Source organism: Lygodium microphyllum, chromosome 12 (genome assembly GCF_053477565.2).
Source record: "Lygodium microphyllum isolate KBCC chromosome 12, Lygodium_microphyllum_v1.1.10, whole genome shotgun sequence".
In the NCBI taxonomy this organism is placed as follows: Eukaryota; Viridiplantae; Streptophyta; class Polypodiopsida; order Schizaeales; family Lygodiaceae; genus Lygodium; species Lygodium microphyllum.
This window is the reverse complement of record NC_141146.1, coordinates 92284984-92357072: the sequence shown is the minus strand read 5'-3', so window position 1 is coordinate 92357072 and position 72089 is coordinate 92284984. Positions and strand designations below refer to the sequence as shown.

Sequence of the window (72089 nt, the reverse complement as noted above, 5' to 3'; positions counted from 1 at the left end):
ATTGCTGCTAGGATGTGCATTCAAGAAATAAGCACACTATAATGTCGACTATGACTTGCAGCACATTCACCTCGCCATTGGCAATGTTCGATAGTGACAGCTTTCAACAAGGGTAGCGCGACTCCATCACTGCCTGCAGTGCCACCGGTAGAGGAACCAAGTGCAAGGTCTAAGGAGAGGGGTCGTAACTTGTCCCACCGTGCCAAGACAAACCACCCACAACCCAAAGAAGACACATCAAAGACCACTGACTAGTAGCTCAGATGGGTCCCCAAACGCCAATCGTGGTCGCCTAGAAGCCAACCTACACAAACCCATAACCACAAAAACTCACACCCTAGTCCTAGGAAACAAAGTCAGCACTACCGAAGCAAATGAATGATCAAACTGCGATGGGTTCCCAAAGACCTATTGTGCGCCCAAGGCTACTACAAAGGCAACAATTGGATTTGGCTACCCAAGACTATGAGCCACATGCGTGCCTCTCAGTCCAGTCCCTCTAGCCCATCTCAACAAAATGTTAAGCCAACAAGGAATGAGAAACCCATGGACTCCAAAAGCACCAAACCCATAGAAAACCTTAATGAGTCTATCAAGTAAAGCTCCAACCAGCTAGCCCTAGGCCAACTCAACCTAACACTTTCAATATCTCAACTGCTCCACAAGCAGAAGGCAGCACATAATCTAAGCCGCAAGACCAATCCATTGCACATGGAACAACCCAGGAGGTAGGCATCAATAGTGGAGCAGCCCAACCAAACCCCACCGACCTCCCGCTGCAAGCCTTAGACCTTCCTATAAGAGGAGATCCATCCTTGCCTTGGCCTCAGTCCTAGCCAAGAACACTGGAGATGACATCATCACCTGCATCAAGATGAGTGGACGCCACATTCACCATGCTAGCTAGGAGCTACAAATGGCTAGACTTAGGCCTTGTCCGACGAGACATTCGCAATGGAAGTGTACTCCTTGTCATGCACTTGGGAGGAATATGAGTTCACATTCATCAAGATTCTCGAAATGGCCAAAGCCTTGATTGATAGCGAGATCTCTCAAGAGCAAATTTGCACACAACGACTGATCGCATCATATCGCAGGAGCAAAGTCTCTCCAATAAGCCACCAACTAGAAGAGCTAACAAAGATAGCCGACTCTAACTCTTCCTTTCTATGAAAGTGATTTACTCTTCATCTCCAATGGGAACAAGAGGGTTGCCAAATCATGACCAACACCGAGCAGAGACATGCAATCAAAATCGCTGAGTAGTACGACCCTACCTATGTGGCTCCTACGTCTTTCAAAGTCTTGGCCATCAAGTGCAAATGACCTTTAGAGGAATATGTTATGGTCCACCCCTATTTCAATCGAATCCTAACAGAGGAAGAATTGCATATTGGTAGTAGGATGAACTTTAGTGACTTCCTCATTGATATTCTGACTTACATTACACATGTAGGCATTAGACCTCATGACATGGACCATCACACCCACTTGGAGTATAACCCAAACTTTTACAATTGGCTTGTGACGAAGTAAAGCACAACACGCATGTGCTTCATGCCCTTCACCCTTCATCCTCCAATCCTAGGAAGGATTTTCATCACTCCTGGTGGGGAGGGGGTAAGGTGGAAAAGAAGACACAACTTGAACCTTAAACTGAACTTTAAAAAAGTAAAAGGGCCTTATAAAAGTCAATTTGTACTTAAGGAAAATTTTCATTAAATGTTGGGCTGAAATATGTGGACTAATTGAAATAAATATTTTCATTCTGTGCTTGAGCACTTCATCTTTCCATAGCATATATTCATGAGCCCCTCATCTTTTCACAAAAAACTGTTTCAAGTAAACTAATAGTGAGCTGTCGCATCATGACAAGAACCCAAGATGGTAGGGCATGACAAAGGTAGCAAGCTTCCATTCACAAAATAAGAGTAGGAAAAATACGGCCTAACAACATAAACAAGGACCTTCAATCAGCTTAAATTCAGAAGCATTTAGAACCTAGAAAGTGTGGTGGTGAAAGAGCAAGCAGTAAAACAAATGGTGTAACCTTGGTAAATATATGGAGAAGGTCAGCCAAGACATCGACTATAGCAAGTGCACAGAATTCCTGCAAACTTTCGATCAAACAATAACCGTGTCATCATGAGAGTGAGACAGGGAGGAGAGATTCGTAGTGTAGAAGTGGAGTTGAGCCCCAAAATGGTAGAAAGAGCTCTAAAGCTAGTCAACGAGCCCAAGAGGTGGCCTAAAAGAGATGTTTACAATACGCTAGGGATGGACAAGGCCCAAGTGTACACAAATGATGGAGTCAGCTTAGTAAACATCCTTGACCCTGACATCAGGCTGCAAGTAAAGACAATCCATGCTCTATTCTCCAGTCAGAGATACAATGCCTTGATGAGCAAGATTGGAGTGCCACTGCTCGAGAGCCTCATAGCCAAGTTTCTAGATGAGATCAATTGGAATGGCTATGTATGTAAGACTGTGGAATCCTCAATGAAAGTGCTAACCAGCCAAAGCAGCACATGGGGAGTCTCTAGCTTCCATAGCAGAGATATCAAGGAAAAAGCTAGCAAACTAAGGCCTCCGACATAAGATTTGGAGGTGTACTCATCGCAATAATCCAAGAGGTTGTTGGGGACTTGGAAAGATGGGAAGTAGTAGAGGAAACCCCAAGCACTCACCAGCCCACAAAACACTAGTGCCGTCACCTAGAAAGAGGGAAGCTCCACCCCAAGCCCACCAACAACAAGAGGCCTCAAGTGAGAGAAACATCAGCTCGAGAAAGAAAAGGAGGGCTCAATCCCATCAAGCCAAGCGTAAAAAGAAAAATCAAGCTGAGCATCCAAGGGAAGAGGAAGAAAACCATGGTAGAAGAAGACCATGAAGTAGAAGCTGCACAAAAGGAATCGAGGGAATTAGAAGATGAATGGAGAAAGAAGCAAGAAAATGAAGAGGAATGAGTAAGAAAGGTGGAACATGAGTCAATAAGGGAGGAAGAGGAACAAAGAAGAAAGCAAGTAGAAAATGAGGAAAGGCTAAGGAGAGAAGAGGATGAGCAAATGGCTTTGGCCATTAGGCTATCGGTCAAGCAACCCTCTAGTGCCAAAGAGCTAGCTAGAAGGAGCCTAGATGATGCACTGGAACCATCTCCACAGCAGTAGAAGCAGCCAGAGGACCCATGGCGGAAGGTAAAGGGAAGGACCCATTGGAACCACCCCCTTCAGTCATGGTCGCCACTACTACTACCACCCAAGAAACCATGGATGCCATACTGGACCAAAGCAACATGATGACTTGGGTGCAATACTTAGTCAATGTGGTGTAGTATCTTGGACCAACACCTAGTGGAGGAGTCCCCCATACCAGGAACAAAGAGGCCTATTGTTGTGGATGCTAAGTCGAGGAAGGATCCAAAGAAGGATAGGGTGGAAGCTTCAACCATGTCCATACCCTCGGCCATGCCAGGGTCATGGCACAATATGATGAGTACATCCAGGAATTGCTAAGCCAACTCGAAAAAATAAAAGAGGAGAGGAAGGTAGCACTAGCAAAGCAAGAAAAACTGAAAAGGAATTATTCTTAGCCTACCAACTCAAAAAGCATGCCAAATCATCCAACAAAGGTAAATAAGTGACTTGAGGGAAGAGTTGGAAGTCAAATAGGCAATAGAAGGGAAAACGGAGGAGAAATTTGCAAAAGAGCCTTGTGGCGAGGGAAGTAAAGAATAGGTGATGCTAAAGGAGTACTTTTCGGTTCTCCTGCAAAAGCTGAACAAGTAGATGTAAGAGTACCTTTGACCAGCTAAAGAGAATTGGAAATGAGCTCACAGAGGAGCTAGAAAGGGTTAGGACCCAAGCCTACACAGAGTGCAAAAAGGAGAAACAACAAAAGGAAGAGTTGTGTGAGGCCAAGGTACAAAGAGATGAAGTGGCAACCAAAAAACTAACAAATATTGAAAACCAACTTCAGATGGCCTTCTTAGAATGAGAATGACTTGTAGAGTAGCTGAACTACCTCAAACAGAAGAAAGAGGAAATGTTCTGAATTTGAAAGGAGCAAGAATAGATGGTCATGATGCTATCTTAGTACCAGAATTAGGGCATAGAGAGGATGAGGGAAAAGACTAGGGCATGGGAGGAACAAACCACTGGAAGACTCAAAGGTAATATCGAATGCTTTGCCTTCGCAGAAAGTGAACAAATCATGAATTGGCTAGGGTGGAAGCCACGGAGGTAGGTCTTGAGGTCCAACAATTGGCCTTTGTGAACACAGTCCTGCATGTGACTCAAGCCAAGGGTGAAGATACAATGGAAGGGCTACAGAGGAAGCTAGAACTTACAAGACGAGCCCTGAGATATAGCCTTCATGAAAGAAAAATGAAAGAGAGCACCAGCCTAAGCACGAAGAAACAACAACAATACCTGGGGCAGCTGGGCTCTCGATGAAGGAGCTATAGAAGTTATGGTTTAGACAGCCAAAACAACTAGCAGAGCCACCTACTGCAACTCCAACAGGACCACCAAGAGAAGAAGGGCTAAACTTCGAACAAGGCCAACAAGAAAAACAACAACCACAATTGTCGAGCCCAGCATAGCAGGTGCAAGCACACACAAAAGAGCAAGGTGAGGAAACTGCTCCTAAGAGGATTATGGAAAGGAAGTGCAAGTAGAGAGAGTAGGTAGAGCTAGCATGAAGGAGATTCTAAGCAAGGGCTCAAAAAGTTTTTAGGTCCAAGTCCCATAAAGAGAGAAGTGCCACCCTGTAAACTGGGCCTAGGAACTGGCTGTTTGGGAGCAATGGGAAAATCAAGGCCAACCTTTGAGTTCTCTTTGGGAGATTCCAAAGGTTGCCAGTGGATACAAAGCCCAACTACAATGGTGGCGATGCATCTAGGACACTGACCTGATACTTGGATGGCCTTTTACGGCACTATACCAGATGAGTGCAATGACCCTACCTACATGCTATATCCATAAATAATAGGGGCAGATTACAACCCATAAATGCATGGTAGATACAATTTTTCAAGGATCTACAATGTGAATGTAGAAAGCCTTGAGGAGTGCCTAATCTTCACAGAGTGAGACATCTACCCGTCCATCACGCACTTCCTCGACCAGTTCTAATCCTACCCCGACCTCGCCTTTATTACCACATGTAATTATCTTAGGTTATTTAGGATTTTGCTCAAACAAAAGCCCGCGACAAAAGAGGCTCAACTCCCACCACTCCTTTTTTATCTAAATGCAAGTATTGATAGCTACACAATGGCTCGTCTAATGATGAGGGCCATGCTTCTACCTTCTTTTTGCATGAACATCCTAGAAGATATGAATGATAGTCTCTTCACCAAGTGCAACCACCCCTGCCTATCAACAACACCTCTCAATGTATGCATTAACATAAAAGGCTACTTGCAGAAGAGTGGATCCTTCCTTACCAAGTCCCTTAGGCCCCCTCATAGCGTAGCCCCTAAACAGTATAGGGATGACACCTAGCATACTTTCTTACCATGTATTAAGTGTCAAAAAAAATGAGTGAAAAGAAAAGAAAGAAGAAAATTAAAGGAGAAAAGGACAACCAAAGATAGAGAAGAAGCACAAAAGAAAAGGACAAAATGGAATTCTCATGTAATATCAAAGTGCCACAAATACTACACCTAGGGGTTCTCAAGTTAGATGCATCCGATGGCTTTAGTTGATTGGCTCCGTGCCTAACTCCCTAACCCTTCCTATTCCCCCACTTCACACTTAGGGCACATCAAGGGCATGTCACATCTAGGGATTTTACACTTGACATGTTTCCCTAAGTCACACCCACAACACCTCCCATGTATACAAACTAGGTCCTCAAGTGTGGGACAATACAACATGCTTTCATAGGTTCAATCCAACTCCCAATTTCACTTGCACAAACACCTGCGTTGCACAGTGAGGTAGACACACCCCCAAATAGTGCACTTCCTTTGTCTTTCTTATGTAAACTCAACAAAAACTGCGATCAACCATCGACATCGGAGGCCCCCATTACCCACTCAAATCTATCCCTCAACCTTCGCAATCTCTCATCCGATTTTGTGATGCTTCTTCTCCACGGCCAATCTCCACAAAGCCCCATCATCGACCCACATGACAACCCTTTAACCACCCGAGCACTCATCAAAACAAGCGCCAACAGTGCCATGGGATTGGCACTTAGCTAGGAGGGGGTAATGTTAACCCCAGTGCAAAGAAAGAAAAAAGAAAATTAAAAAGACGCAAGGCAAAGTGAAAAAAGTGGCCTAACTGAAGAAATAGGAGGAAAAAGGCAAGAAGCACAAGGTCAACCTTAAAAGTTCAGGGCAAATGCAAAAGACAAAAGGCACATTTTAAATATAAAAGCACAATCTAAATCTGTGTAAAAGAGTTCCAGGCTCCCTCCTATGCAATTTGTAACTGTAGATGGGTATGGGTGAAGGCACAATGCAAATAGAAAGGGAATAGGAAAAGAGGACCTAGGCTAAAATGGCCAATCGTGTAAAAAAGAGATGGGTGCCCAAAGGAGATTAGGGTCTTGTATAAAAGGCAAAAAGTGAGTGAAGAAGCTCATTCTTATGTGTGTCCAAAGCTAGCTCTCCTCTTCCTCTTCTTCTTCTTGTTCTTGCTTGCTTGAGAGAGAGTGTGTGTGAGGGTGAGTAGAGAAGCTCTCCATCTTCCCTTGTCTCATGCGTGGCAATGGAGCATGGAGCTTAGAGCTTGAGGATTGTGCTTGCTTGAGCTTGCATCTTGGATCGTGGAGCTATCGGAGCACTTGAGGGAGGAGACAACTCGATCAAGCATAGAGATAAGCTCACTACACTCATAGGTGTGAGAGCACATATGGCTATGTGAGAGGTAGTCATTGCACTTGGCTTGAAATACTTGAAACAATAAGCAGTCTGTGGGACTTGATGTCGAGTGAGAAGCTCCCACATCTATCCTTTGCTCCCCTTCTTCCTTTGGTTTTCTAGCTTTCACCCTTCCATTCTCATCTTCTAATTCTATCTCCTTATCTACTTCTTCATCTTCCTTTTCATCAAAGGCATTGCACATCCATTCTCCATCCTTCTCCCTTCACATAATATTCTATCATTTCTTCTTTTTCTGGAACTTCTTCGAGTTGGTACTCTCTAGGATAGGGGTAGTCAATGTTGAGGTATTCTCCTTCTAGGTGGTAGTCGAGGGGCATATCTTTAGGGTAGTAGTATCCATCTCCTTCAAGAGGGTATTCATTATAGAGGTATTGGTCCTTAAGATAGCCTCTTGTTGGTAGTAGTCTTAAGGGTAGTAGTTGGGATAGTAGTCATCAGCTCCTTCTTGTTGGGGAGACGAGGTGTTCCAAGATCTGGGTTGAGATCATTCTCTCTCTTTTGTTTATCTTCATCTTCATTTAACCATAATTTGTCTTCTTCTTTCACCTATTTCTTCTTTTCTTGGCTCCTTGGTTCTTCTTTGGTTAGCTTCACTCCATTCTTCAACTCTTGGACTCTTTCAGCTTGCATCTGCTTCAAGACTGGTTTATCCCACTCTTTGGATCCTTTAGATCCAAAGGCAGTCTCCCAGTTTCACCTCAACATGATTTTCTCTTGCAGCTCTGTGTCAAGGTCTCGAGTCATCTTCACTTGCCACAGCTTAGCTCTCTCTCACACCGTGATCAAATGGTAGTCAACCTCCTTCAGGTCTTCATCCAGCTCTTCAGCCTTCTCTTCAAGATTGCGCAGCACATTTGTTCCTTTGTGGGTCTTCCTTAGCACTTTGATTATCTTCTTTGTTTCCTCGATCTGTTTGAGGCGCAACTCTTTCTTCTTGTATTTGATTTTGAGCCAGTAACATAGATTGTCTTCCTCTTCAAAGGAAGTGTTCTCCCATAGCCTCAGCTCTCTCCAAGACATTTTTTGATTGGTATACCACGCGTCCCTATCATGCCACAACTCCCTCTCAACTTTGTTGGCACATCAGGTTCTCTTCTAATTTCTAGTAGTAGGTAACATGCCCGAGGGGTGTCACGACATGGGGACATCACACTTTGTGTCATGTCATGTCATGTTGGGGTCGTTGCATCATGTTGCATGTCGTGTTATGGTAGGATCTCCTCTGCGTCCATGAGCCTGCTCCCCTCTCAAGCTAGTATGCTCTATGCTAGAGTTACTCTAATACCAAGTGTTACGGACCTTCACGAGACTTCGAGTCATAACCTATCATGAGGCACAAAAAGGCACAACGGAATGGCACACAAGATATGTCAATAAGGAATCTTTGTATTCATGATATTGAAAGATACAACATTGAAGCACATCTTAGGACTACACCTTCGTGATGCTACGCATGTGAGGGTTCACCGCCCACTGATGAGTATAGGGAATCACATGTAGGAGTTGAAAACAAGCAAGGTTGGCTCAAAGTCACTATTGCTTCCTATATAAGTGTTTTTGGCTCCAATGCCATGGTATAGCTACAAAGCCCATATCCTTATAGGAGGGTCGACGCATCTTGCACGACTGCCAACCTGCAGAGGTGATTGCCTTAAGTCTATTCAGTCCTATATTAAGTCTTATAAGCCTTGGTTCCATGTGTTTTCTTTTCAAACTAATTTTACTTATTAATTTTTTGTTTCACTTTATATGTATGTATGTATTATTTTTTTCCACTCACAAAATCTATTTTCAAAGTGAAAAAAGATTTGTACAAACTAGTGAAAACTTCATGAAAAATCAAAGATAATATCAAGACTATTTTTTATGCCAGGAGGCATATGCCACGGTGGATTCCGTGAGGTTTTGCGGTGGATTCCGTAAAATTTTATTATCGGGGCTCATACACAAAGTGGATTATTTGTGTGAGAAGTCGATGGGGACGCCTATCCTTTTCAGGCATTTTGTTAATTTTATGTGTACATGGGTGATTCCATAGTAGGTGATTCCACAAAATACATATTTAAATTAATAAACGTTTATGAGTTTAGAGTGTGCACTTGTGATAAATTAAGGTTAGGATTGATTTCTAACCAATTTATTTATGTAGTTGAAGACTGGTAGGTATTCACTTTTGTCGGTTTAATTGTATTATTTTTCTAACAATTGTGAATGCTTCAGTTGATGTGTAGAGCAAGCAGCGATGGCAGTGGAAAGCATTGAAGGATAGTGTGTATTCAAATTCTTGTCAAATTTTTATGGGCGCGTATCTTAGGCATGTCGCCTATATTTTGTCACGGTTATTTATCAAAGTGTTTGATATTTATTTATTATTTTTGTATGCACATGGGCGCACGATTTAAATATTTGTATTGGGCATTGTATTTGGGTACCGCCTGACTTCTTGGGCGCCCATTAGCTTTAATTCTTTATTTGCACAAAAGCAAACTCAAAAGCTAAAGCGTGCTATTTTGTCATTTGGGCTATTATTTGAGCTTGAAGATGAATAATATATGAAATACATGCTTCGTGGAGCGCTCACACAAGGCATGGGGGGAGATTGCACCCAATTGGTCTCTTGTTCATGTTGTGTGCAAAAAGTAGAGCTCTTTTGTTCTTGGGGAACTTCTGATGCTCACTACGCGCGCTTACAGCGACCGATCTGTCCACCAATGGTATCAGAGCGAAGCTGAGATCGAGAGCTTCCAATCGCTTACCATCTTGCACGAAGGCAAAGCTCCTAGAACAAACGAGCTCTATAGTCAGTTTCATCGCGAACGATCGATACCAGCGTGTTCATGGCAGTCAAGAACCCCCTTCTACATCCTCTGATCATGAAGGACCAGCCTCTGTAAAGCTTCCATATCAAGTCATTTTGTTACAGAGAAGAAAGAAGAGAAGTTTTTAAAAAAAATTAAAGTGTTAAAGCTTAAGGCCTTCAATTTGACAATTTGATGATGTGGTATGCTGTCGCCTGAATCGACGGCGGAAAAAACGGCCCCCCTCCTAAAAAACGAAATCGGCACAGACAGGCTTCATTAAGCTTAGTCACTTAAGCTTTAAGCCATAAATTCTCTAAGTTTTGCAAGTCCCCAAAGTCACTTAAGTCATCTCCAACAACTCTTATAGCAGCCGTTCACACTATGTGTAAGATGAATTGGTTTTAAAGCTTCGAGAAGACCCTGTTCACACTTGCAGACTTGCTGAACCAGTTTCAGCAAGAACAGAAGTTCATACACAGGCCATACGCAGATTATACGTCGTTTCTACGCAGACAGTTGTGACAACGAATACCGCAATCGTAAAAGAGAAGACTATAAAAGCCAAACAAAATATACAAGCCTTGTATACCCGCCTTTGAGCTATGCTCATCCTGCTAATAAGATTTCGAGAGTGTGAGGTTTTTTGGATTTTACAGGATGACTGAACAAAACATGGACGATCTTATGGTTGAAGGTGATCTACCCGAACCAATGATGGAGCAAAAGTTGGATTTGATTATGATGCAGCTTGAAGAAGAACGAAGAGCCCGACAAGCTTTGCAAGTTCAATTGGCCAATCTGCAACGATCTACCACCGACCAAGATGGACCGCAACCTGAAGATCTTATACGACATACCATTGATGCAACACTTGAAGCCCAATCCATTCGCAAAGAAACAAAGATAAGTAAAAGAAACTTCAAATTTCATACTTTCAATGGATCACGCGATGGAAAGACTATACTTGCTTTTATCAGTCAATTTGATGATTACTTCCATGAAGAAACATATGCTGAGAAAGACAAAATTAAATGTGTCACTAACCATTTAGTTGACCGAGCATCCTTATGGTGGACTATGGTCTGCAAGAGCGTTGATTGCCCTACTACTTGGGAGACTTTGCAAAAGAAATTTTTACAGAATTTCCTTCCTCCTCAATTCCATAAAAAAGCCATCAAGCAATGGGATCCTCTACAGCAAAGAGATCGCGAACCTATTTCCCAATACACTGAACGTTTCTGGAATGCTCTTGTGCAACTCCGAATGCTCGAAGATGTACCTGAAGCAACTCATAAACGCAAGTTTATGTCTGGCCTACTTGGACATTTCTATGCTGAAGTCAATATATTCAAGCCAACAACCCTTGAAGATGCAATTTTCTTAGCTCGTGACACTGAAGACAAGATTCGCAAAAGAGACAAGCGACCACAACAATTTCCAACTAATGGTAACTATAGTTCCAAACAATTCAATTCAAATTTTCGAAGATTCAATCAAAGTCGTTTTCTTCCATCTTCATTCCGTAAGTCTTGGACACGACCACCTGCTTTGCCATCAAACACCAATCCAAACCCTAAGCCATCCTCACAGTCAAATCCCTTTATTTCTGCAAAGTTAGTCAAAGAATTGAATTTACAAACTATTTCTACACATTATCACATTAAGGCTGCATTCCTAGGCACGAGATATAATGGAACACAAGAGGTGCATAATTTAGAAATTAAAATTGGAGAATATGTTGAACAAAAAAATTTCCTAGTTGTACCTTTGTAGTCTAGTGACATTGTCTTAGGAATGCCTTGGCGTCATCAATATAATCCTAATATAGACTATTCTACGCATTCAATTAAAATTTATTTTCAAGGAAAACAAATCACATTGCATGGTATGCACGCTTCCAATAATTTTCAACTGCTTACTCATACTCAAGCTAAACGTGCATTACATAAAAGTAGCAAATCTTATTTAATATGGGTGAATGAAATTCAAGCTAAAGAAAAACAGATGCATCCTAGGCATACATAATTTCTTGCCCAATTTCAAGATTGTTTTGCTGTTGATTTACCACCTGAACTACCACTTTCACGTCCTGAAGATAACAAAATAGATTTAATTCCTGGAACACAACCACTATGTAAAGCACCATATAGACATAACCAAATTGAACAGAAAGAAATTCAAAATCAAATAGAGGAATTGCTTAACAAAGGATTAATTAGACATTGTAGTTCTCCATTTGGTGCACCTATTTTATTAGTGAAGAAGAAGAATAATACTTATCGCATGTGCATTGATTATCGTGCCCTAAATAAAATTACTGTTAAGAATAGATATCCGATTCCTAGGGTAGATGATCTTATGGATAAACTACAAGGATCTGCCATATTTAATAAGATAGATCTTAAATCTGATTATCATCAAGTAAGATTGGATAAATTTGATATATTCAAAACTGCATTTAGAACACAATTTGGACACTATAAATTTCTAGTTATGCCTTTTGGTTTAACGAATGCACCAGCCACATTTAGTCGCATGATGAATCGCATATTTTTGAAACATCAGTATTGTGTCATAGTATTCTTTGATGATATATTAGTATTCAGTAAAAATGAGAATGAGCATTATGAATATTTGTCTTTAGTTTAAGTTGTTAAAAGACAATCAATTATATGCTAATCCAGAAAAGAGTGAATTCTTTCAAACAGAAATTGAATATCTAGGTCATATTATTTCATCAGAAGGTATTAAAGTTGACCCTAAAAAGATAGAAGCAATTTTAAATTGGCCCATACCCAAAAATGTGCATGTTACGTTCTTTTCTAGGTCTTGCTAGCTTTTACAGAAAGTTTGTGCAGAATTTCTCATTACTTGCATTACCTTTGACAAAACTTTTAAAGAAGGGTATTGTGTATAACTGGTCTGACAATCAACAAAAATCCTTTGATTTATTGAAACATGCTTTAACTCATGCTCCTGTATTACAACTACCTGATTTCAATAGACCATTCTTCTTAGTAGTTACTAACACTAGTGGATCTGGAATAGGAGACGTCCTTATGCAATATAATCATCCCATAGCCTCCTCTAGCTGTAAACTCAAACCATCTGAACTTAAATATTCTACATATGATAAAGATTTGCTAGCCGTAGTACAAGCCTTACGTCAATGGAAACATTATTTAATGGGATCTGAATTTATGATCAAAACTGACCAACAAAGTATTAGACATGTCCTTAGAGTCAACCACAAATATCTGACCGACACATTAAATGGGCCGCTTTTATTCAAAGTTTTCATCCCCTTATACAATATCAACCAGGAAAAGAGAATGTTGTAGCCGACGCTTTGAGTAGAAGACCGACAATTCACAATATTTTTGTGATATCATTTGATTTCCTTATCCTTATGAAAGATACTTATCATCAGGATCTTACTTTTCAAGCTGATTGGAATAAACTAGTTGCAAATAATTGGATTCCTATTGATTCACTATCTTACAATAATGGATTCATGTTTTATGAAAAGAGATTATGTGTGACTGTTCCATTTCGATCATTTGTTTTGCATGAAATTCATTGTCCTCCATATCAAGGTCATAGAGGTATTATATCTACTTTGCGTACATTGACTGAAGATTTTTATTGGCCACATATGGACACTGATGTATCTAACTTTGTATTTGAATGTTTAGTTTGTCAATAAGTTAAAAGACACCATGGTAAACAATATGGTTTACTAATGCCATTATCTACTCCATCACGACCATGGGAACAGATTTCAATGGATTTTATCACACTAGTTTACCTAACACTAAAGCTAATCATGATATAATTTGGACTGTTATAGACACGCTTAGCAAACAAGCATATTTTATTCCATGCAAGAAAACTTTAACTGCATCTCAAGCTGCTCAAATGTTTTTGAAAACTATTTTCAGTAACCATGGTTTACCAAAAGTTATTATTTCTGATCGTGATTCTAGATTCTGTAATAATTTTTCGATTACTTTGTTTGCTAATTCAGGAACAAAGATTGATTTTTCATCTGTATTTCATCCTGAAACAAACGGTCAAACAGAAGCTACTAACAGTACTATTTTAGATCTTTTATGTGCTTACACCATTTCAAAACCACACACATGGGATACACATCTACATTTACTTCAGTTTGCATATAATAATACACCACATACAGCTACAAAGAAAGCACCATTTGAAGTTATTTATGGATATCGATTGTCTACACCTGCTGCATCATTATCAGACAAAATTCAAACTGCTGATGATATTGCTAACATGCATGCCACTATTTTTTATGAAGTTAAAGATATGATTGCCAAAGCCCAGCAATCATATACAAAACAAGCAAATAAGAAAAGACAGGCTATGAATCTTAAAGTTAATGATTATGTTTGGTTACACATAGAAAAACGAAGATTACAAAGTGTAGATAAACACCTGGTTGTGAAATTAGCACCTAGATTTTATGGACCATTCAAGATCATACACAAAATCAATGACAATGCATTTAAACTAGAACTACCACACCATTGGAAAATTCACAACACCTTCCATATTAGTTTATTACGACCCTTTAGAGGCCAATTACCTATACACCCTGTCTATAAAAATCCTCCTTTGCTAGATGATGAAACTGAAATCCTTGAGCCTGAAACTATTATAGATACTAACTTTATGACTACTAGAACTGCACGGTGGATTCCGTGAGGTTTTGCGGTGGATTTCGTAAAATTTTATTACCGGGGCTCATACATAAAGTGGATTCTTTGTGCGAGAAGTCGATGGGGACGCCTATCCTTTTCGGGCGTTTTGTTAATTTTATGTGTACATGGGTGATTCCATAGTGGGTGATTCTGCAAAATACATATTTAAATTAATAAACGTTTATGAGTTTAGAGTGTGCACCCGTGATAAATTAAGGTTAGGATTGATTTCTAACCAATTTATTTATGTATTTGAAGACTGCTAGGTATTCACTTTTGTCGGTTTAATTGTATTATTTTTCTAACAATTGTGAATGCTTCAGTTGATGTGTAGAGCAAGCAATGGTGGCAGTGGAAAGCATTGAAGGATAGCGTGTATTCAAATTCTCGTCAAATTTTGATGGGCGCGTATCTTAGGCATGGCGCCTATATTTTGTCGCACTTATTTATCAAAGTGTTTGATATTTATTTATTATTTTTGTATGCGCATGGGCGCACGATTTAAATATTTGTATTGGACATTATATTTGGGTACCGCCTGACTTCTTGGGTGCCCATTAGCTTTAATTCTTTATTTGCACAAAAGCAAACTCAAAAGCTAAAGCGTGCTATTTTGTCATTTGGGCTATTATTTGAGCTTGAAGATGAATAATATATTAAATACATGCTTTGTGGAGCGCTCACACAAGGCATGGGGGGAGATTGCACCCAATTGGTCTCTTATTCATGTCATGCAAGCTTTCTTCATTGATTTGTGTGCAAAAAGTAGAGTTCTTTTGTTCTTGGGGACCTTCTGACGCTCACTACGTGCGCTTACGACGATCAATCTGTGCACCAATTTTAAGGAAAAAGTGTCAATATATTATATTAATTTTCAATAGTTATTGTAAAATTCATAAAAAATGAGAATAATTCCATAGAATTTAATTGTAATTGATGGGCCTTATTTGGTGCAGTATGTCCATGACAATGCTACATATTCCTTAGCAGAGCTTGATGGTATGGCCTTGCGGATTCCAATTGCAGGGAAGAGAATCAAATTGTTAAAGAGGAGAGATGATGCAACCTATGCAGTTGAGGAGTTGGATGATGAGTTATGATGGACTTGAGCCAAGAGATGATGCAGATGAGGATGTGGATATTGCAAATATTTTTGCAGAACATGAGGAGATCACATTCACTGTCAAGCTTGGCGGTGATGAAGATGGGTAGCTGTGGCGGCTCCATTCGAAGGATATGTAGGTTTGGACAGGATAGATGTGTAACATACCGCATGTATCTTTATGGCATCGTCACCTTGGATACATATCCTTAAAGGGAATGAAAATGCTTACTCATTTAATATCTTCTACATCTTGACTACAAATGTTTTGATTCTTGTGACCATTGTCTTTATGGCAGACAAACACATAGTTCTCATAAGATGTTTCGCATTACACACATGGGTGAACCTCTAGCTCTTGTGCATTCCGATGTATGTGATCCCATGCCATATTAGTCATTGGGTGGCACATAGTATTTTATTACATTTATTAATGATTATTTGCATAAGGTTTGGACATATCCTATTGAGCAGAAACTAGATGTCTTATCTACCTTTCAGCCTTGGCTTGCTCTTGTTAAGTATTAGTCAAGGTATAGACTAAAATGCTTGAGGTCTGAAAATGGAGGTGTTCATGGTTCTAAAGCATTTGAGCAGTTTTATGATGAGAGGGGTATTGAGTGTTAGCTAACCACCCAATACACCCCATCCAAAAATAGTATTGTTGAGCACATGAACATGACCATTTTGGAAAGAGTTCGCAGTATGCTTAGTTAGGCAGGCTTACCACAACATTTTTGGGTTGAGGTAGTTACTACTACCGTACATTTGATAAATAGATCCCCATGCACTACTATTGCTTGTCAAGTTGCAAAGGAGGAAGGTTTTGGCAAACCTCCCTCATATGTGCATGGCTTTCTACCATGTACCCAAGGATAAACACAATAAGTTGGATCCTAAGTTAGTGAAATGCATCTTTCTTGGTTATGGGGATGCAGGTGAGATGGGCTATCGCTCATGGGATCCAAAAGTCAAAATGTCATCCACATCCATGAGGTTATCTTTCACGAGGACAGGATGCATAAGTAGCATGAGCAAGTAGTTGAGGTACATAGGGCGATCTTTCAAGAGGAGCCTCCTATTACTGTACAACTAGCTAGATAGCCTATAGTTGATGCTCCAATGACCCATGACCATGATGTTAGATAGGATGTACAAGCCCCAAAGCATATAGTTGATGCTCTAATGGCCCATAACCATGATGTTAGACAGGATTTACAAGTTCCAAAGCTTGTTTTGAGATGGTTTACTATGAGATAGACGTCAATCCAATCAGTTTGCACCTTCCATGGACTATGTTATAGTGGTGAGCCTGTTACATGTACAAGGAGGCAATGCACCGAGAAAATAATCACTCTTGGGAGAAGACCATACAGTTTGAGTTTAATTCATAGCAGAAAAACCAAACATGGGATTTGGTTCCTTTACCTAGTGGGAATATGCATTGCCATGCAAGTGGGTATACAAGTTGAAGAGCATCCACGAATGTCCCAAGGGCCAGCATACAAGGCCCGATTAATTACTAAGGGCTTTAAGTAGGAGTATAGTGTTGAATTTGATGAAGTCTTTTCTCTTGTAGTCAAGATGGCTATCCTATGTTTGGTCTTGGCCTTAGTTGCATAGTTAGATTTGGACCATTATTAAATGGATGTGAAAATAGCTTTTTTGCATAAGAACTTACATGAGGATATCTATATGCAGCATCCTAAGGGTTATATGGAAAAGGGTAGGGAGCACCTAGTATGCAAGTTGAGAAAGAGCCTTTATGGCCTTAAGTAGGCACCTAGGGAATGGTACCATAAGTTTGATACTTTCATGCATTCACAAGGATATACTCCTAGTCATATGGATCTATGTTTATACACAAAGAAGGTCCATGGTGGTAGCCTTATTATCTCTGTACTGTATGTTGATGATATGTTGATTGTTTGGAGAGCTTGTGATGAGTTGGATGCCTTGAAGACTCAGTTTAAGAAGAGCAGAAGGACATGGGGCACACCTCACATATTCTTGGTATGCTTAGCTTAAGAAGAGGTTTGAGATGAAGGACATGGAACACGCCTTACATATTCTTGGTATGTATATCATGCACAATCGCTTTAAGGGGCTTCTTTACCTATCACAACAAATGTACTTACAAAAGGTGCCTGAGTGATTTCATATGTAGAATGTTAAGTCTATTGGCTGTCCCTATCCTTAGTTAGACAAGTAGAAGGTTGAGATGGCCTAGATCCCTTATACATTTGCAATGGACAATTTGATGTATGCTATGATAACCACTCATCCTGTTGACATAACATTTACAATAGGAGATGCAATATCTTATATGGCTACATTTAGTCGACAACATTGGAATATTGTGAAGGGTATCATGAGGTATCTGAAAGGCACTGTAGATATGAGTGTTTGCTATGGTAGCCGGGATACTATAGTTATGGGTTACACTGACTCCAATTATGCAGGATTGTAGATATTAGGAAGTCCATCTCTTGGTGTGTCTTCATTTTTGCCGGAGGTGCTATTTATTGGATGTTTTGCATGCTATTGTAGCCATTGAGACTTGCAAGGAGGCCCTATGGTTAGGCCTTCTGATGGCACACCTTGGTATTACTATTACTCCTATCTTGCATTTGGATTCTATGAGTACTACTGAGTTGGCCAAGAATTCTTGTATTCCATGCAAAGACAATGCACATCGAGGTGCGCTCTTATTTCATCAAGGAGGTAGTAGAGGACTAGTATGGTGAGCTTGTCAAGATCTTAACCGATGATAATCTTGTACATATGCTCACTAAAAGTCTCTTAGTAGAACGTTTTGCCTTTCATATGAAGATGATGGGTGTATGATGAGATGACGTGTATTCATAATCCTATTGTACTTTATGTATATTTGTACTTTATCGCTTTTTTTTCTTGTTTTCTCCTCACGCTAGAGGCACATTCGCCTTTAAGTAGGAAATTGTTGGGGGTAAAGGCATGTGTGTTTACACCACCTTGTATTTATTTCACACACTGTGACTGCACACCTGTACACTATAGGTGGCAAGTACCCATCACTATCACTTTATTCTTTATTCTTTTAATAACTTTGCAATATTCTTGTAAGGGCTTGTGAGTGGAGGAACATACAATGTCCTTCCCTTTTGCAATATCGAGCAATAGGTTCCATACGTACGTTGGGAGCTTATGTATCTCAACCCAAATTGGGCACTTCTTCTTGATAGCATCCTATTCAATCTCTAGGGGCCACCATGGCATGACATACATGAGGTCCAAGACCTAAAGATATATGCTATGTGCCATAATTTTCCGAGTAGCCTCCCTTCTATCAAAGACAACTTCAAAGAAGCCTTTGCCCTGTATTATATTTGACTGATAGAACCCTCCCCATTAACCATGGTGTTAAACCATGTCGATACGTCCATAGATCTTGGCGATCTTCCAACTAAAAAGACAAAAAAATGCCTTGGTAGTGAAATGGAGCACATTGTTGCATATCTTATTTCCATCCAACACCACCTTTCTCAACATGCCTTCCATGTTACTTTCTCTATTGCACTTAAAGATCTTTGCAAGGATGTTTGAGATGAGTTAGGGATTAGCTTCTAGCCTAAGCTTGTTATCCTTTGAAGTGTTGATCAAGTCCCTTCCCTTCTGCTTCCTAGCCTCTTTCAATATTGTCTCAAGCTCGCTATATTCATTCGACCCTAGGTCTTTCCACTTCTGTTTGTGGGACAAAGCTATTGTTTCATTGCTTTGACTCAAACTTGAATTCTCCCCAACACTCTCTGCTTCCATTGCTTCATGCTTTTGCATAGGTTTGCTCAAGATGTTTTGGATAAAGTCCCATGCATTGACGTGCATGGAGGATTAAAGCTTTAAGCCCCTTAATGAAGTTTGTAAAATCTTCTTAATTCCTCCCCCTTAGCTAGCACTCTCTTGAAACTAAAGAGTTTTAATTTTAACTATGATAGCTCGCAGTTCAGGTATGCTTATAATTTCGGAGGAGGGCAGGTGAGAGCGGGCATGGCGTTTGCAGCCACCAGAGTGCTAGAGATCGTGAAGAAGACCTCGGGCGGCCTTGTATGGAAGCAATGGGGCATGAATCACACGCGCAGACAGAATGCCAAGAAGCGTGCTCGAAGGATAGCGCAGGTATCTCATCCCTCCAGAGAGAGAGAGAGAGAGAGAGAGAGAGAGAGAGAGTGTGTGTGTGCGCGCGCGCGCGTCCGTCCGTCCTTGACTGCGTGTTGACACGTAGTTTCGTTATTTTGGTTCTCGATGCAATTAGCAGTCCCCTCCCAGAAAGAAGACGGAGATGCATGAAAGGAGAGCTTCATTGAAAGGGGACTTAGGTAGAGGGATCGACTGCGTGACAAGGCTTAGGGCAGAGGAGTGTGACTCCTTGCCAGGTTACTATTTCACGACACAATTTGTGTGAAATGGCCCTGTTAGTCATGGGCACATAGATCTCTATTTTGTCAGAAGTGTATGCAGTGATGGAAGCGTGTGAGGCTGCTAAAATAGACTGCACAACACGAGTGAAGAGAGAGACTGCAAAGATAGAGAAGAACATTGCAAAGAGAGAAATCAAATACAACAACGAGTCACAAACTGGATGGGCATTGACACTAGCTTCCTATCTCCAATTGGATGAGCATTGGCACCAGCTTACTCTCTCCAATAGGACAAAGAGGAGTAAGCCCGGCTATAAATAATTGCCCACTAATCCACTCCGGAAAAGAAATGCATAGTCCATTGAAACACAACCAACCTCACACATTGATTGACTAATCTGCTAACACCCTCCTTAGATCATGGATGATTGGGTACAATACAATATACAAGGATAATGGCTTATCATAGTACATACAACAATAACCATTAGAATTGGATACCGAAGCAGTGGGTGATTAGTCACCATCAAGGTGCCTTGGAGAGAACGTGGTGATAGTGCTAATCATAGCAGCTTGTGAAAATAGTAAGTAGTCATAGCATCTATTTATGCTTGTCAACAATGCTTCTCCAATAGCATATGTAACAATTGTGTTAGAAATGTCTCTGTCATTTGAGCATATACAACCATGGAGTCCTCGCCTTTGGCTAGAGAGCCAATTATCTTCTCATGTGAGTTTGGACTAGAAGCCAATTCCGCTTTTTATCGAGAATAGCTCATCCTGAATGTAGATATGAATCCCACCTCCAAGATTTTAAAACTTGTCAGACTTTGGTTGATGCATTAGGGAATATTCCTCTTTGGATCTTGTGCATCTATATACATATATAGATGAGGCTCAATTGCCACACCTCACCACCCTTTCACTCTCCCTCTTTGGTAGTGGAGAGGGATGACAGCATCACTAGCGCTATAAAGTAGCAAAAGTAGGGGCAACCATGCTCTTTGCCTTTTCATTGGAAGATGATCCCTTCTGGGCCTTGGCTGAAGGATCTGAATCAGAGTTAGAGTTGGAGGAGGATGGCAATTCATTGGACAAGTCTGTATCTTGCTTCTTTTGCGATGTTGCTAACTCCTTGCAAATCTTACGTAAGTATCCCTTCTTCTCATAGTGATAGCTTTAAGCCTTCATTTTCTTCTTCCTACCATCCCTCTCTGAAGTTGCAAATGCCTTGTCATGGCTACTATACCTAGATGGAAGCCTTCCTTGTAACCTCAAGGATACCTCATGCTCAAGCAACATAGAGGACATATGAGTGAAGCTCATTGGTGTTGAGGATGCTTGGGCTTGTAAAGCATTGGCGACTCTATCAAACTCTAGAGTCCAATGGGAGCTTATAGAGTACAGTCCCCACAAGATGAGCCTTTGGAAGGATGGACTATATGTGTCAAATTTGATCATGTACTTTTATAACACAAAGTAAGAATGACTATATAGTATCTTTAGGCTTGAACTTCATCCGTTGGAGCTAACCATAGAGGGCACGAGCTTGCATGGTTGATGGAGTCTCATACAATATTTGTAGCTTCTTCCACACCTCTGAATGTGTCATGCAAGAGGTAATTGTGGGAAGGACCTCTTTAGAAATGCCTTAGAGAAGAGAAAAATATGCACGAGCATCATTGGTATCCCATATAAGTACAACTTCCTCATCATCACCATGGTCCCAATCATTAAGAAGAGGAGTTGGAGTCCGGAGCCGTACAATAGGTTCTAAAACCATGTACCATAATCACTTCTACACAAACCATGCTTTCATAACAACACTCCAGGTTAGTTAATCGGGACTATGAAGATGGAAGTGCTATTTGAAGAGGATAGGATAAGAAGATAAAGCAAAGATGAGAAATAGAGAGAGTATAGGAAAGGGGGTCACATGTAGTGTAGAGACAGATGATCACAAAAATGTTTGCTGAAATCAGGTAAAATCTGGTTAAATGCAGCCAATAGGGCCTGAAAGATCACTTGCCCAGCATGCAGTGAGGAAAATGACTGAATATGCAGATGCTGGAAGGAAAAACATAGTCAGTAACATCATTAAATGCAGGTATACAGTAATAAAATAATGTGGAAGATGAAAATGCAGGCAGCTGACATCAAAATGCAGGCAACAGGGCCTGGAAAACATGACATTTTGCAGTAGATAGGAGTTTCCTAGGAAGTGGCAGTCAAGAGAAGGTAGATCAGCAATGTAGCAATGTGAGAGCAGATGTGCAATAGCAGAAAACAGCACCAAGCTCCTAAACATGGATGTTTGATACCATGTCAAAAGTGGGTGCAGCAACGGAAGTGTGTGAAACTATTGAAATAGGCTGCACAACACTAGAAGGTACAAGTTTTAATATACTTGTATGGCTACAACTTTTGAAGGTCAAATAGGGCAAATAACTATCAAAAGTGAGGTAGCAATGGAAGCATAGACAAGTGCTGAAATAAACTACTGAACGCAAGTAGAAGAGAAAGAAATAGAACACTGCAAAAGAAGAGAACTGAGAGATGTGCTCGGGAAATGGAATCTATATACTAAACATGAGAATGATGTATACAATTGTGAGTCTTTGGTTCCAAGGCATTGGTAGTGGCTCCCTCTCTCCACAAAACTTGTGGGTGATGATGTAAGTGAATGAGGAGGGAGCCGAGTATATAAAGAAGAAAATAATGCCAAAATAGGGGTTGGTTGGCAAGCATAAATTGCCCCAAATAAGCATCATAATAACCATAATAAAATGCCTTAATAAACTAGCCATGCTTGGCATAGATTAGGCTCACACATGAGCCGTCTAAACTGGTAATACCCTCTCTCAGATCATGGGGTATTTGATATAATACAATGATATAATGATAAAGGCTAATCATAGTCTATACAACAAAGAACCACTACAGTAGAACCATGGATATCTAAGTAGTGGGTGATCAAGCCACCACCAAGGTGTCCTAGAGAGAACCTAATGTTGATGTCGATTCTGTAGCTCCTAAAAATAGAGGAGTCATAAGAGATCTTTGTGTCCATCTAGAATGTCTCGCAATAGCATACAAGACCATCTTATCAAAAATTCCAAAACCATGGATATCTAAGTAGTGGGTGATCAAGCCATCACCAAGGTGTCCGAGAGAGAACCTAATGTCGATGTCAATTTTGTAGCTTCTAAAAATAGAGGAGTCATAAGAGATCTTTGTGTCCATCCAGAATGTCTTGCAATAGCATATAAGACGATCTTATCAAAAATGCCTCTGAACACATGTGACCATGGATTCCCCACCTTTGGCCAAGATTGTCAAAGTGTCCCCTCATATGAGCTTAAACTAGGAGCCAATCCTGCTCTCTGTCATATAACAACCTATCATGAATTTGGATGTCAATCCCAGCTCCAAGATTTGAACCTGCTAGACTTTAGTTGATGCGTCAAGGGCATCATTCTTTGGAACTTGCGTACATGTATAAGTGTATAGATGAGGCTTGGTTGGCTCATCTCACCATCCTCTCACACTTCCTCTTTGGCATTGGAGAGTCGTGAGGGATGATCGCATTACTTGGACTAGAAAGCAGTAGAGGAAGGGGTAATCAAGCCCTTTCCTTGGTTTAAAGAAGTGGACCCTTTCTATGCTATGGACTTTCCTTTGGTCAGAGGATCGGAGTTGGAGTTTGAGAAAAAGGATGACTCGTTGGAGGAGTCAGCATCTTGCTTCTCCTTTTTCTCCTTCTTCTTTCGTGAGGTTGCTAACTCTTGTCGTCCTTCCACAAGTGTCCCTCCTTGCCACATTGACAGCATCTAACTCTTGTCGTCCTTCCACAAGTGTCCCTTCTTGCCACATTGACAGCATTGGGCCTTCGACTTCTTCTTCTTGTTAACCCTCTCAGAAGTTGTAAAGGCCTCACTAAAACCTCCATAATGAGATGGAAGCCTCCCTTGTAAATGCAAAGATGCCTCATGCTCAAGCAACATCAAGGACATATGTGTGAAGCTCATAGTTGTAGATGATGTCTGTACCCACAAGGCATTGGCCATTCCATCAAACTCCAGGGGGAGCTTGCAGAGTATTGTTCCCACGAGATGTGCCTCTGGAAGGGCAGACTGCATGTGTTGAAGTTGGTCCTGTACTTATGTAACTAACACAAAGCAAAAATGACTGAATGGTGTCCTTGGACTCAAACTTTATTTGTTGAAGCTGGCCATAAAGGGTCAGCACGCATGGGGGAAAGTGCCTTGTACAACATTTGAAGCTTTGACCATATTTTTGGTGATGTCGTGCAGGAGGTATCCGCCAGTAGAATGTCTTTAGAAATACATTGAAGCAGAATAGAATATGCACGTGTATCATCCGAATCCCATGTAAGCACAACTTCCTCATGGTTGTCCTCATGAAAATCTTTAGGAAGAGGAAAATGATGTTGAGGCCAAGGAATAGTTCCACATACAACGTACCAAATCTGCTTTTGCACAAACCTAGCTTTCATCACAGTACTGCATGTAACTTATTATCTGTAGAAGTGCATGGAGAAGCCATTAGGAGAGGATAAGAAGAGAAGATAGAGAATAGAAGCTATATAGAGAGATAATATAGCCAAACCAACAGCAAGGACTTCACAAAATGAGAGTTCACATGCAGTGTAACAAAAATTTTGATAAAAGCCAAAGGCCAACTGCTGCAAAATGAAGAAAAACCAGTCAAAAACTGCTAGAAATAGCAAAAACAGCTTGTACAAACAGGCACCCAGCCATGGTTAGAGGCAGAAAATGAAAATTGCAGGTTGGGGGAGCATCTAATGTAGTAAACTGATGATGATAGGTTGGAGTCTAGGCACAGGCTGAAAATAAAGGAGGTTGGTTTGAAAAATGCAGGTCTGATCAGCATGGGAAAGAAAGACTTGTAATCAACAGAACAATTGTAGTAGGAACCTAGATCCTGCAATCTGATACCATGCCAGAAGTAGTGCAGAAATGGAGGCAAAGACGGCTATAAGCAAGGAACGGGGACGGGTGGTGGGATGCGGGAGGAAACGGTATACATAAATAGCATTTCAAAATGTATGCATATGATGTGGTGTATGGATGTGTGGGCATAGTAATAGGGGATGCCCATCCATTTTGGCATCCCCATTCAGCCCAACCATTTGGGACGGCGTTCCTGGGCCTCGGGACGCCATTCCTTGTTACTATGCATCAAGGGCTGCAAACCACTCGAGGCAAAAGGAAACAAAGCAATAATGACTTTGTGCTCCCAAGAATCCAAGCTACTCCTTAGCCACTTTAATGGGTAGCAATTACATATTGTGAAGAAACACGAGTGGACAGATTAGTCAAAATCTCCACCTCTAATGGCTGATTTTGTTGGAAATTGATGAGGAAGGATGAGAATAGATTGGAGGATGAGAGAGAATATTGAAGAGAGAGAAAATTCAGACTTTCATCGTAAGAAAATGGAAGAAATCAATTGTTGCCTTGTCTAGATAGTTATGAAAGTCGTCTCCAATGATGGAACACCCCGAATATGATGTTACTTGATTGAAACAATCCTCAAATGGTTGTCATCTATTGTTGTAGACTCTTTTGGGCATGTCCCTAGCTCTTGGAGCGTCTTCTGCTAGTTGGCTTTCTCCAAGCTAGAATGATCCTCTCACTCTCTTGGCCTCAAAAATGTTTTTCCCACTTGTGTGGGCAAGTTTTGCCAATTGATAGCTTCCAAAACTATTTTTAGCATTAACCAACTTTATTAATTTTTTTTCATAATATTAATTTAAAAAAATTATTAAAAAATATTTATGGCTCAGAAAAATAATTGGACTGGCCAACAATTAAATTGGCTAGGCCAATTTATTATCCAAGTGATCCCAAGAGCTCATTAGCTCAGAACTGGCATTCATTAATTAATTAATGCCAATTTCCTAGTGTCACCATTGACACTAATGGGTAATTTTCACCCACTAATCGTCGGGGCTACTAAGGTCTCACTGTCACTTAATTGACTTTCCCCATGAAATCCTTGCAATTGTCCTTGATTGTACTGTCGAGTGACAAATGCAAACTAAAATTGAAGTGGAAAAAGCATAGGCACCATAGTCAAGGAACATTGGTCCCTACTATTGTACTCAGCTATTGTCCAACACATGCTGAAACTTCCAGCCCTCATAAGTAAGTCATAATTGATAAAAAAGGAACTCTAATTGCAGTCAAAACCACTATGGATGCATCCATTAACTTTATGTCAAAAGTGTTTTGATGGAACAACCTGGATAAACTGAGCATAAACCATGGTTGAATTATCAATGGCATTCATAAAACACATGACTATCCATAAAACTAGCTGAAGAATTAACAACTGATGATTATTCATTGAAAACCAGCAACTGATAATCAATCTTTGATAATGCATATTGATTGATGCAAACTAATGCATATTGATGCAATTGTATAGTTTCAAAGCTACAGGTGAAAAATCATATCATATGCATACCAATTGTAGTGACTAGTACACTGAATAATGACCTCATGGTAGACTTTTAGCACAATGCCCTGGATGCATGCTGAATACATTCAAGCTCCACTATACATGAGAGCTATCCATTACTAGAAGAGTAGAAGTGCTACTTCCCCCTTGATCATTAGGCATTTCCTTGGACCCTTGCTCTATTGAATCTGATTGAGCCTAGTCCAAAGTTGGCTCTAATTGAAAAGCCTCAAGGTAAAGTTGCAACAAGTGAGAGTGGTTTGCCAAGTCACTCTCTTCCATCCACTTAGAATCCATTAATAGGTGAAACAATACTAAAACTTCACCAAGAATTCATGCCCCAAAACTTGGACTAGATTTTAGGCCTTAGCTTGGAGGATTGCCACAATTGATGAACCTTCTTCGAACTTGAAAGATGAAGCAGCTTTAGGATGGTGCCCGTGTGTGTGTTTGGGTTAGGGAGAAGCTGGACGGGCATCCTCCATGTGCTAAGGTTCAATGGGAATAGGCGCATCAAAGGGAGATAGCCAGTGAGAGGACATGACTTTGTAAAGAGAAGAGGTTTTGGAGAAATAGAGAGCTTTTTTAATTTTTGAGCTTAAGAAATGTGAGAGAGAGGAGCAGGAGAAGCAAAAACAGTCTATATTTAATGTTTTTTTTTCTTTTTTTTTGTGGGGGGTGGGAGGGGGCAGCTTAAAGGCCTTGCTTTTGTCTTTAAAACCAAGAGTAGTTTAAAGACTGAAAAGAATTGAATGATTACAAAGACGGAGAGTTGGATTTTAACAAGGATACATATCGAAACATTTATGTGCCTTGTTTATGTAATGCAACACGTGGACGTAAAAATAGGCATTTCTTCCTCATGATTCCCATGTGGAGGGGTTAAGATTATGCCATTTAACCAAAACAGCCAAACTGATAGTTGTTAAGTCATGCGAATGTCTTGTCTGCCCTTGAACGGCTACCTTTGACTCCTGTCTTGTTCCGTTTGTGCCACCCTTGCCAGGCGAGTATACCGTTAGCTCGTGTCGATCACTAGCGCTAGAGATGAATCATCATCTCACATCGTCTTTCCTTCTTAATCGCTTGCACAGATGGTGCCAACATAGACAGGAGATCTCTCTCTCTTGGTGAATCTTTTTTCACTCTCTAAATTCTCTCTCTCGACGAATCTTTTTTCACACTAAATTCTCTCTCTCTCTCTCTCTCTCTCTCTCTCTCCCTCCCTCTTTGTTTGAATCTCAATGTTTTTCCGTGACACTCCAAACAAACATTGATAGTAAGGTTAGAACTTAGTGTTAATATTTTTAATAATGTGAACATAAAAATTAATGCTAGCATTGACACAAACAATAAATGTTAAAACTACGGTAACAGTTAATGTTACACCAACATTAAAATGAATGATAACACAATCGGGCCTTGAGTCCTGTAAATAGGACTTGGCTGCCCTAACTCTGAAGTGTCCTTAGTGCATTCGAAGTCACCTTGTAACCATTGTGATTGATGTTACTAGTGCCCATCTGGCCGTCTAGGGACATAATAGTACTGCTCTTTAAGAGTGGAGATCCTATGGTATTGGACAATTACAGGATGATCATGATTGGCCACTGTAAATGCCCCGAACAACGTAGTATGCTTAACAATTATGATTTTCGCTTGTTTTCGAGATTTAATATAAAAGAGAATGAACACTTAAAGCTGAAAATGAAAATTACTCACAAAATTACAGCCATGAAAATGTAAAAGTAATGGAGACAAGATTGAGGGTTGAAGATGGGCAAACCCCCCCCACTTTCCCCCCCTCCCCCCCGCCGCGGCCCCCAAAGGAATGTATTTCTGCTCAACCCAAGTTCCTTAGGGAAGAGCTTAGTTACAATCACTTTGAGAGTGAGGAGAAGTAATTCTCACTCTCACAAGATCATGCAAAGATGTACAAACACACATGCATGATCTATTATGCAATGATAAGAACTGATTTCTTCACAGTATGAGAGAAGAAAGAGGGGAAATCAGCCTTTCTCCATCGTTGATTAGCAGTACATGGATAGGGCTTGCTTCTTGTTGCTAAAATGGAAGAAAGAGCTCGAGAAGGAGGTGCTGTAATGAATTTACAGGCTTGCTGTCCTGTAAAACAGCAGTGATAGAAGAGGGAATATGGAGGAATTTGATAATGGAGAAGTGGGGGATGATGATGGGGATGGATGGGCCAGTTTTTGGCTATCTGTGGGTGTTGTACATGAGTTTACAGCAAAGAAAAATGATGTTGAATGAAGAAAAACGAGCTCTTATTTATAGGAGAGGGAAGAGCTAGTACAAAAGGGGAAAGTGGAGTAGCACAAGACAATTGTCCAGCCACATGTCATGAGATGTGACAAGTGGTGGGACACTTGGAAACTTGTGTGACAAGTGTCTTGACACTTGTCTCTTCTCTATGGCCTTCCTTTTTGGGCTGAATATTGTCAAGAATATAAACAACCAAATTTAGTAAGCACAGTCAGGGTACAAAATTTATTATTTTTAGAATGACATCCCTATTTTTTAGGACTAGCATTTTTAGGCTAATTCGAGGCTCCTAAAATTTAGGGACCTCCTAAAATTTAGGGACCCCCCAATATGGGTGTCATATGAAAGCTTTTTCCGTGTACATCGCAAAAAGGGTATCAGAATCTTCATGTAACTTTCCTATGCAAAGAAATGTGCATTGAAGCTTTCAGTCCACACATGCACATTGTACAAGCATTTCGTGATCATGCCATCTTGTTGATTGTAATTGTCTGTTTTGGCGGATCTAGCCCACACTTCAAGGCATCAATCCTTTCTGTGTGCGAGTCTAACCCTGATATGCATGAGTTCTGGTCATAGGTGCCCAATCGGGCCATATAGGTGGAAGTGTGAACTATCTTTTCTCTAATCCACCGCGTGGGTCCACCATAACCTTTGACCGCTCATCAGTGGGCAGCTCCAATGTACTTTTCTTTATATATAATTAGTGCAAAGGAAACAAATTTAATAAATCATTATATAGACAAATTAATGAAAAAGGATACAAATTCTGTTTCTATAGAGTTGTAACAGCCACTACTTGGCGAGTATATATGGCTGCATTTTGGAGCATGAGCTCAATACATGGCCAATATATATTGGTCAAAATGCTGATTGCGAGCCCTGTACTAGGTAATTGAGCTGTTAGAATTTGCCAATTCTATGGGTAGTGCCCAATGTTTTAGTCTTTAGTTCTTTTTTAGTTCTTGGTGTGAACACAACTACAGTTATAAGTTTTGTCACCTCTCTTAGAGTTAGAGTTAAGAGTCAGTTAACTCTAGTTGAGTTAGAGATAGGTCTATCTTAGACCTATCTTGTACCTTTCATTTTCATTCTTTCAGTTCAACAAGTACACTCTACTCTTTTGCTTTAACACACTCTCATTGTTGCTCTTTTCTCTCCTCCATAGCTGGCTTTCATTTTCCAACGTTTGGTATCAAAGCAAGTTCTATGTAGGGATTCAGTTCAGCTACCGTCAGCTAGTGCCGTCCCGCTTGAGGTCGTGTTGTTGTTAGCCAGCTCTCTACCCAAGGAAGAGAAGGACGAGCTGTTACTGTTTTCAGCCTGCACTTAGGCCTACGCAGAGTCCCATATGCAGCCCGAGGAGCTACTGTTGCTGTTTCCAGCTCTGCCCCATATTTTCTCACCTTTGCTCACCATATTCTTAGCCTTGCCTACAAATTTCTACAAACCCTAAAAAGTGCAGAAACCTTGATTTTCAGATTTGGGTTTTTTTCAAAATTTTTGTAATTTCCCATCCATTTTGGCCATCTTTGTTTGAATCTCAGCTCATGCTGTTGGAGCTCAAGTTGACAACCAATTTTTGTAATTTCCCATCCATTTTGGCCATCTTTGTTTGAATCTCAATTTTTGCTCTTGGAGCTCAAGTTGACAACCAATTCAAAGAAATTTCACAATTTCTTTGATATTCTTGCCAAAAATTTTGGGGCTTTTGCTTGATTTGCAGTCCCACATGCGAATCTTCATTGGAAACACCGACATTGCACAATTTCATCGACATTTGTGCAAGAAATTTGGGGTTTTTTGTCCTAGAGGCTCTGGCAAGCATCTCGAGGCATATTCTAGTTGCTGTTTGATGCACCTGAGGTGATATTATTGCAAAAATTCAAGCAGTAAGTTACAAAAATTTTCAATTTCTTTGAAATTTTGGAAGAAATTCGGGGCTTTTGCTTGACACACATTCCAAGGCAGCAAACAAGTGGTACAACAGCGGTTAATGTTGTTTCAATCAAATTGAGCCAAAAATTTTGAGAAAATTTAGGAAACACACATTACAAGGCAGGTGTGGTACAACAATGTATTGCTATTATTTCTTGGTTAAGTGCTGATTTGGATCAGATTGGGCACACTTTGGCATTTGTGTGATAGTTTGGTACTTGTTGCATAATCTTGTGGGGATTTTTGGTACTCTGAGGAGTACAATCTATATTTCAGCAGGGAAGTATTTGGCTACAGATTTTTGTCCATTACTGATAGCATGGCACGTTAGGAGACTAATGATCAGAGCAATATCCTTGGTGTCCTCATTCAGGAGGACAAACTTGATGGATCAAACTACCCGTTGTGGAGTTTTATGGTCCACAACCTTCTTTTGTGGGAAAGGACTATGTTACAGGTGACTTGCAACGACTAGGAGGTCTTGCGCCTCAAACATCTCATCATAACACTAGAGGACAGGCTATTGGTATTGTTGCCCCTCCTCCCTCTCCTATCGAGGATCAGAAGAGATGGGACTCAAAAGATGCACAAGTACTTTCTCTGATTGCCTTGCCAGTGAAAATATCGATCATTCCACACATCCGGTCTTATAAGACCTCAAAAATTAGCATGGGATGTACTTGAGCGTATGTTTGCAGCACGTAACGAGACCAAAATATCTTATCTTTGTAGAGAGTTGGCCAATGTGAAGATGGATGAGGGTGTTAGCATGATAGATCACCTTACTCACGTACAAGATTTGTGTGAGCGGCCCAATGTGGATGAAATAATTCAGGATGCTGAATTGGTAAACATCACATTGAACTCTCTTCCAGAGTCGTATCTTGGTTTCCACACCTCTTTGATATTGTCTTTGACAGGGGGCAGCAGCCCCTTACATTTGTGGAGTTGGAAGGTCTCTTGTTGCAAGAGGAATAGACTCGGAAGAATATTCCATTGCATTCAAGAGATGTGGCTATGCTTTCTAAGTTCAATGCCAAAGGAAAAGTCAAAGGAAAATGCAAAAAATCAGCAAAAGGGTGATGTTGGACAGCCATCAAATAAGACTGTCCAAAACATAGAAAAGTCTAAAAAGAAGAGGAAATGTTATTATTGCAAGAAGCTAGGTAACTATATTGATGAATGCTGTAAGAGATTAGAAGAAAAAGGACTCTGGTTTGGTTGTCCAAGAGACATCAGCTAGTAAATCTACTAATGGTGATGCTTTAGCCAACTTTGTGGAGGAGGAATATGCATTTCTGACTTGCAGTTATGATTCTTCAATGGTTGATTCAGCATTTAATGCTGCTGAAACATAGCAAACATGGTATTTTGACAGTGGAGCTTCAAAGCACATCACTTTTAGGAAGTGTCTGTTTTTCTCTTTGCATTCAACCCCTACTAGGAAGCGTGTTACATGTGTAAAAGCAATAGTTATGATGTTTGTGGCATTGGAAGAGTCACTATTATTGGTGCAAATGGTTCTGACTTCATGGTTCTAGATGTCTTGTTTGTGCTTGGCATTACAAAGAACTTGTTGCCTATCTCTGCTTTTAACAAGCATGGCTTTTAGGTCATCTTTGAGGATGATAAATGCATTGTTATAGACAGGGAGATGGATAATGCACTCAGTCTGTCTGGGACCTTGTATAAGGTTTTTTTGGTTGAATATCTATGATGCATAGTCTCATGATGCTATGGTAGTCACTACTCTATCGCTCGGCTATGCAAAATGTGGAGCTATGGCATGCTCGCTATGGACATACGAGTTTTGGGAGTTTGATGACCCTCCAGAGGTGTCATGACTCGTATTGTAGATGCATTGACTCCAGTGGAGACTCCACCTTCTCATGCATGCAATGGATGTACATTTGGGCAAGATACACAGATTTGCCTTAAAAAAGGATGGTGCAGTGCGTGCTGTCCAGAAATTGCAGCTTATTCACTTTGATGTTTGTGGTCCCATGAGGACATGTGCACTTGGAGGTCATCTTTACTTTGTTACATTTATTAGTGACTACTCTTGGCATACATGGGTGTATGGATTGAAGGCAAAATTTGATGTGCTTATGCATTTTAAACATCTTGTTGCAAAGCTTAAGGTTGAAACTGGATTGAAAGTGTAGACATTTTGCACGGATAGAGAGGGGGAGCACATGTCTTGTGCTTTTGAGACATATTTACTTGATCATGGCATTACGCATTAAGCCACTGTTAGAATGACTCTTGAATAGAATGGTGTTGCTGAAAGGAAGAATCACACTCTTATGGAGATGACTCGTTGTATTCTCAAGAGCAAGGGGTTGCCTCATAAATTTTGGTTGGAAGGCCTTCAATGTGCAAATCGTGTGTTGAATCGTGCGTCCACTAAGGCACTAAAGATGATCATCCCATTCGAAGCTTGGCATGGCAAGCAACCCAAGGTTGACTACTTTCGGGTGCTTGGTTGCATAGCCTATGCACATGTTCCGAAAGAGCTTCGTGGGAAGCTTGATGACAAGGCTGTAAAATGCACATTTACTGGCTATAGCTCGAAAAGCAAGGGCTATCGCTTGTATGACCTATGCACAAATAAAGATTTTGTCAATAGGGATGTCATATTTGCTGAAAATGTTGCACTTTCACATGATTAGCTTCAAATGCCAGCCACCCATGACATTGGTGATGTCTTTGAGTGTCTCTTGCCACTTTCTTTGGAGTCCATGCTTGTTGTGAATGGCCGGACAAACATAATACAGCAAGATGTTGCTACACCATATATGCTTGAACAGTAGGGTATTGATAATGGTTTGCTACATGGAGTGGAAGATGCAGAACAACATGAGCAAAAATAGTCCTGAGATGGCTGTTACAAACTCTGTAGGAGAGTAAAATGGATGCTCCTTTAGCTCAATGCACCAGAAGGGCTGCTAGACATGCAACATGTGATGCAGGAGAGCCCATTTGGTTGATTTTACGGAAGTAGATGGTGATGAGCATGTATTTATGAGCTCATTGTTGGATGATGACGAGCCTACTTCCTTGGATGAAGCTTAGTAAGATGTACATTGGATGTAGGCCATGCAAGATGAGTTAGAATCTTTTGCCATTAACTCATGTATTTACCACTTGGCAAGAAGGCCATTGGCACAAAATGGGTTTTTAAACTCATGTTGTACAGGTCTATTCGTGAGCTCAGCTGAGAGTAAAGGTACAGAGAGTTGAGATCAGTAGAGTGAGGGAGTGAGCACGACACTTGATGTTTGGTACAAAGACTCATGTACCACATTTTAGGTTTTGAATATATATAAAGTACAAAAGTGAAAGGATGCGTTCACACTTGAACACAAAAAGGCATGGTGGGCTTTTATTTCCAACAACCTTTTACCTAAAGGCAACGTGCTTGAAGGTAGAGGAAAGAATCAACTAAGTGTATGTATGTACAAAGTTGAAAGACACATATACTATTCAAACTCCATCATCTGGCGGCAATGAGCAAACCGCTTGGCTGGAAGACTCTCATAAAAATTGAAGAAATTTCACTGAAATGTGAAAAGCCCCAAAATTTCACGGGTAATTGTGCACTGACTTCGCAATTTTTGAGTCAGATTGTTCACTTTTGCATAAAAAATCCCCAAATTCGGGAAAAGCCCTAATTTTCTTGGGGAGAATTTGGCTTTGTGCCTTGGCGTGTGAATGCTCGATGAAGAAGAAAAGAAAAAAAAGGATATTTTGTAGAGTTGAAGTGGAAGCAGATAGACAGATAGAATAGAGAGCAGGCGCATTAACCGAGGTGCTTAATGATTCAAAACTGAAGAGTGTTGAACAATGAGATAGAGAGAGTGAGTCGATGGATAGGTGTGTACCAGTGTGGTACACACAAAGAATAAAAGAATGTATTTTTACTTAGGGTACGAGACACTTACACCCGCTAGGGTGAGTTCACGTGTGTGAAGTAATATATACACGGGAGAGCGTAAAGGGCCTTTACACCCAACAACCTCCCACTTAAAGGTCCGCAGCGAACCTTTAACTAACTCCCACAAGTCTAATGCAATGCTCATGTTGAGCTTTTGCAAGACTTTTAGTGAGAACATCTGCAGGGTTATCCTGTGATTTGATCTTAGTCATGTCAGAAGTGGTGCAGCAGTGGAAGCATAAACATGTGCTGAAATAAACTGCTGAACACAAGACAAAAGAAAAGAAAGAGATAACTCAATACAGATGAGAACTCAGATGTATACTCGGGAAATGGAATCCATATACCAAGACATGAGATAGTATAGATACAATGTGAGTCACGGGCTGTGGAGGCACTGGCACCTGCTCCCTCTTTCCAAGAACTATCCAGTGATGAATGAATAAGTGGAGGAGGGAGCCAGACAATATATAGGACAAATAAATGCCCAAAATATGATAGGTCGGCTAGCATTAAATGCTGGCCGACTGTCTGCAAATAATGGCTAAACCATAATAAACAAGGGCAAATAAAATGCCTAAAATATCTCTGTGCCCAGCCTGTTGTACCACAAGTACAGACTCAACCCTGAACTGACTAATCTGCTAACACCCTCTCTCAGATCATGGGTGATGTGATACAATACAATATACAATGATAATGTCGCATCATAGTACACACAACAAGGTCCACCAGAGTAGAACCATGGATACCCAAGTAGTGGGTGCGCAAGCCACCACCAAGGTGCTTGGAAGAGAACCTGATGTCGATGTCGATCGTACCAGCTCCTGAAGATAGAGAAGATCATAGCAACTCTCAATGTCTGTCAACAATGCCCCTGATGTAGCATATGTGACCATCTTGTCACCAATGCTGCAGTGCATAAATGACCATGAATTCCCCTTCTTTGGCCAGACCGCCAATGTGTCCCCTCACATGAGCTCCAGACGAAAGCTACCCGCTCTCTGTCAAATAACCAACCCATCATGAACCTGGATGTCAATCCTAGCTCCAGGATTTGTGCCTCCCAGACTTCGGTTGATGCGTCAGGGATGTCCCTCTCTGGATCCTGTGCATCTATATAGAAATATAGATGAGGCGTGGCTGCCCCATCTCACCACCCTCTCACTCCCTCTTTGGCATTGGAGAGTCGTGAGGGATGACTACATCACCACCACTAGAAAGTAGTCGAGGAAGGGGCCACTAAACTCTTCCCACGATCCAAAGAAGAGGATCCCTTCCGCGCCTTGGACTTTGCCTTGGCTGGAGGATCGGAATCGGAATCTGAGGCAGATGATGACTCGCCGGAGGAGTCCACATCCCGCTTCGTCTTCTGCTCCTTTTTCTTCCTCTTGGAAACCGCTAACTCTGTGCAGTCCTTCCTTAAATGACCTTTCTTGCCACAGTGATAACACTGGGCCTTGGACTTCTTGGTCTTCGAACCCCTTTCTGAAGCTGCAAGAGCCTCACTTGAACCTCCATGTAGCGTTTCATCAGTGGATGAGCATGGAGTAGTCATCGGTAGAGGATTGAGAAAAGAAGTAGAGAAAAGAAGGGATTGGGAGAGGGAACACAGGCAAACCACGAGCACAGACTGCAAAAAACAAGAGTTCACATACAGTATAACCCAAAATCTCATCAAAATAAGACAAAAGCTGCTGTTAGAAGTCAAAAAATTGGTTCAAAACTGCTAGAAACAGCAAAAACGGCCTGTTTTGCTAGTCGCCCAGCCCAAAAGAGTGCTGAAAACAGCAAAATGCAGGCTGCACACTGCATAAACAGGTGTAGGAAACTGTCGCCAGCAGCCTGATAATGAAAACACAGGCTGAAACAGATGCAGAGGCTGTATGGATGTTGACATCAGCAAAAAAAACGCAGGCAAAATTGGTCGCCTAATGGGAGCAGCAGCTACTTGATCAGCAAGAGGGAAAACACTCCTGAAATCAGCAATAAAACACAACAGAAACACAAATCCTGAAATTTGATACCATGTCAGAAGTGGTGCAGCAGTGGAAGCATAAACATGTGCTGAAATAAACTGCTGAACACAAGACAAGAAAAGAAAGAGATAACACAATACAGATGAGAACTCAGATGTATACTCCGGAAATGGAATCCATATACCAAGACATGAGACAATACAGATACAATGTGAGTCACCGGCTGTGGAGGCACTGGCACATGCTTCCTCTCTCCAAGAACTGTCCAGTGATGAATGAATAAGTGGAAGAGGGAGCCAGACAATATATAGGACAAATAAATGCCCAAAATATGATAGGTCGTCCAACATTAAATGTTGGCCAATTGGCTGCAAATAATGCCTAAATCATAATAAACAATGGCAAATAAAATGCCTAAAATGTCTCTGTGCCCAGCTTGCTATACTACAAGTACAGACTCAACCATGAACTGACTAATCTGCTAACAAGTCAAGGTGACTAGACCATCATCTAGAACTTGTCTCATAAAATGATATCGAACGTCAATATGTTTGGTACGTGCATGAAACATGGCATTCTTAGCCAGGCATACAATGCTTTGACTATCACATCTAAGTACAGGTGTTTTGGCGGGCAGCACAAAATCCTTGACCAAACGCCAAACTGCTTCTTTTGAAGCTTCAGTGGGGCTGAAATATATTCAACCTCAGTGGTGTAGAGTGCTACTTTTTTTTGTAATCTAGAGCACCAAGAAACCTCCCCACCAGTCAAGGTAAAGATGTACCTGCTAGTAGACTTGTGAGTATCCAAGTCACCTGCCATGTCTGCATCACAATATCTGTGCAGATCTAACGTACCCTTGCCATAGCAAATACATTTTCTTTGTGTGCCCTTAAGGTACCGTAAGATACATTTCACTGCTTCCCAATGCGCTTTGCTAGGATTTGACATGAACTTGCTTACAACTCCCACTGCATAAGCAATGTCAGGTCTAGTGGCAACCATAACATACATGAGTGAACCACAAGCCGAAGGATAAGGAACACCCTTCATAGTACTGGTTGCCTTATCATCTTTTGGGCAAATTGCTTTGCTAAGCTTAAGATAAGGTGGAAAAGGTATACCAAGAGGCTTAGCATCAGCCATAGAAAAACGATCAAGTACTTTGCTGATGTACTTTTCTTGTTCGAGAAATAAGAGCTGTTGCTCTCTATCTCGTGTTACACGCATGCCCAAAATATGTTCAGCTGCACCCAAATCCCTCATGGAAAAGGCTGAATTCAGCTGTCTTTTCAATGCATTAATCTGGCTTTTATGCTTATCAGCAATAAGCATATCATCCACATAAAGCACAAGTATAATAAGGCTTCCATCATCAGCCTTCTTAATATATAAGCAGTGATTTGCACTCCTCCTTTTAAATCCATGTGAGAGCATGAAGGCATCAAACTTTTTATACCATTGTCTAGGAGCCTGTTTCAAACCATACAAGCTTCTCTTAAGCTTACATACCAAATGGTCCTTTCCATGTATAACAAAGCCTTCGAGCTGTTTCATGTACAACTCTTCTTTCAAATCACCATGTAGAACTGCAGTTCTAACATCCATCTAATCAAGTTCAAGATCCATAGATGCTACAATGGCAAATAACACTCGAAGAGTGGTCATTTTGACAACAAGAGAAAACACTTGTTGAAAATCAATGCCCTCCTTTTGTGTATAGCCCTTCGCCATAAGTCTGGCTTTGTATTTGGGTTTGCTATCCACACATTTGATTTTATAGGCCCATTTGTTAGGAATGGCTTTCCTATCCTTGGGCAATGTAACCAAATCCCAAGTATCATTCTGATACAATGACTTCATTTCTTCCTACATAGCTAGCTTCCACTTTTTCTTTAATTCACATGATAAGGCCTCTTTATACGTAAGAGGCTCACCTTCATCTCTGAGAAAAATGTAGTCCAAAGAAGGATCAAATCTTTCTATAGGTTTTTTGACACGTGTAGACCTTCTTAGCCAATGATCTGTGTCATCAGCAGGTAATGGATCCACATCCAAGGGAATGTCAATGACCTCATTGTTTGGCTGTTGAACTACATGTTTAGGTTGTTGTAATACAATTTTAGGCTGCTGTAATTCATTTTCAGCATGTTGATTTTGGTGCTCAAGCTGATGTTTAGCATCCCCTTGCTGCCCATTTTCATCTGGCTCAATAATGATACATTGATTGTCATAATCAGCATCAAAAGGAGCTGAATTTTCAGTGGCTGATGGCTGCTCAAGTAATTGATCATGCTGAAATTTAACTTTTTTTTTGTCTGAGTCATTAGATGCGACATTTTTCAACAGCTTTGACTCATTAAATACCACATCCCGGCTACCTAGCACCTTTTTCATGCTTGGAACCCAAACTCTATAGCCCATTTCACCTTCATCTCCATAACCCATGAAGATGCCTCTATGAGATTTCATGTCAAGTTTGGTTCTGCTATCAACAGGTACATGTACATAGCATTCGTAGTCAAAGACCCTTAAATGGTCATATGAAGCAGGTTTGCTAGACCAAACCTCTTTGGGAATGCCACTTTCAAGTGCACGGTGTGGAGATCGGTTGCAAATATGCACAATGGTTTTAAGTGCCTCTCCCTAAAACAATTGTGAGAGATTAGCTGTAGACAACATGCACCGAATCTTCTCACATAACGTGGAATTCATTCGCTCAGCCACACCATTAGATGATGGATTGTAAGGACCTGTAAGCTCTTGTTTAATCCCATTGATATCACAAAACTTATTGAATTCTTTAGATACATACTCTCTCCCATTATCTGTTCTTATGCATTTTAACTTTAAGCTCTTTTGAATATTAACCAATGCATAAAACCTTTTAAAAGTATCCAATACCTCACTTTTCTGCTTAAGCAAGTAGACCCATAGCTTCCTAGAATGGTCATCAATAAAAGACACAAAATAAGGGAAACCACTATGAGTTTTTATTGCCATGGTGCAAACATCAGAATGGACTAAATCCAAGATACATGCCTTTCTAGAGGCTCCATGAGAGTATGGACTCTTTATATGTTTATCAAGAGCACAATCATTACAAAAGTCAAGCTTTGAGTTTCTCACATCAACTCTTTAAAGTGAAGAAAGTGCCTGCAAATCCTTTTGGCTCATGTGTGGAAGATGCTTGTGCCATAACTCTATGTGTGACTATACTTTAGCAACTGCAACAAACTTTCTAGGAAGTGTCTTGCACTAGAGATAATAAAGTGTCCCCTTTTTACCACCTCTAGTGATTGACATAGATCCTTTCTATATTTTCCACATACCACCACCAAAAGTAGTGAAGTAATCTTTGCTTTCTAGTTGCCCAAGAGAAAGCAAGCTCTTCTTGATGCTAGGTATATACCTAACATCATGAAGAATCAATTCTTGACCATTTTCTAGAGCCAGGTGTATGGTGCCCATTTCTTCAATATCACATGCATGATTGTTGCCAAGGTAGACTTTTCCAAGATTACCTTCTGCATAAGTAGAAAAACATTCCAGAGATGGAGTTACATGAAAAGAAGCACCGTTGTCAACAATCCACGATTGTGACAAACCATCATGAGCTGACAACAAAGCATCTATCACATCTGTTTTAGTGATATACATGTCCTCCATTTTGGTAGCAAACGGATCTGAAAATGCAACCAACAAATCAGCATCATTTTCATATTTTATTTTCTCAATAACAACACTAGATACCACATTTACTTTTTTGTCTCTTTAGGGGTAGAGCTACCATCCTTGTCATTCTTTTTGCCTTTTGCATTAGCTTGTTTCTTGTGTTCTTATTCATTTTTAAAGTACCTGCAATTGGGCTCTTTATGCCCTTTGCGATCATATTGATAACAAGTTACATCTTGTTGTTTTTCCTTGCTTTTGCTACGATTTTTGTTTTTATTTGTAGCATTATATCTTTTTTCAGTTTTTCCTCTTATATTGTAGGTTGATCCACTTTTTTTCCCACTTGCCTTATGTCTAATCTCTTCATCAAGAATAGAACTTTCAAAAGATGACGTACCAACGAGACAGTAGGGTTTGCGGGGAGGAACACGGAGTGAACTCGACAAACATGGAGAAGAGAAGAGGAGATAATAAACTCAGATAAATGGAATGATGAAGATTTGAATCATGGAGTGAATGTGATACAAGGGAACAAGGGTGCCGTAGCACAAAGAAGATGATGAAGACAGCCACGAACCACGAACTGCAATGTCTTTCTGAAGAGGTGTGAGGGTAGTGGAGAGGCTGAAGAGAAGAGATGACGGACTGAATGAATTAGTTGTAAGGAATGAATGAGAGAGTGGCCTATAAATAGGCATAGTCAGTTTAGGATGACGCCCCTTTTTGGGGCTGCAAATCCTAAACGCAAAACGCAGAAACGTAAACTACAGGTGAAGGGTTTCTCAACACCCCCTCTCAGGCCCAAAAAGGGGAACAAGAGAAGAGTGAGATGGAGATGAAATGCTACATGCTGAAGAATGCTCATGCAGCAGGTGTCACTTGGACAGTGTTCCTCGTGGGAAAATTGTTCACTTGCCCAAGCACCCTAGTACAAAGATGATGAAAACATGCAATGCATAGGAGGAATGCCGGACTTTGTGTGGTGCCGAGAACCATAAGGATATGCCCGTACTTGATCTCAGGAGGTGGCTCCATGCTAACCAAGTGACTAAGGCAAGAAGATGTAGAGGATCCCTAAGATCCAAGATTTCCACCGCAAAGGGAACCTGTAGTAAAGAACAATAGATAGATTAAATTGGAGAACTGAAACTCAACCTCGGGAGAGAAGCCACTAGCTCCGTGTATCCATGCTGGAAGGAATATGAAGGCCTCGTCACCAAGTCGCGGTTGAACCTCCGAGGTCTCGATCTAGGTGGTACTTGAAGATCCTAGGTATCAGTAGAAGAGATGACTGGTCGAAGACAGCCACCCCAAGAAAGTAGAGGATGGGTGAAGAACTTCATGTGGAGTAGGTTCCCCCTCTGAGGTGGGAGGTGAAGGGGCACCCGATGAAGTCGAAGAAGAAGTAGATGCCCCCTCTGAGGGCAAAGAAATAACATCCCCCTCTGAATCCCCCTCTGAAGTAGACAGGGAATCCAAAAACTCATGGATCATGGACTCTAAAATGTTTGATGATGAAGGAAGTGCCACCGGTTGTGCCAAAGAAGGTATTTGGGGTGCCGAAGAGCTCCTAGAGGTAGCCTCTCAAACTTGAGTAGTTGAGGGTGGGGAAGGGTGGGTCTCAGAATGAGCAAGAGGTGGGCAACAGTCGTTGTCTCTTAGTGGAGCAGACTGGGTAGCCGAAGAAGAGAAAGGAGTTGAGCAGCCACTCTCTCTCTCAGGAGCGGACTAACGAGGAGATGGTATCAAACAATCACTGTCTCTCGATGGAGTGGATTGTAGAGCTGTGGGCCGTGGTAGCCATTGTACCCGAAAATAGGTTGAAGAAGATTGCCGCCAGCATTGCGACGATCTCCAGGAGGTCGTAGCGCCAATCGATCCTCCATGTGCTTGAAAGGACGTAGTGGACATCGGATGCGCCTTATTGCCTTGAGCATAGTACTCTGATAGCCGATGCAAAACGTTTTCTGTGGCCCAGAAAGGAGAGGTGGCACAAGGAGTGCCTAGTGGAAGATGCATATACTCCAGAGGGGTGGGGAGCAAAGGTCGAAGTCGGCAAGCATTGGTGGTGTGTCTGATGATGCCACAGTCGGAGTACCCATTAGTCTGGTCATCTATTGGTAAAGAAGCCATGGATACCAGTGTGCCTTGCTGAAGAAGGAAGAGGTCAGCCACCATGAACGACGAGCCGCAATGTCTGCCTCAAGGGGTGTGAGGGTAGTGTGAAGCACGAACCGCAATGTTTGCCTGAAGGGGTGGGAGGGCAGTGGAAGGGTTAGAAGTGAGCTGTGAGTGGGAGGAGGATGCGACCAGCAGTAAGAGGTTGCAACTAGTAGAAAAACGCAGGTGAGGAGAGAGAAGGACTAAAACGCAGGCATGATAGCTTGCAGGAGAGAGAAAGACTAAAAACACAGGCAGTAGGTGAGAGAAAGACTAAAAACGCAGTCAGGACAGCTTGGAGGAGAGAGAAAAACTGCAGTGACTGCAGCAGGAGAGAGAAAACTATCAGGGTGGCAATGCAGCAGTTTGCTGATGTGGCAGGCTGTATGACAGCAGTGCAGATGATCAGCAATCAGTCGCCAGGCAGAAACAGCAGCAATCAGCGTGTGGAGGGCTGGAAACAGGCGCCAGACTGTAGGGAATAGTGATGGACAGCAAGGGTTGAGATGTCCTCTGCGAACGGGGTGTGGGCAGCAAGCTGATAACACCTGAAACCTGCAAAAACGAGATTTTGATGCAGCGGAAGAAGAAGAGAAGTGGATGCCGAACTCGCCATCGGTCTTTGCCTTCACTGGAGTGGAGGATCTTTGCCGTTGTTTGAGCAGATCCAGCTCTGATACCATGTCAAAAGATGACGTACCAGCGAGACAGTAGGGTTTGCGGGGAGGAACACGGAGTGAACTCGGCAAACATGGAGAAGAGAAGAGAAGAGAGAAGAAACTCTGATGAATGGAATGATAAAGATCTGAATCATGGAGTGAATGTGATACAAGGGAACAAGGGTGCCATAGCACAAGGAAGATGATGAAGATAGCCACGAACCACGAACCGCAATGTCCTCCTGAAGGGGTGTGAGGGTAGTGGAGAGGTTGGAGAGAAGAGGTGACGGACTGAATGAATCAGCCGCAAGGAATGAATGAGAGAGTGGCCTATAAATAGGCATAGTCAATTTAGGATGGCGCCCCTTTTTGGGGTTGCAAATCCTAAATGCAAAACGCAGAAACGCAAACTGCAAGTGAAGGGTTTCTTAACAAGAACCTGGGGTTATTGCTCAATGACACAACCAATGCTTCCCATGAATCAGGCAAGGTCATGAGCAAGAAGATAGCCCTCAATTTAGGATCAAAAGCTGGCAAACTTGCATCTTGTAATTGACTCAAAATATCAGTGAAGGCATTCAAATGCTCCGAGGTCCAAGTTGACCAACTTCCGCATGAGATGTACTTGATTGACAGGAGTTGTATTCTCATAAGTAGCCTTGAGTTTCTCCCAAACTACATAGGCAGTATCAAGCCCCTTTATATCAACCAAGGTATCATTTGTGATGGCCATTTTAATGTAAGTAATGGCCTTTTTATTCATTTTAGCCCAATCCTCATCTGATAAAGCAACATGCTTATGTTTTGCTAAAGCATCATCACAATCCTTTAGAAAGAGTATACCCTGCATATGTTCTTTCCAAAGATCAGAACCATTTCCATCATATTTACGAATCTCAAAGAGATTCTTTGTGTCAGATGTAGATGCACTGCCAGCCATCTTTAGCAATACACAACTGCAATAAAGGTCTGAATGCTTTCAGCCAATAGCAAGGTTTCTGAATTGTAACAAGTACACACTTGTACTTCCAAAGTGCCCAAGAAGCAGATGTTTAGCTGCAAATTTCAGTCTCAAGTATTGATTACAGCATATGCACGAATCAAATTTGATACATTTGCATTAAGGATAGCTCCCACTTCAGTAGTACATCACCAAAATTCCCAAATGCAATGACCCAAATGCTGTATTGCCCATTGTTTCATTGCATAATGAGTATTCAGCAATGCATGTACCAAAAGAAGCTGCCCTTTTTTAACATTTGAAGCATCCAAAACTCAAAAGACTCCCACTCAGTGTGAATCTGCTGCAAATTTCATTGTCCAGTCTCAAATCGACTCAAAATACATCACCAATGTGAAAAGCCCCAAAATTTCTGCAGTGAATCTGCTCCAACTGCATCAATACATTTTCACGAGCATCAAGTACGGGCTAATGTTGCAGAAATTTCACAATTTCTGCAAAAGCACCAAATTTCGGGGTCCAAGAGTACACAATTTCCAAGAAATTGGCCTAAACAAGCAAAAATTTCACTCGTATCTCTAAATCCCCAAAATTTTTGACTCTGCACTCAACGTTTGCAATTTATGGATTAGGAGTCATTGACACATGTGTCTTGCACCAAATCTGGGAAAAGCCCCAAATTTCCAGGAGCAGATTTGCACAAATCTGAGTTTTGTGCCTCTAGTGCGTGACCTCCATTTAGAGGAAGGAGTTTCAAAAAAAGGATTTTGAGGAAAATAATGGTTTTTGCAAAGGAAAAAAGAAGACCCACGGAATGACGGGTCTATTGACCCGTTAGTCTGATGGTGTCTGATCCAGTTGCGTGACTCCTGTCAACTACTGTGCCCGTCAGCTGCGCGTTGTGCCACGGCCCTTGTTGCCTGCCGTGCCTGCCATGTGGCCCCTATTGCCTGGTGCTTGTCAGTTGCTTGATTCGTTTGCTTGCACCCGACCCTGTTGCCTGGCGCCCATCAACTGCACTGTTCGCCTGTTGTCGTCTGTTACCTGCTCGCCTACTCCTTAATAACCCGACATACTGTTACGCTTGTTGGTCCCAATGGTGGCGACTACATTGTCAACAGTGGCTACCAATCACGATTGCTTGCTTGCGTGAGCCATTGGCTCTGATACCAATCTGTAGAGTTGAAGTGGAAGGAGATAGAGAGAGAGAACAGAGAGTAGGTGCATTAATCGAGGTGCTCAATGATCCAAAACTGAATAGTGTTGAATAGTGAGATAGAGAGAGAGTGAGTCGACAGTATCAGTGTGGTACACACAAAGAATAAAAGAATGTATTTATACTTAGGGTACGGTACACTTACACCTGCTAGGGTGAGTTTACGTGTGTGAAGTAATATATACACGGGAGAGCGTAAAGGGCCTTTACACCCAACATATTTTCCTTAAAAAAAAACGTTGACCTTTGTCTGCTCGCGTGCCAGGTTTGTGGCGACTAGTCCTGGTTGCCGGTTGATGCTTGTCTTGTCCAGTTGCAGCCTGTCCCGTCCTGTCCCGTCCGCCGTATGCTTGTAGCGTGTCATGCTAGCATTGTTTGTCTGTGCTGAACTTGCCATCTTGTCGCTTGGGCCTGTGTTGGGAATAAAGGGCCATCGTGCCTTTTATATGTGCACGGGTGTGAACACACCCTTAGGACATTATACTTTCATACATATATCTATCTAAAAACCTAAAGTGGTACACTCGTCATTGTACTGAAAAACGTGTTCACTCTCTACTCTGCTCTCTCGCACTCTATCTGTCTCTCGCACTGAGTGTAACGATTGTTTGCCTCAATCTCCATGCCTAACCGATCCTCTACAAACTGGCATCAGAGCTGGCAAGAGACAGCCAAGGTGCTGCAAGAGTTTGACGAGTAGCAGTTGAGAGGCAGTCGACAGGAGCAACGGGCAGGTTGCAGGCAGGCTCGTGTGTTGCAGGAGTTCGACGAGTAGCAGTTGAGAGGCAGTCGATAGGAGCAACAGGCAGCTGACGGGCTGATGAGCGTGCGACGGGCTGGGTGAATAGGCGACCAGCTGGACATGTCAGTCGCGTGACCAAGCGGGCGACAGCTACACGAGGACAGCAAATGTCAGCGCGTGACGGCTTCAGCGGGCGCTGACGGCGCGACTGAACGGTGCGCCTTGGATGGGGCGACATTCAGTCGATGACCCGTTCCACGGGTCAATGGAAACAGAAATTGCAGCTGAAAATTTGGGATTTCTCATGTAATGTGATGCACAGGCCCTTTGGAACAGCTGTAATCAGTTGGATAATGCTGCAGCACTTGGTTTAGTGCTTCTGAAAACTTAAATACAGATCTGAAATCTGTACTTCTGCGTGGTCATTTATTGCTGATTGGTACTTGTTTGTACCTTGGTCACTTGGGTGTTGCAAGCAAAGTGTATTGGCTGAAAAAGCTTATTTGCGTATGAAAGAAGGTATAGCAATGTCTACTCACTTGAGTGAGTTTAACTCCATTTTCAGCCAGCTGGTTGCCTTGAAGTTCATGTTTGATGAGGAATTTAAGGCTACTTTCTTGCTTTGCACTCTACCAGAGAGTTGGGATACATTCAGGACTGCTATGAGCAATTCTAATGTGATTCTTTTGTATGCTGATGTAGAGAGTACTCTACTTATGGAAGAGATGAATCGGCAGAACAATGCATCCAGTAAGTCTTCCAGTGCTTTGCATACTAGGGGCAGATCACAACAAAAGGGCAAATATGATGGCAAGGGACACAGTAAAACACGTGGCAAAGATGTTGAATGCCATCATTGTGGCAAGAAGGGTCACTTTAAACGTGACTGCTACAAATGGAAGAAAGAGAAAGGAAAAGGTAAGAATACAGATGATTGTAAGGAAGAGAAGAAGGACAGTCAGCCTAAGAAGAGTAGTGTAAAAATTGAAGAGGTGAATGTAGTCACTCATGACATGTTAGCAGCCATGTTTGTCATGCCTTGTCATCTCCTGCCTGTGAGCCTCAGTCTGAGTCAGACGAGGACATTAGGAGCTCTGACATGTCTGTCATGTGTTATGATGGGGGAGGCTAGTCACTCTTGACTGGTTGCCTTAGGTTGTGTATTTCTTTTTGGCCTCTTTTAGTGGGCAGCCACTGGCTGCCCGGCCACCTTTTTGGTCACTGTTGTGGGGCGCCCATTTTAGGGCACTTTTAGGGTTTGCGTCCATTTTAGGGTTTGCGCCCATTTTAGGGTTAGGGTTAGGGTTTGTCCGTTGCCTATATATTGGCAGCCCCCCTCCCCACTTGGTCAGTTGTCTTCTTGCAGATTCCGACACTCCTTCTCCCCCGTGGTGGTGCTGCCATCGTCATCAGCCTGATCTGGTGCCCTCACTGACGCTGTGGGCTGCGTGCAGGGACTGATCAGTCCATTTCAGTGTATTCAGCATTCATTTCAGTCAGTGCAGATTTTCTTGCTTCATTCCCTGCTTTCTCTCTCTCTCTCCCTCCGTGTTCGTATTTCCTCTTCCGTTGCGCACTCTCACATGGTATCAGAGCCAAACTGAGAGTACACGGAGCTGAGTTTTACGCGGGAGAACACCCACAACTCTGCGTTTGCTGGTCAAGACGTCTCCAACAGCTGAGGCATCATCCTCTGCACCATCTCCTTGATCAGGGCGGCCTGTTTTGGTATCAATAAATTTGCGTTTGCTGCTGGCGCCTTCTCCGGTGGCTGCCACGTCATCACCACCCTCTTCCTGCCTGCGTTTTCAGCCTGGGCGGCCCTCCTCCAGCTGGGCGACACCCTTCCAGCCTGCGCCTTGCTGTTCTGGCTGTTGTTCCATCGTCCGGCGGCTCTTTTCCTGCTGGTGACTTCTTCCCAGGCTGCGTTTTCAGGCAGGCGGCTGTTTTTCTGTGGTGATTGCATCGTCAGCATTTGCGTTTGACATCATCCTTGCGTTCTGTGCAAGGCGGCCGCTCAGGAGCTTTTGGTGTTTGTGCTTCGGCACCGGCAACCTTCCCTTGTTGTGTTTTGGTGTTTGCAGATTGGAAGATGTCTTCTCATCAGTTTACAGGTTTTGATGACTCAGATGATGAGCTTTTGTCTCGACATTCATCTGAACGGAGGCGTGATTTCTATCGCGAGGATCGTCATATGGAGTCTCTTCCTCGTTTCCGTCCCCCTTCTATTCATGTATCTCGGCGATCCCCTTCTAGTGGGCCGAAGATGCAGCCTTTGGTACCCCCTGTACAGGTACCCGTACTTCCTCAGCTGCCCAAAGAGGACCGGTTGGATGGCTCCAACTTTTCTCTATGGTCTTGCAAGGTGGAGTGTATCTTGGACGCCTTCGATCTTTGGGAGCTTGTTTCTGTTCCTACTCCCCGGCCTATGGTGGATCCCTCAGATGGGACATCTATGGATCGTGCAGCCTTATGGGATCGGCTCAATTCTAGAGCCCGATCTTTCCTCTTTCTGAGTTTGCAGGATTCTGTCCTTGTTCATGTTCACAGGTTGAAGACTGCAGCGGACGTGTGGAGAAAGCTCGCGTCTCTCTATCAGCAGAAGACGTTTGCCCACCGGATATCTCTTGAAAAGAAGTTGCGGATGCTCGCTATTGATGATAGTCCTTCCATGAAGGACCACATCAACAGATTACAGGATATGAGGGATGAGCTTGCATCCCTCGGTCGGACGATATCTTCTGAAGACATGGCTATGATTCTTTTGACTCAGCTGCCATCGCCTCGGTTTGATGTCTTCTACACCAGCCTACTTACATCGAGGATCCGTGAGAAGCTTCTATGGGAGGAGCTATCCCCGCTTGTCTTGGAGCATGACGAGCGACTCAGAGAGGTCAGTGCTAGTGGATCCGACTCCACTAGAGCCTTTGTTGCAGGTTTGGGAGGACAGAAGAAGAAGAAGAAGTCAAAGGCTAAGAAGAAGGACAGTTCTTCAGGCTCTGACTCAGATTCAGAGAGACCGAAGTGCCCACACTGTGGGAAAGGGACACATCCCGAGGAGAAATGCTGGAAGAAGTACCCTCACCTTCGTCCGGGAGCGAAGGATGGATCTATATCGGAGCCTTCTTCTACCTCTACACCAGCTGTTACCCATGAGTCAGTGTTCCTTCATATCCATGCTTTGGAGGAGGATCCTTCTTCTGTGGCTGTAGTGTCTTTTGCGCAGCCTTGGTTAGTGGACAGTGGTGCTTCGAGTCATATGACTCCCCGAGGTGATTTGTTACAGGATCTCCGTCCATCAGAGGGTTCAGTCACTGTTGGTGACATTTTATCGGTGCCTATTAGTGGTGTTGGCACATTGCCTTTGTTTACAGACCGACCTACGAGCTTCCTTTCACAGGCCCTACATGTTCCGGACTTGGGCCTTCCCCTCCTCTCAGTTTATGGCCTTACGAGGCTTGGCACACGAGTGATCTTCACCGAGCATGCCGTTGTTATTGAGGATTCTCTTACAGGAGCTGTCTTATCTACAGGTTGGCAGGAGAGCGGGCTTTACAGGCTCCATTCCCCTTCTTTGATACAGGGTCCTCCGAGGCAGTCTATTGCTACACCCGTTCCCGCTTGTGCACCTTTTATTCCACAGGTTTCTTCCCATCCCCCACCTTCTCCTCCGGTGGTTCCCTCATACCCCCCATCCCTTTCAGAGGGGGACGATCTCGGTGATGCGGCTGTGGATTCCCTGGCCCCTAGTGTTTTAGAGGGGGCTTTCCAGGATCGTGAGGAGCTCCTTCAGCGGCAGTCTACATCGACGGACTTCATCGACATTGGCATTCCTCTTGCCACCCCAGGATCTATTTCTTCCTTGGCCTTCAGCCACATCCAGGATTTGAGAGGGGGTGTTAGCAGTCATGTTTGTCATGCCTTGTCATCTCCTGCCTGTGAGCCTCAGTCTGAGTCAGACGAGGACATTAGGAGCTCTGACATGTCTGTCATGTGTTATGATGGGGGAGGCTAGTCACTCTTGACTGGCTGCCCGGCCACCTTTTTGGTCACTGTTGTGGGGCGCCCATTTTAGGGCACTTTTAGGGTTTGCGCCCATTTTAGGGTTTGCGCCCATTTTAGGGTTTGCGCCCATTTTAGGGTTAGGGTTAGGGTTTGTCCGTTGCCTATATATTGGCAGCCCCCCTCCCCACTTGGTCAGTTGTCTTCTTGCAGATTCCGACACTCCTTCTCCCCCGTGGTGGTGCTGCCATCGTCATCAGCCTGATCTGGTGCCCTCACTGACGCTGTGGGCTGCGTGCAGGGACTGATCAGTCCATTTCAGTGTATTCAGCATTCATTTCAGTCAGTGCAGATTTTCTTGCTTCATTCCCTGCTTTCTCTCTCTCTCTCCCTCCGTGTTCGTATTTCCTCTTCCGTTGCGCACTCTCACATGACAGTGACAGTGGGAGTGATGTACTCTTTGTCTCTTCACATTTTGGTGCACATGCTCTACTTGCAGATACAGATGATGACATGCATACCTGGATTCTTGATTCAGGTGCTTCCTTTCATGTCACCCCTCATCGCGAGCAGTTTTCCGTCTATACAGGGGGTCAACATGGTGTTGTCCATCTGTGGAACAACTATGCATGTGAGATTGCAGGTATTGGCAGTGTGCAGTTACAGTTTCAGCATGGCTCTGTCTTTACACTTCAGCATGTACGGCATTTACCTCAGCTTAAGAAGAGCTTGATCAGCACAAGACAGCTAGATGATGATGGTTTTCATACCACCTTTGGTGATGGAAAATGGAAGATCTGTAAGGGATCTAGGGTTATTGCCAGAGGTTGCAAGAGTGATACGTTGTATCCACTTCATGTATCTAGTGTGCATGACCATGTTGTTGCCGTGACCGAGCAGCCAAGTGTTTCTTTGTGGCATGGCCGGTTGGGACACATGAGTCAAACGGGAATGAAAGTGCTTTCTCGTTTGGGTTACTTGCCTTGTCTTCGTTATGCTGATTTTGAGCATTGTGATCATTGCATTTATGGCAAACATGCACAAACGTCTCACAAAAAGTCTCTTTCTTTGAAATCTTCTCCTCTAGAGTTAGTACATTCGGATGTATGTCAAATGCCAGGATTATCTTTAGGGGAAAAGAAATATTTTGTCACCTTTGTCGATGATGCTACACGGAAAGTATGGGTTTACCCTATTCGTAGCAAGGATGAAGTGCTTGACAAGTTTAAAAAATTCTTGGCATTGGTTGAAAATCAGACAGATAAGACACTTAAGTGTCTTCGCTCTGACAATGGTGGGGAATATGTGTCCAAAGCCTTTCAGGCATTTTGTGACAGCAAAGGGATAAAAAGGGAGCTCATTGCCTCTTATAATCCACCCCAAAATGGAGTTGCAGAGCATATGAATCGGACTATACAGGATAAGGTCCGTACGATGCTGTCTCATGTTGCATTACCCCATGGTTTCGGTCGCCTAACAAGTCTTTGGGGGGAGGGGGAGTTCCCCAAGAAGCGTGGTCGGTCAAGCCACCTTCATATGCTCATCTGAAAGTGTTTGGTTGTGAGGCTTTTGTGCACATTCGTAAAGAAAAACGCAGCAAACTTGAGCCAAAGTCCTGTAAATGCATTTTCCTAGGATATGGTGACGAGGGTGAAATGGGGTATAAATTGTGGGATCCCGAGAAAAGGAAAGTAGTACGCAGCAATGACGTTATCTTCCGGGAAGATCGCATGCACAAACAGCCCGAAAAGACTGAGGAGGTCCGTAGGGTTGTATTTCGGGAAGAAATACCTTTTGGGCACAAAATGTGCCCGCTGAACAGCAGCAAATACTTGCTGTAAATGAACCTGTAAATGCGGGAAATGATCAGTCAGCTATTGCCCATGAAAATGAGCCATTACATGTGCAGGAACAACCAGGAGAGCAAGCTTTTAATGCTGATTTGCAGGCTAAAATGCCGGGACAGCATGCTGAAAATGAAAATTTGTAGGAAGAGCTAGCAAACAATGACCATTAGGTTAGGAGATCGTCTAGGGCTACTAGACAACCTGACAGATTTGTTCCTGGTGCAATTAATGTGACTAAGTATGTCATGTTGACAGACTGTGGTGAACCGTCTTGCTTCAAGGAAGCAATGGACAGACAGGACCGTAAGAAATGGTATAAAGCCATGCTGTCAGAGATGGAATCTCTTGAAAAAAATGGCACTTGAGACTTGGTGCAGTTGCCTAAAGGGCAGAAAACCCTTCCATGCAAATGGGTTTACAAGATGAAGGTCACTTCTGGTTCCTCACCAAAGTACAAAGCAAGATTTGTTGCAAAAGGGTACAAGCAGGAGCATGGAATTGACTTTGATGAAATTTTCTCTTCTGTAGTCAAGATGACTACATTGAGAACCATTTTGGGCTTGGTTGCAGTTGAAGATATGGAACTCATACAAATGGATGTAAAGACTGCGTTTTTACATGGTGATTTGCATGAAGACATTTATATGCAGTAGCTTGAAGGGTTTGTTGAACAAGGAAAAGAAAAAATGGTATATTAACTCAAAAGGAGTTTGTATGGGCTGAAACAAGCACTAAGAGAATGATGTCATAAGTTTGATACATTCATGCAGTCCCAAGGCTTTCATAGAAGTCAAGTGGATCACTGCTTGTACACCAAAAAGGTAGCAGATGACAGTCTGATTATCTTGGTTTTGTATATTGATGATATGCTGATTGCTGGCAGGGATACTCATGCCTTGGATTCATTGAAGCAAAGTCTTCATGGCAGCTTTGACATGAAGGATCTGGGTGATGCAAATAACATTCTTGGCATGCGAATACTCAGATATAGATCTAAAGGTTTACTCTATCTATCTCAGCAGGAGTATATCTCCAAAGTTTTGCAGCATTTCAATATGGAGGGGGTGAAAATAATTGGGGTTCCATTGCCTCCATATGTGAAACTCAGTGCAGAGGACAACCCTACATTTGATGATGAGAAGGCTGAAATGGCCAAGATACCATATGTTTCAGCTGTTGGTAGTTTGAGAAATGCTATGGTTGCTACATGTCCTGACATTGCTTTTGTAGTGGGAGTGGTTAGCAGATACATGGCAACCCCTGGCAAGAAGCATTGGGATGGAGTGAAAGGTATTATGAGATACCTGAAAGGCACAAAGGAGTTGTGCATCTGCTGTTGGCTTTACGGATGCAAACTATGCTGGTCATGCAGATTGCAGGAAGTCCACTTCTGGGTATGTGTTTACTTTCACAGGAGGAGCAGTCTCTTGGATCTCCAGGCTACAAAAGTGTGTTGCATTGTCTACTACAGAGGCAGAGTATGTAGCTGCCACTGAGGCATGCAAGGAGGCTTTATGGCTTTCACGTCTGGTGGGAGAGCTTGGCATCACAGAGTTACATGTTCTCCATTGTGATAGTCAGAGTGCTATCATGCTAGCACAGAATCTTGTCTTTCATGCAAAGATAAAGCACATACAGGTGAAGTACCACTTCATTAGAGATGTACTTGACAGCAAGAGCATTGAGCTTGTCAAAGTGCATACAGATGATAATCCTGCAGACCTTCTCACGAAGGGTCTTCCAGCAGAGCGGTTTGCTCATTGCCGATAGATGATGGGAGTTGGATAGATATATTTATTTCAGCTTTGTACATACCTAGACCTAGCTGATTCTTTTCTCCTCTTAAGGCACATTGCCTTTAGGTGGGAGGTGTTGTTGGGAATAAAGGGCCATCGTGCCTTTTATATGTGCACGGGTGTGAACACACCCTTAGCACATTGTACTTTCATATATATATCTATCTAAAAACCTAAAGTGATACACTCGTCATTGTACCGAAAAACGTATTCACTCTCTACTCTGCTCTCTCGCACTCTGTTTGTCTCTCACATTGAGCGTAACGACTATCAGCCTCGATCTCCGTGTCTAACCGATCCTCTACAGCCTGGTCACGTCACAGACACCGAGCCTAATCACGTGTGTAGGTCCCATTTGGCCTGGGTCAACCTATTGCTTGTCAACTGTCTCTCTTGCACCTACCAAACATTGATGATTGGTGCCAAACATTGATGATTGGTGCATGACACTCTAAAATTGATGCATATTTGGCTAAGAAAGGATTCAAAAATAGTCCTACTACTCCCACTCCATACATTAAGAATGAAGAGGGAGACTTGCTCATTATTATTCTTTATGTAGATGATATGCTGCTCACTAGACCTTTAGAAGCTAAAATTGTAGATTTCGAGGTTGAATTAAAACATGCATTTTCTATGTTAGATTATGGGTTTTCTACATTATTATTTGGAAATTCAGTTAATCCACAATCAACATGGTATTATCATGTCACAATCACAATATGTGGATAAGCTGTTACATAGGTTTAATATGCAAGATTGCACTTTTATGAAGCTAGGCTTAAAGCTGTCTATGCATGATGATGAAGAGATGTCTGATGTTGCAATTTACAGCCAGGTTGTTGGATGTCTTATTTATCTTTGCAACACACACTCTAACATTTAATATGCAATATCTAGGGTGAGTAGGTATATGCATAGCCCATTGACTATACATTGGCAAGTTGTTAAGCGGATCTTCAGATACTTGCAAGATACTCAGTCATATGTATTATTATTTTCTTGTGGGGGAGGGGGGGAGACTTGCAATTACATGCTTACAATGATTCAGATTGGATTGGTGATGCAAATACTAGGCAGTCTACTAGTGGACACTGTTTCTTTCTGGGCCGTAATGCATTTCATGGCTACCTCGTCTTGTGAGGCTAAGTACAAGGCAGCCCTCACGGCAACAGTGGAATGTGTATATTTGCATAGATTGTTGGCTGATCTACATCTACCATTGGAGGGTTCTACACCCATTCTTTCTGGTAGTCTAAGTGCTATTTCTAATGTGCTCACCTATCGGCTGTTTAGGTACGTTTTTAGCGGTCCATCGAGAGACGAGTCTAAGCGGCGCTGCCCGGCACTTCCATGGAATGTTACGGGGTTTGCTGCCTAGGGTTTCTCGAGTCCGCCTCGCAACGGAACATTCGCGGCCGAACCCATTGGGATCGATCTGAAGTTTGGGTCCCTAGTGGTCAAGGTCTATTGATAGTATTCTAGTATCGGGTCTTGGACATTCTACTTTACACAGAGATACCTAAGCCAAAGCAGATCCATGCTGCACTTGGTTAAAAGAGAATGGAAAACGAGAGGGATGCGCCACTCAGCCTCTCTACCCGTAGGGCATAGTCCCATTTCGGTTCCTTAAAACGGCATGAATCGGGGTTCTATCCTAACAATTTCTAAGGGTCGGTTGTCGGTAAAACCTTGTGAGAAGCCTCCCAATTCTCTAGGATCACCCTGTTGTAAGACGGACCCGTCGGGGATTCTGCCCACTTGCTTTCCTCGATAGGCGTTCTTTAGTTATTTAATTAAGTCCTATCACATTTAAGTGTGACATTTAAAATCAGCTTCCTTAATTAAGTCTTTTAGGAAATAGGGTTTGTTCGCGTAATTTATAGCACAGACACGAAAACAGAGCAAGCAGTTATTTTGACAAACAAGTTCCTTAACTTATCTTCAAGTTAATCTTTGCCTTCTACCCATACAGGAGAAATTATATACCCCTTTTGCTCTGCAGAAGAAGTGGTCCAAATCAGATGGCACCACAATTTCCATCCTTTATCTAGAATAGGATCTTTCAACATGCACAGATGTGGTGGCCATGGAGGTTCTCAACTTCGTTCCAGACTTGGCAAGGAGTGTCCAGAGCTCCATCTGACCCACAAGCTACCTAGGAGTGAAACACTATTCCCGTGGTTGGCCTTTTCACCACTCGACCTTCGGCCCATGAATCGAGCAATGTCCTTTTTGGGTTGATCCGCGGTACGATCATGGAGGTGATCCATCTGTGCAAAGAAACTTTCCTTAATTAAATTCTTTAAGAATCAAGCACAGTCAAGGCAGTCAGGCCTAATATTATCTTTCAAGAAAACATTCCTTTATTCCCATGGCAATTTGTCATCACAGACCCCACCATGAAATTATATAACTAATCAAGCACTTTGGACGATTGCTCAGAACCACAACCAACAATTAGTTGGGAAGTACAAGTATTATGGCAGATGTTTGATCAACCATCAAGACCAACGCATTTCATCAAAGGTGTGTGAATAAGTACAATATCACTTTTCTCTCATGTTCACTCTTCCCCTTGGGATGCAAGAGCAATACTATGCAAAATTTTACTTAATATTCCCATCCTTTGGCTAAGACGTATGATAAGGTCTTATACACTGTATAAGATGTAATAGGATTTCCTATTATTTCAACCAAGCAAATGGATGAATGCGTATTCTTGAATCTTTTCATATATATATTAGCATGAAATTTCCATGCAATTTATGTGCTATTTAACGGCTTCTAAGTGCAATTTTAATCGATCACCTAAGATGAATGCGATAAACAAAATTTTCCTAGTACACTCAGTATCTCAAAACATGCTCAATTAAGTTATGAAATTAATGTAAACATTCTTTTCTCCCATTTTTTTTTCCTAATATAACGGGGTGCACTTGATTCATAAGAGATGCGTTTACCGTAGATGTGGTCCCTTGGTTTGCCGTCTCGTTGGTTGTGGTGGGAGTTGTTGGGATAGAAAGGCTCGGTGACCTCGGGATATAAAGGCCCGGTGACCTCCGTGTATATAGTACACGCACACTGTACATGTGAACACACCCTTTACGTACCCTAAGTATAAATACATTTTATTCTTTGTGTACCAACACATTGTTGGTACACTCTTATCGTCTCGGACTTTCACTCTGCTCACACTTACTCTAGCCGTCACACTCATACGCTCACTCTTGCTCAATCTCAAACTCTCTCAGCTGTGCCCTTCCAGTTCCAACAATTGGTATTAGAGCCAAAGGTCCTGCACGCTTTTCAAGATTGACAAGTCTGGTCTGACTTGACAGGATCAGCTGACAAGAGTTGGGCGCAGCTGTCAGGTTGACGTGAAGGACCAGGCGGGACTAGGACTAGTCGAGGTGCTGAGTGTGTAGTTGACGACAAGCAACAATAGCGTGACAGCTGGGCGAATTGGGAACGAGGCGGCGACTTGTCCGGGCGGTGTGCGACTGGGAACGAGGCGACGTGCAAGTGACCTCTGCGGGCGGTTCGCGACTAGACAGGCGGGCAACATTTGAGGGTGACGTGATGGGACGGGGGTCAACGGACCCCCCCCCCCCCCCCCCCCCCCCCCGGTTAGTTCCTTTGTTTTTTCAAAAACAAATTAAAATTTTTTCTCTAATCCTCTCATTACCACTTGCCATTGACGGGAGTTCACACGCCAGAAGCACAGATCATAGATCTGTGAGGATTCTAGCCAGAAATTTGGGGCTTTTCCCAGATTTGATATAATTCATGCCTGCTAGTGACTTTCGAGTCAGAAATTGCAGACATCGCAAGCGGTGACCTCAATTAAATTGGGGATTTTGCCAATTTTGTCAAAATTTTGCATTTTTGGGTAAAATTTCCTGACATTGGATCCCAGAAATTTGGGGCTTTTCATGTATTGGCAAAGCTTTACTTAGTTAGGTCAGATTGACTGACATTCATGCAATTTTGGAGTTGAAATTTTGGGAATTTGTGCAGAATTTTGGTAAATTTCTGCATCTCTTGCCCGTGCAGTGGCTGGTTAATGTATAAACAGCTGAGATTTATTTCTGGTTGAGGAAAAACAGCAAGGTACTTTGTTGGTTCAGCTTGTGCTTCCGCAGATTAGTGCATTTACTCTTGTGTTCGTGATAAAATGGCTGCAACTTCTTCGAGTTCAGACATCAAGAGTTTGATGGAGATCAAACGGTTTGATGGTCATGGCTTTGACATTTGGAAAGACCATATGCAGGGCATTTTGTTCCTGAAGGATTGTGAGGATGCTTTGCAGGAAGATAAACCCGCACTAATGTCTGATGCAAATTGGGCCAGAGTGAATAAAAAGGTTGTGGCTTACATAAAGATGGGTGTCACTGATGACATTCTGTTAGACATTAAGGGTTTAGACACAGATTATGCAATATGGAAGAAGTTGAAGACTACTTATGAGATCACCACACCTATTAATCAGGTGCATTTAATGCGCAAGTTGGTGAATATGCGACTGGATGAGTCAAAGCCTGCAGCTGAGCACTTGAGTGCATTTACAGGGATTCTAAATCAGCTTAAAGATGCAAATTTGGATTTTGATGATAAGTTGAGAGCGATCTTTTTGATTATGACACTGCCTGACTCTTGGGAGACCTTGGTGGTTTCACTCAGTAATAACCCCAATCTCTCATATGATGGGGTGAGGGGTTCTATCTTAAATGAAGAAATTAGACGTATGTCTAGTGGAGAAGGCAACAACTCAGCTTATAATGTAAGAGGCAGGGCTGAATAGAAAAAATGCATATGCAGGGCAGAGAAACAGGAGCAAGAGCAAAGGAAAGGATAAGAGTGACATCACTTGCTATCATTGTGGTCGGAAGGGCCACAAGAAACCTGATTGCAGGTACTACAAGAAGGAGCAAGAGAGAAAGAAGAATGCAGGAGATAAAAAGAAGAAGGAAGAAAAGACAGATGCATTGGAGACATTCAAAGGCAAAGAAAAGGGCAATGTGGCCTCTAGTGTGGTCATAGAGGAGCTTTCAGATACAAAGGCTGATTTATTATGTGCAGTTGATTATGATGCCCTTGTATGTCACATGCAGGATATGCAGATTACGAAGGCTGATGTGATTGATGCACTCTTATCAGTTGATGATGGTGTCACTCAGACTTGGATTGTAGACTCTGGTGCCTCTTTCCATGTAACTCCTTGCTTGGAGTATTTTGCTATGTTCAATGCAGGCAGTTATGGAAAGGTGTACCTTGGAAATAACCATGCTTGCAGCATTGATGGGATTGACACCATACACTTGTCTTTAGACAATGGTCAAGAGCTTGTGTTGAAAAATGTCAGATATGTGCCTGGCATTAAAAAGAGTTTACTATTTGTTGGCCAGCTTGACTTGCATGGCTACACCACACTGTTTGGTGGTGGTTTGTGGAAAGTAAAAAAGGATTCCATGCTGATTGCAAAAGGAACCAAGAAGGGCATTGTAAAGCCTTGAATGGCAAGTTTCTTGCAGTTGCTGAAATTTGCAGCCACTTGGAGTTATGGCATAAGAGATTAGGCCATATGAGCCAAAAAGGACTTGATGTTCTTACCTCTCTGAAGAGGGTTGATGGAAAAGGCTCTAAACTTGATTTTTGTAATGAGTGTCAGTTTGGAAAGCAAATAAAAAATTCCTTTTACTCTGGTGTCTCTCGTAAGTCCAATGTCTTGGACTTAGTGCATTCTGATGTATGTAGTATGCCCGTGAAATCATTGGGTGGTGCTGATTTTGTCTCCTGTATTGATGGTTGTTCCAAGAAGATTTGGGTGTACTTGCTGAAAAAGAAAAGTGAAGTGTTTGCTGTTTTTAAAACTTTTCATGTATTTGTGACCACTCAGATAGATAGAAAGCTGAAATGCTTGAGAACTGATAATGGGGGTGAGTTCACATCGACTGAATTCAAGTCATTTTGTGACTTACATGGTATTAAGAGGGAGCTTACAACCCCTTACAGTCCTTCAAATGGGGTGGCTGAAATATATAACAGGACTTTATGTGAGAGAGTGCGGTGCATGTTATCCACTGCCAATCTCCCTCATGCATTTTGGGGAGAGGCACTCAAAACCGCGATTCACATTTGCAACCGCTCTCCAAATAGGTTCTTAAATAATGGCATCCCTGAGGAGGTTTGGTCTGGCAAATCGGCCTCATATGACCATTTACGTATATTTGGCTGTGATGCTTTTGTACATGTTAGGGATGAGCTGAGGAACAAACTTGACCCAAAATCCACCAAAGGCATTTTCATGGGCTATGGTGATGAGGGTGAATTTGGCTACAGAGTGTGGTTACCTCAGTCCAAGAAAATTATTCGCAGCCGTAATGTTGTGTTTAATGAGGCAAAATTGTTGAAAGGCTCTTTAGCCTCTAATGAAGATTTGAAAAAGGTGAAATTTCAGAGTTTGCAGCCACCCATAACTTCAGAAAATGAGCCTCAAGGTGCTGTACCACAGGCTGAAACTGATGATCAGCCGGTTACTTTTGAGCCAGATGATGATGGACAGCAAATAGTAGCACAAGGAGGTCATGGACAGCAAGGTAGGCTTGCTGATTATGAAAATGCAGGTGCTGGAAATGAAAATGAAGGTGCTGTACAGCATGAATAGCATGCTGAAAATGGTTTACAGCAATAAATGAATGCTGAAAATAATATACCTTTTGATGTAGACTCAATTCCTGAAAATGTTGATCATTGGGTACGCAGGTCTACACGCGTAAGATGGCAACCACATAGGTTTGACCCCTCCTTGCATTATGTGATGCTTACAGATGAGGGTGAGCCTCTTACATACAAAGAGGCCAAGTCATGTGAGTTCAGCAGTAAGTGGGAGCTAGCTATGTAGGAAGAGATTAAAACTCTATATGCAAATGATACTTGGGACCTTGTGTCATTACCAAAGGGAAGGAAGCCACTTCCAAACAAATGGGTGTACAAAGTCAAGACAGTTGATGGGAAACCCAAGTACAAGGCAAGGCTAGTTGCCAAAGGTTATGCACAAAAGGAAGGGATTGACTTCCAAGAGGTCTTCTCACTTGTTGTGAAAATGACCACTTTACGTGTGCTTTTTGCTCTTACTGCTGTTTTGGATTTAGAGCTGTATCAAATGGATGTAAAAACAACTTTCTTGTATGGTGACATTGATGAAGAAATCTACACGAAACAGCGCGAGGGCTTTGTAGTTCCTGGAAAAGAACAGATGGTGTGTAAGCTAAAACACAGCCTATATGGGCTGAAGTAAGCACCACGGCAGTGGTACAAAAAGTTTGATACTTTTATGCTATCTCACGAGTTTACACTCAGCCATGCAGATCATTGCTTGTACATGAAAAAGGATACATATGGCAGCCCCATAATACTTGTTTTGTATGTGGATGATATGTTACTAGCTGGGAAAAGAAGGACTAGCTTGGATGCTCTCAAAAATCAGCTGAAATCAGCTTTCTCCATGAAAGATTTGGGGAATACAGAGCATATTTTGGGCATGAGGATTCATAGAGATAGAATGCAGAAGTTGCTGTTTTTATCTCAAGAAAAGTACATTGGAAATGTACTGGACAGATTCATGGCTGAAGCTAAGCCTTTTGGGGTACCCTTACCTCCTTATCTCAAGCTTAGCAAAGCCAACAGCCTGAAAGATGATGTGGAAGCAAATGCTATGAAGGGAGTTCCTTATGCATCAACTTGTGGCTCTCTTATGTATGCTATGGTTGCTACTCGTCCAGACATTGCTCATGCAGTGGGAGTTGTTAGCAGGTTTATGTCAAATCCTGGCAAAGCACATTGGGAGGCTGTCAAGTATATTCTTCGATACCTTAAGGGTACACAAAGAAAAAGTATTTGCTATGGGCAGGGTGCACTTAGTTTGCAGGGCTATTGTGATGCAGACATGGCAGGTGACTTGGACACTCGTAGGTCCACTAGCGGGTATGTCTTTACAGTTGTTGGTGGATTGTTTCTTGGTGTTCCAGGTTGCAAAACATTGTTGCACTGAGTACCACTGAAGCTGAATACATATCAGCTATTGAAGCTTCTAAGGAAGCTATACGGTTGAGCAAACTTGCAAATGATCTCGGCATGTCTATGGGTACTGCAGTTTTAGGATGTGATAGCCAGAGTGCTATGTATCTAGCTAAGAATGCCATGTATCATTCACACACAAAGCATATAGATGTGTGATATCACTTCATCAGACAGATTTTGGAAGATGGTCAAATCACATTGACCAAGATTAAAACACAAGATAACCCTGCAGATGTTCTCACTAAAAGTCTAAGCAGAGCTCAGCACGAGCATTGCATTCGCCTAGTGGGAGTTGGTTAGCTAGAGGTTCATATCGGACCTTTAAGTGGGAGGTTGTTGGGATATAAAGGCCCGGTGATCTCGGGATATAAAGGCCCGGTGACCTCCGTGTATATAGTACACGCACACTGTACATGTGAACGCACCCTTTACGTGCCCTAAGTATAAATACATTTTATTCTTTGTGTACCAACACATTGTTGGTACACTCTTATCGTCTCGGACTTTCACTTTGCTCACATGCACTCTAGCCGTCACACTCATACACTCATTCTTGCTCGATCTCAAACTCTCTCAGCTGTGTCCTTTCAGTTCCAACAGGAGTTTTAGCATTTGGAGAGATCTTTTGCTTAGGAGCCATTGTCCGCAAGTGGATTTGAGAGATAAAGAAGGCGGAATAGATTCAAGATGGGAGAGCATAAGAGAAGATGGCTTAGTTGAAGATCGAGATAGGGGGAAATTGAGCTAACTCTCTCCCTCGTAGCCTCTGATGGTAACTCCTCTCTCTCTCTCTCTCTCAAGCTCCTTCTCGTAATCTCTTGAAGGGGTATCCTTCTACCTCCCTCTCTCTACCTCTCTCTCGTAGCCTCTCGGGGTCTCCTTGTGCTTCTCTAAACTGCTTCCCATGCCTCTTATTAGAGTAAATTATGCAGAGGCAAAGCAGAAGAAAATAGAGAGGTGAGAGCAAACACGGTGATCGAGGAGTTCAATGGCTCAGAGCTGAAGAGTGGTTGACAGTGATAGAGTGAGAGTGAGTCGTCGGATAGGTGTGTACGAGTGTGGTACACACAAAGAATAAAAGAACATATTTATACTTAGGGTACGGTACCCTTACACTCGTTAGGGTGGGTTCACATGTGTGAGGTAATATATACACGGGAGAGCAAATAAAAGGGCCTTTACATCCAACAATCTCCCACTTAAAGGTTCTGAGCGAACCTTTAACCAACTTCCACAAGTCTAATGCAATGCTCATGTTGAGTCTTTGCAAGACTTTTAGTGAGAACATTTGCAAGGTTATCCTGTGATTTGATCTTAGTCAAGGTGACTAGACCATCATCTAGAACTTGTCTGATAAAATGATACCGAACGTCAATATGTTTGGAACATGCATGAAACATGGCATTCTTAGCGAGGCATACAAGGCTCATATCTAAGTACAGGTGTTTTGGTGGGCAGCACAAAATCCTTGACCAAATGTCAAACTGCTTCTTTTGAAGCTTCAGTGGCTGAAATATATTCAGCCTCAGTGGTGTAGAGTGCTACTATTTTTTGCAATCTAGAGCACTAAGAAACCACCCTGCCAGTCAAGGTAAAGATGTACCCGCTAGTAGACTTGTGAGTATCCAAGTCACGTGCCATGTCTGTATCACAATATCCCTGCAGATCTAACGTACCCTTGCCATAGCAAATACATTTTCTTTGTGTGCCCTTAAGGTGATGTACTTTTCTTGTTCGAGAAATAAGAGCTGTTGCTCTCTATCTCGTGTTACACGCATGCCCAAAATATGTTCAGCTGCACCCAAATCCCTCATGGAAAGGGCTGAATTCAGCTGTCTTTTCAATGCATTAATCTGGCTTTTATGCTTATCAGCAATAAGCATATCATCCACATAAAGCACAAGTATAATAAGGCTTCCATCATTAGCCTTCTTAATATATAAGCAGTGATCTGCACTACTCGTTTTAAATCCATGTGAGAGCATGAAGGCATCAAACTTTTTATACCATTGTCTAGGAGCCTGTTTCAAACCATACAAGCTTCTCTTAAGCTTACATACCAAATGCTCCTTTCCATGTATAACAAAGCCTTCGGGCTGTTTCATGTACAACTCTTCTTCCAAATCACCATGTAGAACTGCAGTTCTAACATCCATCTAATCAAGTTCAAGATCCATAGATGCTACAATGGCAAATAACACTCGAAGAGTGATCATTTTGACAACAAGAGAAAACACTTGTTGAAAATCAATGCCCTCCTCTTGTGTATAGCCCTTAACCACAAGTCTGGCTTTGTATTTGGGTTTGCTATCCACACATTTGATTTTATAGGCCCATTTGTTATCCTTGGACAATGTAACCAAATCCCAAGTATCATTCTGATACAATGACTTCATTTCTTCCTGCATAGCTAGCTTCCACTTTTTCTTTAATTCACATGATAAGGCCTCTTTATACGTAAGAGGCTCACCTTCATCTCTGAGCAAAATGCAGTCCAAAGAAGGATCAAATCTTTCTATAGGTTTTTTGACACGTGTAGACCTTCTTAGCCAATGATCTGTGTCATCAGCAGGTAATGGATCCACATCCAAGGGAATGTCAATGACCTCATTGTTTGGCTGTTGAACTACATGTTTAGGTTGTTATAATACAATTTTAGGCTGCTGTAATTCATTTTCAGCATGTTGATTTTGGTGCTCAAGCTGATGTTTAGCATCCCCTTGCTGCCCATTTTCATCTGGCTCAATAATGATACATTGATTGTCATAATCAGCATCAAAAGGAGCTGAATTTTCAGTGGCTGATGGCTGCTCAAGTAACTGATCATGCTGAAATTTAACTTTCTTTTTGTATGAGTCATTAGATGCGACATTTTTCAACAGCTTTGACTCATTAAATACCACATCCCGGCTACCTAGCACCTTTTTCATGCTTGGAACCCAAACTCTATAGCCCATTTCACCTTCATCTCCATAACCCATGAAGATGCCTCTATGAGATTTCATGTCAAGTTTGGTTCTGCTATCAACAGGTACATGTACATAGCATTCGTAGCCAAAGACCCTTAAATGGTCATATAAAGCAGGTTTGCTAGACCAAACCTCTTTGGGAATGCCACTTTCAAGTGCACGGTGTGGAGATCGGTTGCAAATATGCACAACGGTTTTAAGTGTCTCTCCCTAAAACAATTGTGAGAGATTAGCTGTGGACAACATGCACCGAATCTTCTCACACAACGTGGAATTCATTCGCTCAGCCACACCATTAGATGATGGATTGTAAGGACCTGTAAGCTCTTGTTTAATCCCATTGATATCACAAAACTTATTGAATTCTTTAGATACATACTCTCTCCCATTATCTGTTCTTATGCATTTTAACTTTAAGCTCTTTTGAATATTAACCAATGCATAAAACCTTTTAAAAGTATCCAATACCTCACTTTTCTGCTTAAGCAAGTAGACCCATAGCTTCCTAGAATGGTCATCAATAAAAAACACAAAATAAGGGAAACCACTATGAGTTTTTATTGCCATGGTGCAAACATCAGAATGGACTAAATCCAAGATACATGCCTTTCTAGAGGCTCCATGAGAGTATGGACTCTTTATATGTTTATCAAGAGCACAATCATTACAAAAGTCAAGCTTTGAGTTTCTCACATCAACTCTTTAAAGTGAAGAAAGTGCCTGCAAATCCTTTTGGCTCATGTGTGAAAGATGCTTGTGCCATAACTCTATGTGTGACTATACTTTAGCAACTGCAACAAACTTTCTAGGAAGTGTCTTGCACTAGAGATAATTAAGTGTCCCCTTTTTACCACCTCTAGTGACTAGCATAGATCCTTTCTATATTTTCCACATATCACCACCAAAAGTAGTGAAGTAATCTTTGTTGTCTAGCTGCCCAAGAGAAAGCAAGCTCTTCTTGATGCCAGGAATATACCTAACATCATGAAGAATCAATTCTTGACCATTTTCTAGAGCCAGGTGTATGGTGCCAATTTCTTCAATATCACATGCATGATTGTTGCCAAGGTAGACTTTTCCTAGATTACCTTTTGCATAAGTAGAAAAACACTCCAGAGATGGAGTTACATGAAAAGAAGCACCGCTGTCAACAATCCACGATTGTGATAAACCATCATGAGCTGACAACAAAGCATCTATCACATTTGTTTTAGTGATATACTTCTTAGAGTTAGAGTCAGTTAACTCTAGTTGAGTTAGAGCCAGGTCTATCTTAGGTCTATTTTGTACCTTTCATTTTCATTCTTTCAGTTCAGCAAGTACACTCTACTCTTTTACTTCGGCACACTCTCATTGTCTCTCTTTTCTCTCCTCCATAGCTGGCTGTCATTTTCTAACATGAGTGTGAATCCAGCCTTTGGCAGCTAAAAAAGACGTGCATTGAGTTGGATCTCTAAAACAAGTAGTGTGAATGCACTTAAACCGACAGAAAACTGTAATCCACTGAGATGCACACCCAAGAAAGGACTGAAAGCAGTCAGACTCTAATGTCTCTGTTGGACTTTGACGGAGATCATAATCAGGTGATGACAACATGGAATAAGACAGGCTCACACATTGCATTGGCAATGTTGGACATGGTAGGACCTTTGTTATAGCAAAATTCCAAAGGTCAAAATGTGAAACTCTTGATTTAAATTTAAAAGAGTGGGTTTTGACTTTAATGTGAAAGTTTGGACCAAAGTTTGGGCAGGCCACTCAAATTTAAAGTTTGGGGCAACCCTTTAAGAATTTAAGTCTTGGTTAGCAAAATGCAAATTTGGATGGGCAAGCGAATGAATACATTATCACTAAAATTAGTGCGGGCTCATGCATGGGTTTCGAAGAACTTTTCATTTTTCATATTCAATTCTCTCATTCAAGCATGCAAGCTAAGCAGCTGTAGTCAGCTGAGAGCAAGTCTGATTTTGGCCATTTTAGAGCAGACTCAGTCATTTTCTGGCAGTGGAAGAGGTTAGAACAGCATTACAGCTGTCATTTGCAGTAGGGGTTGACTTCTGGAGCAGCATCATGATGTAGGATTGATCATTGCTACCTTGGATCGAATCAATGCTGGGTTTGCCTCTCCCCCTTTCTTTTGGCAATCAATCTTGCCAATTAGGGATCCCTTGAAACTGGCCTTTGATAGCTTCAAAGGGCAATAAACCATGAATTTGCAAACACTGATCTCAACATTGAATAAAATTAAATTCAGCAAATAGAATTGCTCCCAAAGGGAGATAGAGTGCTTCTGTCACTGCAGCATAAAGACACAGATTGGCCCCTAAAGCTTGGTGCTCGTTGTGGTATTTGTTTAATTTGATGGAGAATTGGCCTTCAGGAGGGCAATGCTGAGACTTTGAAGGAACTAGGTAGATCTCAGTTGTAGATGAGGGAAAGCTCAAATTGGAGGAGGAGAAGAAAACCAGTCCTAGACAAGGCTGGTTTCAGTGCTCCAAAGCTGCCATGCTGATTTCCTTGAGGAGACTAAAAATACAGAACTCTTCAGAACTAATATCCAGCAAATTTAGCTGTTCCTGCAACCTATTTGGAGGCTGTTCTTCTTGTATGGTCCAAAAGACATTGGATTCTTACAAATAGAAGTCTACCACCTAAACTTTTCCACAGTGCAATCTTGGATGATGTACTGAATGCACTGCCATCAAGGAAAAGCATCAGCTAGAGTTGCTGTGAAGAAGGATTAAATCATGCCTTCCTTGGACACAGAAAACACTGCCATTCCATAGCTAGAAACGGTAGCGGCTCTAGAGGTGTGGCTCTAGAGGTAGGGTCTCTGTAACTGCCTTAGCTGCTGCCTTTGAGGTCCTGTGGCCATATTTACTTATCAATTTATTTGATACTTGCTAGCACTATCCCAACCTTGTTGCATTGACATGACGTCCTTTGGGTTAGCAGTGGGAGTGGATGTGGACTTCTAACGTACTGGGTGCTCTATAAATATACCAGGACTTGTGGCCATAAACCTGTCAAATGAAAGATGATTGTCTTTTTAAATTATGAAGCCTGGAATAGATCAGAACATATAATTACAATATGAAATATCCTACAAGTGTTATGACATTTTTCATAGGATGTGCCATAGATTACTGTCTGAACATTTAGGGATCAAGTTTTTGCTATGATTATTTCAGATCTGCAACTCCTTAGTTTCAGGATTCAACACTGATAATATGTGAAATGTAATATTTCAGATCTGCAACTCAGTTTCAGGATTCAACCCTGATAATAGATGAAATGTAAGGTATAAAGGTGTGGACCCTCTGTGCACGAGAGTGTGTTTAAGCATGCTGTAACATTCTGTGTCTCTCAATATGCATGAAATCAGTATACACATTTTAAAAATGACATGACAAGTTCAAGAGGAAAACTGTTTAATGCTGTAGAAATTGAATTGAGTTTGAAAGTTTGGCTGCCTCTTAAAGTCTCCCATTATTTAGGGTGTTTTTTCATCGAACTCAACTGGTTTCTGTTGTTTTTTGAAATTCAGACCGAGGCAATTTTGAAGGCTTGTGCAGAATCTCCACCTTGCACAGCCTCAGAAAGTGCAATTAAGGCTTGTGCAGAACTTCCACCTTGCACAGCCTCAGAAACTGCAATGAAGTGCGAGCAGCAGCAAACACAGTCTCCTCAGTAGGGAAGGTTAATTGGTTTGCAATTACTTGTGTTCCTTTGGGAGTTTCCTATATGAATAGTTTTTGCTAAAGGAAATCCTGCAACCTAAAGGCTGTGAATGGACAAAGTGATTTTCCCCAACAAGAGGCCACCCCACAACCACAAGGCTGTGAATGGACAAAGTGATACCCCCCACCCGTGCTGGGGGCTCCTTCCCCTGTTTTCTTTTGTAAAGAATGACAGCAAATGCAGCATCTTAACTAGCAGTAAGTTGGCTTGCATCCTAGTAATGATCAAGATAGCAATGTAGTCCTTCATCGGTGCGACAATACAATAACATCAAGGGATAATTTTCTAAATTAAGTGGAACATCTCGCTGATCTGTTTGATCCTTGTTGCAGTGAGTCTCTGGTTATATGTCATTTACTTTGTAAGCTTAAAATGGAAATGTGGGTTCACATGGGAGGGATAATCACTTAAACCATCATGACATTGCTCAATTATCATGATTCGTCCAGCATGTGTTATATTTAGGTTGAATTGCCACTAAAAAGATAGATTAATTCTGATTGATTGAAGATACTTGATTTTGGTATAGACAATCACCACAAGTAAAGGCAATTATTGTGTACAAAAATGGTTGATGGCAATGCTTTGAGCCAGCGCACCCCAATAGGCTCATGCTATTTCTTTCTTGCCTTAATGTGTGCGAAGAGGCAATATGGCCCCTTTTGACATATAACCTCAAACTGGATCAATGTGTTCTGGATTTTTCTTTTGGGATTGGATTTCAATAAATGTCACTTCGCAATTACTCCTCAATAGTAAGTAGCTATTGGGGGGATTATACAGCAATACACCTTTTGCCCTCACTTTGAGATGAGTGAAAGGTAAGTGGAGTGCTTACATGTAGGTCTCATTGGGTCTACTCATTTTTAAGAGGATACCAAGATCATAAAAGGTATGGTGCAAGATTTTTCGGGCTGAAAGTTGCAGCCCGTAAGTAGTAGTGCATTTTATTGTGTTGGGCAGGAGTGAGTAACTTAACATGTCGTTGGTCTAATGGTCTATATTGTAATATAGCGGCCTTTTAATTGGTTGGGTTCAATTCCCTCTTGCTTGCTCCTATGTGCAAAATTTTGGAGTTTAAAATGTGCAACACTTCAATCAAAATTTTCCACAACACAATATATCAAACTGGTAGCTATTGCGTAGCGATCAATTTGCATTTTGCAAATATGTGATGGGGTGAAGAGATTTGGAGCTAGGTGTCTCACAACTATAAATTGTTTTAATAGCTTAGAAGAGATAAAGTTAGGGCCACAATATTGGTACCTACCCTATGTGGGTTCTAAGTTTATATTTTTTTGGAAAAGCTAATCACAAGAAATGGTTTTTTTCACAACATAAGATATTGAACCAATAGCCTTTGTGTAGTAATCAATTTGATTTTTGCAAATCTGTGATGGAGTGATAAGATTTGGAGCTAGGTGTAGCACAGTTGCAAATTGTTTCTATAGATTAGAAGAGGCAAAGTTAGGTGCCACAATATTGGTACCTTCATTCTATGTGGGTTCAAGGTTCATATTTTGTTTGAAAAGCTACTAACGAGAAATGGCTTTTCAAGTATATGCACATGGCCAAGAGTACAAGAGAGCAAAAAGTTAGATTAATTTTTACATGAAATGGTGAAATTATGGCTCAAGCATAAGTGTTTGCCTTGTTAAAGTGCCACATTTTGTGGTTGTGTAACATGTGTCGTATTTATTGATGTTCCATAACCTATCTTGAGGATCAAGCACACCTTGGGAGGGTGATATATATGGAAAACAAATTTGTAACGTGTTATACATTGCTTTGAATTTGTGATGAATATGCAAGTTAATTGTTGGAGTAATGATGTTTTAGATGTACACGCCCAATAACTATGCACTTGCTATGAAAACTTGATGATAACATATCACAAGTTTTTACATAATTGCCTAAAGTTGTTTGAAATTTGTTTAGAGATATGCATACTTCTCTTGTATAAAATAGCAATTTCAGGCTATGAAAATCCAAAAATTTTGCAAAAATTTTGAACCTTATGCTATTATTTGATTGTGGGATCTCAATAGTGGTTCTATTTTTAGTTTTAAAAAAATTAGGGACACTCATTTTAGCCAAAAAAGAAATAGTCCACCTAAAAATAAAACATCGGCCATGGGGGCACTTCAACTACTTTAACAGCGCACATTTACAAGCAATGCTAAAGAAGAGCAATGTGTATCATAATGATATAAACCAATTTTCTTTTGTACTTTTGTAAGACAAATTCACTTAACCACTTTGGCTCTTGCTTACTTAACATGCATGTACTCACCGTCCCTTTATAATTTATTTGTGAACTTCAACTTTGGCCACTCAGTTTTGTAGTTTGTCACATAAAGGTTTGACCACCTTACAACTTCAAAATAAATGATACCCTTCTTCAATATGCAAGGATCAAGATGAATAGATGGAAGAACATAGAGTCCACTTGTTTGCTGAGTCTATCCTTAGCAGTAACTTCTACATGAAAATATTCCACATTAGTAGATAGCATCTACTTAAAGGAGCAGCTTTCCATTTCTTGAGAACCAAAATTTTAGAAACTAATAGCATCCAAATCACTATCATGCTAGGAACGTGTCTACTTGCTGAGTCTATCCCAAGTAGTACCTTCTATATGAAGATATCAAAAGAGTAGCTCTCCAATACTTGAGAACCAAAATTTTTTAAACTATCAACATCCTAATTCTTGTCTTTTTTTCTCTAGATGTCCATTGCTCAAAAAGTCCAATGCTATGAACCAGAAGCATTTCTAGGCTTGAATTTTTGAAGGCTCCAACCCTTGACCTTCCAATGTCTAATTTAAGGGTGTTTGACAATCCCAAGTAGGTGGGCTAATTCTCCCCTTTTTCCAAAACACAAATAAGCCACAAAAATGTGCTCCTTTAGTGAAAAATTAACCTTTGTAGGGTTAGTGTTTAGCTAGATCAAGGGATCTCTCAAGTCCATAGTCCTCAAATCTCTAAACCTTTGGCTTTTTTCCCTCTCTATGAGGTTTTTTTCCCTTGTCCTTGTAGGCTTATGTACTTTGAGGTATACTTAATCTTCTAAATATTCTCTATTAATACTTGTAAATACACTTTGTATTGTGTGTTCTCAGGCTATTTCTTATCCAACTTGTGTGTGTGTGTGTGTACATTCTTGCGATCGAAATCCAACAATTGGTATCAGAATGGGCTTTGACCTCTTAGGTAGAGTCATCAAAACCCTTTGATTGATTTCATTTTATTGGGACAAGATTTGACGAGCATTCATAGGTTGATAGATACTACAAAATAGCTTGTTAGTGTTACAAGATTCGAGATACACGCTCAATCTTCTTATATACTTAAAAGATATATGGTGAATATCATGCTGGCACAGAGAGAGAACATATGAGAGAAAAGAAAGACGTAGAGAGAAAGAGAGAGAGATAGAGAGATTGACAACACACTAGGGACTGGAAGATGGGCTAGTCCCTCCCTTGTAGAGTTATATTATTGACAAGGAGAAAGCTCCTCCGTTACACATAAACCAGTTTTTAACTTGTAGATCTTGGGAACAAGATCACGATTCCTTGCACGGCATACAACCGGCTAACACTTACATAACTTGGAACTTGGCACCTTTTGATCCTTCTTGAGTCTCTCCTTCTCTCCTACACAATATG

At 41.7% G+C, this 72089-nt stretch overlaps 1 protein-coding gene across 2 annotated transcripts; it reads left to right on the top strand.

Annotated features, from left to right (window-relative positions):
• The first annotated feature begins 19415 nt into the window (after nucleotides 1-19415).
• On the top strand, nucleotides 19416-68822 carry LOC148028035 (uncharacterized). Of its 2 annotated transcripts, XM_087688986.1 has the most exons (3): nucleotides 19416-19680; nucleotides 67930-67979; nucleotides 68226-68362. In XM_087688986.1, the coding sequence occupies exons 1-2, from the start codon at nucleotides 19552-19554 to the stop codon at nucleotides 67969-67971; spliced, it is 171 nt and encodes a 56-aa protein (XP_087545112.1). In that variant the 5' UTR covers nucleotides 19416-19551; the 3' UTR covers nucleotides 67972-67979; nucleotides 68226-68362. The 2 variants fall into 2 exon arrangements, with proteins under 2 accessions (XP_087545112.1, XP_087545111.1); XM_087688985.1 differs by lacking the exon at nucleotides 67930-67979 and having other exon boundaries at nucleotides 19458-19680; nucleotides 68226-68822.
• The last annotated feature ends 3267 nt before the right edge of the window (nucleotides 68823-72089 follow it).

What these genes read in the sequence shown, in the direction of transcription:
- LOC148028035 (XM_087688985.1), top strand. Translation starts at nt 19,552, where the DNA reads ATGGCGTTTGCAGCCACCAGAGTGCTAGAGATCGTGAAGAAGACCTCG. An exon ending in GTGCTCGAAGGATAGCGCAG is followed by an intron (nt 19,681 to 68,225) that starts GTATCTCATCCC and finishes TTTGAAATTCAG; the next exon opens with ACCGAGGCAATTTTGAAGGC.